The 59,671-nt window shown below is 50.4% G+C and overlaps 23 protein-coding genes across 23 annotated transcripts; 10 read left to right on the top strand and 13 right to left on the bottom strand.

The window, feature by feature from the left end:
- Window positions 1–8,385: 8,385 nt before the first annotated feature.
- VFPPC_05786 (zinc finger protein OZF) lies at window positions 8,386–9,865 on the top strand (the record flags this gene model as incomplete). The annotated part of the gene is made up of 2 exons (XM_018284924.1): window positions 8,386–9,240; window positions 9,302–9,865. 2 exons carry the CDS (start codon window positions 8,386–8,388, stop codon window positions 9,863–9,865), a joined length of 1,419 nt encoding a protein of 472 aa, XP_018141839.1.
- Window positions 9,866–13,478: 3,613 nt separating this feature from the next.
- VFPPC_05784 (ubiquitin related modifier (URM1) domain-containing protein) lies at window positions 13,479–13,960 on the bottom strand (the record flags this gene model as incomplete). The annotated part of the gene is made up of 2 exons (XM_018284923.1): window positions 13,479–13,692; window positions 13,902–13,960. 2 exons carry the CDS (start codon window positions 13,958–13,960, stop codon window positions 13,479–13,481), a joined length of 273 nt encoding a protein of 90 aa, XP_018141838.1.
- Window positions 13,961–14,298: 338 nt separating this feature from the next.
- VFPPC_13903 (RNA polymerase II Elongator subunit) lies at window positions 14,299–16,872 on the top strand (the record flags this gene model as incomplete). The annotated part of the gene is made up of 3 exons (XM_018291675.1): window positions 14,299–14,430; window positions 14,501–16,680; window positions 16,737–16,872. The coding sequence occupies 3 exons, from the start codon at window positions 14,299–14,301 to the stop codon at window positions 16,870–16,872; spliced, it is 2,448 nt and encodes an 815-aa protein (XP_018141837.1).
- A 182-nt stretch (window positions 16,873–17,054) lies between these two features.
- VFPPC_05783 (proteinase T precursor) lies at window positions 17,055–18,428 on the bottom strand (the record flags this gene model as incomplete). The annotated part of the gene is made up of 4 exons (XM_018284922.1): window positions 17,055–17,252; window positions 17,327–17,842; window positions 17,893–18,078; window positions 18,156–18,428. The coding sequence occupies 4 exons, from the start codon at window positions 18,426–18,428 to the stop codon at window positions 17,055–17,057; spliced, it is 1,173 nt and encodes a 390-aa protein (XP_018141836.1).
- Window positions 18,429–18,475: 47 nt separating this feature from the next.
- Window positions 18,476–18,916, bottom strand: VFPPC_16224 (hypothetical protein; the record flags this gene model as incomplete). Its single annotated transcript, XM_018293977.1, has 2 exons — window positions 18,476–18,785; window positions 18,873–18,916. 2 exons carry the CDS (start codon window positions 18,914–18,916, stop codon window positions 18,476–18,478), a joined length of 354 nt encoding a protein of 117 aa, XP_018141835.1.
- A 1,187-nt stretch (window positions 18,917–20,103) lies between these two features.
- VFPPC_05782 (amidase family protein) lies at window positions 20,104–22,226 on the bottom strand (the record flags this gene model as incomplete). Its single annotated transcript, XM_018284921.1, has 2 exons — window positions 20,104–22,107; window positions 22,161–22,226. 2 exons carry the CDS (start codon window positions 22,224–22,226, stop codon window positions 20,104–20,106), a joined length of 2,070 nt encoding a protein of 689 aa, XP_018141834.1.
- Window positions 22,227–22,930: 704 nt separating this feature from the next.
- VFPPC_05781 (F-box-like domain-containing protein) lies at window positions 22,931–23,797 on the bottom strand (the record flags this gene model as incomplete). The annotated part of the gene is made up of 1 exon (XM_018284920.1): window positions 22,931–23,797. The coding sequence occupies one exon, from the start codon at window positions 23,795–23,797 to the stop codon at window positions 22,931–22,933; it is 867 nt and encodes a 288-aa protein (XP_018141833.1).
- Window positions 23,798–25,034: 1,237 nt separating this feature from the next.
- Window positions 25,035–26,036, top strand: VFPPC_05780 (short-chain dehydrogenase; the record flags this gene model as incomplete). Its single annotated transcript, XM_018284919.1, has 1 exon — window positions 25,035–26,036. One exon carries the CDS (start codon window positions 25,035–25,037, stop codon window positions 26,034–26,036), a length of 1,002 nt encoding a protein of 333 aa, XP_018141832.1.
- Window positions 26,037–26,143: 107 nt separating this feature from the next.
- Window positions 26,144–27,171, bottom strand: VFPPC_05779 (5'/3'-nucleotidase SurE; the record flags this gene model as incomplete). The annotated part of the gene is made up of 2 exons (XM_018284918.1): window positions 26,144–26,213; window positions 26,273–27,171. The coding sequence occupies 2 exons, from the start codon at window positions 27,169–27,171 to the stop codon at window positions 26,144–26,146; spliced, it is 969 nt and encodes a 322-aa protein (XP_018141831.1).
- Window positions 27,172–28,983: 1,812 nt separating this feature from the next.
- Window positions 28,984–30,173, top strand: VFPPC_13902 (polyhydroxybutyrate depolymerase; the record flags this gene model as incomplete). The annotated part of the gene is made up of 4 exons (XM_018291674.1): window positions 28,984–29,196; window positions 29,284–29,869; window positions 29,924–30,064; window positions 30,115–30,173. The coding sequence occupies 4 exons, from the start codon at window positions 28,984–28,986 to the stop codon at window positions 30,171–30,173; spliced, it is 999 nt and encodes a 332-aa protein (XP_018141830.1).
- Window positions 30,174–30,802: 629 nt separating this feature from the next.
- Window positions 30,803–31,753, bottom strand: VFPPC_05778 (alcohol dehydrogenase; the record flags this gene model as incomplete). Its single annotated transcript, XM_018284917.1, has 1 exon — window positions 30,803–31,753. One exon carries the CDS (start codon window positions 31,751–31,753, stop codon window positions 30,803–30,805), a length of 951 nt encoding a protein of 316 aa, XP_018141829.1.
- Window positions 31,754–32,561: 808 nt separating this feature from the next.
- Window positions 32,562–32,969, bottom strand: VFPPC_05777 (hypothetical protein; the record flags this gene model as incomplete). The annotated part of the gene is made up of 2 exons (XM_018284916.1): window positions 32,562–32,800; window positions 32,864–32,969. The coding sequence occupies 2 exons, from the start codon at window positions 32,967–32,969 to the stop codon at window positions 32,562–32,564; spliced, it is 345 nt and encodes a 114-aa protein (XP_018141828.1).
- Window positions 32,970–33,343: 374 nt separating this feature from the next.
- On the top strand, window positions 33,344–33,971 carry VFPPC_16223 (peptidyl-tRNA hydrolase domain-containing protein; the record flags this gene model as incomplete). Its single annotated transcript, XM_018293976.1, has 2 exons — window positions 33,344–33,523; window positions 33,597–33,971. The coding sequence occupies 2 exons, from the start codon at window positions 33,344–33,346 to the stop codon at window positions 33,969–33,971; spliced, it is 555 nt and encodes a 184-aa protein (XP_018141827.1).
- A 447-nt stretch (window positions 33,972–34,418) lies between these two features.
- On the bottom strand, window positions 34,419–36,066 carry VFPPC_05776 (actin; the record flags this gene model as incomplete). Its single annotated transcript, XM_018284915.1, has 5 exons — window positions 34,419–34,649; window positions 34,724–35,495; window positions 35,640–35,670; window positions 35,816–35,871; window positions 35,942–36,066. 5 exons carry the CDS (start codon window positions 36,064–36,066, stop codon window positions 34,419–34,421), a joined length of 1,215 nt encoding a protein of 404 aa, XP_018141826.1.
- A 1,679-nt stretch (window positions 36,067–37,745) lies between these two features.
- Window positions 37,746–39,773, bottom strand: VFPPC_05775 (MFS monosaccharide transporter; the record flags this gene model as incomplete). The annotated part of the gene is made up of 7 exons (XM_018284914.1): window positions 37,746–37,898; window positions 37,954–38,104; window positions 38,163–38,575; window positions 38,632–39,040; window positions 39,094–39,234; window positions 39,286–39,523; window positions 39,572–39,773. 7 exons carry the CDS (start codon window positions 39,771–39,773, stop codon window positions 37,746–37,748), a joined length of 1,707 nt encoding a protein of 568 aa, XP_018141825.1.
- A 993-nt stretch (window positions 39,774–40,766) lies between these two features.
- On the top strand, window positions 40,767–40,982 carry VFPPC_17961 (hypothetical protein; the record flags this gene model as incomplete). Its single annotated transcript, XM_022429629.1, has 1 exon — window positions 40,767–40,982. One exon carries the CDS (start codon window positions 40,767–40,769, stop codon window positions 40,980–40,982), a length of 216 nt encoding a protein of 71 aa, XP_022285317.1.
- Window positions 40,983–41,481: 499 nt separating this feature from the next.
- Window positions 41,482–42,150, top strand: VFPPC_05773 (Hsp70 nucleotide exchange factor (Fes1); the record flags this gene model as incomplete). Its single annotated transcript, XM_018284913.1, has 1 exon — window positions 41,482–42,150. One exon carries the CDS (start codon window positions 41,482–41,484, stop codon window positions 42,148–42,150), a length of 669 nt encoding a protein of 222 aa, XP_018141824.1.
- Window positions 42,151–42,347: 197 nt separating this feature from the next.
- VFPPC_05772 (mitochondrial 54S ribosomal protein YmL7/YmL5) lies at window positions 42,348–43,539 on the bottom strand (the record flags this gene model as incomplete). Its single annotated transcript, XM_018284912.1, has 3 exons — window positions 42,348–42,473; window positions 42,530–43,223; window positions 43,289–43,539. 3 exons carry the CDS (start codon window positions 43,537–43,539, stop codon window positions 42,348–42,350), a joined length of 1,071 nt encoding a protein of 356 aa, XP_018141823.1.
- A 2,091-nt stretch (window positions 43,540–45,630) lies between these two features.
- On the top strand, window positions 45,631–48,512 carry VFPPC_05770 (ubiquitin C-terminal hydrolase family protein; the record flags this gene model as incomplete). The annotated part of the gene is made up of 5 exons (XM_018284910.1): window positions 45,631–45,798; window positions 45,903–46,007; window positions 46,083–46,460; window positions 46,531–47,263; window positions 47,323–48,512. 5 exons carry the CDS (start codon window positions 45,631–45,633, stop codon window positions 48,510–48,512), a joined length of 2,574 nt encoding a protein of 857 aa, XP_018141821.1.
- A 775-nt stretch (window positions 48,513–49,287) lies between these two features.
- On the bottom strand, window positions 49,288–50,492 carry VFPPC_05769 (mitochondrial import receptor subunit tom-40; the record flags this gene model as incomplete). The annotated part of the gene is made up of 3 exons (XM_018284909.1): window positions 49,288–49,395; window positions 49,459–50,106; window positions 50,184–50,492. 3 exons carry the CDS (start codon window positions 50,490–50,492, stop codon window positions 49,288–49,290), a joined length of 1,065 nt encoding a protein of 354 aa, XP_018141820.1.
- A 1,179-nt stretch (window positions 50,493–51,671) lies between these two features.
- Window positions 51,672–53,637, top strand: VFPPC_13901 (6-phosphofructo-2-kinase; the record flags this gene model as incomplete). The annotated part of the gene is made up of 6 exons (XM_018291673.1): window positions 51,672–51,685; window positions 51,784–51,972; window positions 52,031–52,334; window positions 52,393–52,473; window positions 52,523–53,128; window positions 53,188–53,637. The coding sequence occupies 6 exons, from the start codon at window positions 51,672–51,674 to the stop codon at window positions 53,635–53,637; spliced, it is 1,644 nt and encodes a 547-aa protein (XP_018141819.1).
- Window positions 53,638–55,250: 1,613 nt separating this feature from the next.
- On the bottom strand, window positions 55,251–55,487 carry VFPPC_16222 (hypothetical protein; the record flags this gene model as incomplete). The annotated part of the gene is made up of 1 exon (XM_018293975.1): window positions 55,251–55,487. The coding sequence occupies one exon, from the start codon at window positions 55,485–55,487 to the stop codon at window positions 55,251–55,253; it is 237 nt and encodes a 78-aa protein (XP_018141818.1).
- A 3,016-nt stretch (window positions 55,488–58,503) lies between these two features.
- VFPPC_05768 (hypothetical protein) lies at window positions 58,504–59,178 on the top strand (the record flags this gene model as incomplete). The annotated part of the gene is made up of 1 exon (XM_018284908.1): window positions 58,504–59,178. The coding sequence occupies one exon, from the start codon at window positions 58,504–58,506 to the stop codon at window positions 59,176–59,178; it is 675 nt and encodes a 224-aa protein (XP_018141817.1).
- Window positions 59,179–59,671: the final 493 nt, after the last annotated feature.

The raw sequence follows: 59,671 nt of genomic DNA, 5'->3' as shown, positions 1-59,671 counted from the left end.
TGGTGAAGATGACGAACCATCTCCAATAGCCGCATGTCGGAATAGTAAACAAAGAGAGTTACCAACTCACTGACATGGTGTCGAAAATCATGACGTGGAGTGGCCCGATGAGATGAGATGGCATCTTGATGATGATACCGTCCCGCAAGATGATGCAACAACTCGCGAGGGTCCTAACTTCTTCAGTTTCAATTCGCTTGGGCCTGCTCTTTTGCTCGCGCCGACCGTCCCTTTCGTCATGTTGGCGATATGCACGATACCTGTCATGAATTTGTGCCTTGGAAGGGAGAGGATGGGGGCGCCATGAAAGTGATGATGACCAGGTAGCCGGGAATACAGGGGATTGTTTTTGGAGACCAATCACGGCCACCGGAACAACTCCTTCAATCATCCAGAAAGCCGGGAGAGCTTCATCAATCAAAGGAGCCGGTGTGCCTTGATTGGACTCCCGTCAAATCTCGGCCTGCCGGGGTCCTGGTCAAACTGCAGCTGTGGCTGCTTGTTGACGCCACACAGCTACCAGCAACCCGTCATATCCCTGCAAATTGCAGCTCGTCTTTACTGGTAATGCGACCTGTTGTGCTCGCTTCTGTCTGGTAGGGTTGCATCTCATATCTGTCGGGATTTTGAAGCAACCCTTTGGTTCCCGACCTTGTGGGTTGGCGCTCTCTGAATACTGTGAAAATACTTCTTCCCCACAAGTCCAACAATGTCATCAACTCGGCACTGTCTGCTTGTTAAGGCCGCAACGGCTCCCGAATAGATCAAATAACCGTGTGCCATACTGGTAATGGTCAATGATAGCGTTCCAGAGCAACTCATACCCACATAGGGAAGCAACAGCGTCAGTGCCATCATGCCTGCCATCCTGTGATAAATGCTCTATGCAGGCTACTCGCATTTGTCATTTTTGAAACCGCCCGGGACGGTTTATGGTAAAAGTTCCTGGTCATAGGACCTGAAAGATCCATCCACCTGTGCGTGATCCTGGTTGGGCTATGACCCAGGCCTAGTCGGAGAAGGTCAGAGTTCGCTTGTTCTTCTATCATATCTCGCCTGCGTGAGAACCTCGCTAGAATCGTGCGAAAAAAAAAAGTAAAATCCAGTGCTGAGGCAAGGCTTACTCCGTTTGTGCGTGCAGATTGTGATGTTGTTGACGAACATTGCGGCTTGCCACTTCAGCGAAGTTCAGTAATCATTGTCCATCCGAAGGACCGGCTGCCGCATGCAATATCCTCTTCGTTTGCTTCGTGACGGCTGGTATCGTGATGTAAAATGCCAAGATGTGCTCCGCAATTAACGCCGAACGCATGACATGTCGCTTTTGGTATCAGCATAACACAATACAAGCGCGAATAATCCGTTCATGCCTAGGATGTAGCAAGAAGCTGATCATGAACTCAGGCGTGATGAGCTGGTTTCGGCCGGAAAGTTGGGTTATTCTTTCTGGCTTGTCCAGATCTTGTCCGTCCAAATCCCCCTCCCGTTCGATTCAATGATGAAGTCTGCAGGGCCTTGTGGCTGGTTGGCGGATATTGTGCATCTCTTCTACAAATCTGGTTATTGTTGGCCGGAACCTGGACTCATGTTCCCCGGAGTTGGCGCATGACTTTATTATTCCCACTCTGTGTTCCGTGCGACCCATAACTGCCACTAAACTGAAATGTGGTTCCGATTCTATATCGAGACTTGGTAAAACGTCATCCATGAGAAAAGAACAGCCAGTGATGCGAAGCAGCCTTGTCTGGTCTTCGGCAGGCTTTCTCTGCGAGAATGTCATTGGCAACCAAATGTCTGTATTAGTGATCAGGAAACTGTGCTTTGTGCATCGCACGGGAAAACAGATGCTGTTTACAAGTGCTTCGTTGACGAAGAATCGGTTCACTCCTCGTCCAACCTTAGCGAACCGCTTTCCAAATACCAGATTGCTGGGACATCAGCAGAAAGCCGCCCCAATCATGTATTGAACGAAGGTGTGCCCGATGAGCCACACGCAATCCGATGTTAGCCATCGTGGAGAAGACCAGGGCACGTATTTGAGATACCAACCCAAAAGAGTCAGTTGGTTACCTCTTCCAACGACCCGCAGGAAATCTTCCCAGCGAGTGTTGGTGCTGAGTGGACGGAGATTCTTTTCATGTCACAGCCATGGCTCCATTGGGGTTGTTCATATGTATGCGACATATCATATTTGACTGCCGGGGGGAGGTGGTGTGTGGGTTCAAATGTTGTTGGCCGCCCAGCGAAGACCGAACTGGGATCAAGCGTTACCCACCCTGCCAGAGCGGCTCACCCTGTCGTGGGTTTGTTACAATGGCAGCCCGTTGCTACCTCCTCATCCTCCTCAGTTGTGAAGAGTCTTGTGGACTGCGTTCCTCGAAGACCCGCTGTTCTCACCTTGAGCCACTGTTACCGTCCGCTAACACTGAAGCCTTCAAGGCCAAAGACGTCTATGCTCGAGTTTTTGAATACAGGCTATGGGGCCTGGTAATTTCTGTCAGGCCGCTTGTGCTACTCTCTTGCCAGTTTGCTGCCTTTTCACACATCCCGTGACAAAGACAGGACGCGGCGGCCAGTGTACCAGCAATTTGTTGGTTCTTAGCCGATGATCATCGGGTCTCAACCCAAGCTCTGGCAATCTTGTTCTCTCGGGTATTCGATAGCAACCATCTGGCCAGTAACTCCGGTCAACGAATAATCCTCGATTCACAAAGCCATTGAAATTCAAACGTTATGACTTTGCTTGCTCTCGAGTTGCCTCTCGCAACTTGGGCCGAGTTTTGGGAGAGAGCTAAATAGGATTGCATTACACTGGCTGGTCACCAAGATCAACTCTCATCCATTATTAGCTCCACCTACAGCCTTACCTCGGCTTTATTCAACCCGAGATCCAGTACTCAGCTGCAAGGGGACTGCTACAGGCTGAACTGGTGCTCAACAGCGTCCTTGGCGGCAATGTAGGCTGACTCACTATTGTCCTCGCTTTACCTCTCCTTTTGGTCGATTGAACCTCCTGGTGCCAGTTTGGAGTGAAATCGGCCAACGTGTGGGCGCAAAACTAATAACGAAGCTGAAGCCTCGAATGGAAATAGAGCTCACGTTTTCTGATCTTGCCACCTGGGGCTTAGGGATGGTTCCTCAACTGTCCAGAGTGTGCGACTAGACAGGCAAAGAATCTCATAGTAGATCAGAAAGAAGAGAAGCATCTGCTGGCAAAGATGAATTGATAACTCCTAGCAGCTCAAACAGTTGCAAACAAACGCGACTCGCAAAGGCCCGATGCATGACTTTGAGCAAAGGGTATGACAATCGAGATTCTGTGCCAAGACCATCACCTGGTAAAGGTAATTGATTAGTGGATCTGATGCTCACTCTCGACGGCCTTGGGGAAAAGCAGATGTCAGGCAAAGACACTGTGGTCCTCTGATCATTGCCTCACACTGAAAGAGCCAACGCGACAACACGCTCGGTTGCCGAGCTGTGAGAATTCGAAGGCCTCCATTCCTGGTCTGGCTGAGCACCATCAGATCTCACAAATCCAACAGCCAAGCAGATTTTTTTAGGGATGGACATGCAGTTGCGGGTGCCACCAAGTTGGTGCTTGACAAGCCCTCTGCAAGTGTGAGCTGGTGGTGCAGTGCAGTACTCCAGCTGATGACCCATGGCCTGCTTCTGCGTTCCCAGCATATTGGATCTCTGATTGATTGATCCGAGATCCATGATCCTGGTCCAAGCAATCTGATGTCTATCAGTGGCAGACGGACCCCTGACGCCACCATCTCAGGGCTTCATCACTGTCATCCATGCCAAACTTGTCAAAGACAGCATCTCTTGATGTGAAGACAAAGTCCTTCAATGGCCCGCTCCGATGGCTCAATGGAAGGGGCTGAACCCTTACAAACTGTAAATTGAGCGCGTAAATCCTTTGCGAATGAGGTATAAATCGACTCCCGGGTTTCGTTGATGCTCGTTGTAGGGGAGCCTTCGTCTGCGAATGGCTTCTTGGGACGGTCCACTGAGAACACGACCGAGTTTGTATCTTGTCCTGATCATCGTAGCTAGCTTGGCGCTTGTTTGGTGGTGGTGATTCATCTGATCCAAGATTTTGGGACAGACAACGGATGACCAGTGGCTGGATGTCTAGTGAGTGGCGTTCAAGTGGCTTGCAATTGTGTGCCTCCAGGCTTGGGAGCGTGGCGGATTTACAGTAAGAGCGCGCACTCATCTCACCTGAGCGTGAGTGAGAGAAGAACTCTAACCTGGAAGTGGTAACAGGTATCGGGGAATTTTTCCCCTTATGACGCTATGACCCTCAAGATTACCTAGCCGTCAAAGGCGACCTTGGTTGGAAGAACAGGTTTCGAGGCTGAGACCTGACCACACCGGACCAGAGCCAGCTTCGTGTTCACACCCCGTAATCGATTCCCATGGAAGACGCCAAACAACGTATCTTGCAAGCTGGCGACAGCTGCTAACGTTCAATTGAACCAGTGACATACCAATGGCCCTGAGGGTATCTGGTCGGTTTCTGAACCGGATACAGGTATAAGGACCGCTGGATGGTAGACTGGCAACAAGCCCGTCCGCTGCACCACTTCGGCACCCTTTGAAGTGGAGAATAGACGAAGAACAGCTTAGGTACTCCGTAGGCCGTGTCGAATTGAAATTGAGGGTGAGATGACAAAGCCCCGAAAGACGCGTCTTTGGGATGCTTCCAAATCCTGGACCTAACTGATGCTTGGGAAGTTCTGGCGTCGAATCATCAGGTTGGAGATTTGATGGCCTGTGTGCACATTTGTGGCGAGGCAAGGACTGCACAGTATGATATTGCGACAGTCTTGGATAGCAGATGCAATTGTTGGGAAGACCGAGCCTCTATCCTTCATGAACAATGCTGCTTATGCTGAGTAGTTCAAGTACACACATATAAGCTTAGAACCAGGTGGATGAAAAGGGATGTAGATGCCACAGCTCGTCTGTGGTTTTTGGCCTCTGCTGAGTCGACAAAGGCGGGGTATTGTTGCCTTTCGTCCTCTTTCTCGGTAAACTCTATACAGCTGCGACAATCATCACCTTTGAAGAACGGAGACCGGCGTTTAGGAGCTAGGCTTGGGTTAGAGTGCCCTAACCAATAAACCGACTGATTGATTTTTCAGGCCATTGAACGTAAGTTGGCCTTGTCCATTGGTGGTACCGGAGTACAGCTGAAGGTCTTCCACTCTGCTTGTTGATACTGCGAGAATGATTGTCAAGTTGTGTACGGGGAAACAGTATAGCTCCGACTGATCCACGGTGCATGCGGCATGTTGTAGCCTGTTTTGGAGGACTTCGTATGTCATCCACGTCGTCCCTGGGGCTGGCCAGTCAAAACTTTTTGGAGTGGTCGCTTGCCTCAAATCTGACGCTACCCGCCACAAGACCAGATCACTGGGATGGGGGCAGGAATGGAACTAGGAGCAAGCGTAATGCAAGGCAGGGACATTTTTAGATAGACTGAGGGGGTTGCCCGTCTGGTCTCAAGGTCGTGGGTAGTGGATGGATGGAGAGCTGGATTGATGGACGGAGCACGGAGTATGTCTGGAGAGAGCACAGAGGAGGAGAGGAGGCGGCTTGGAGATTTGCGGGTGGGGAAGGCCAGCTGCTGGCTGGGGGCGTTGATGGCTTTGATGGCTTTGATGGGGCGGGCGTCCCTGGTCTAGCGCGTTCGCGGGAGCGACCCTAGCCTAGCCGAGAAGCCACCAGACGATTTAGGGCGGGCGGCACCCCGGCAGACAACAACAGAGCTGCTCAAGTTGCAAGAGGCTGCTTGATCCAGACTGGACCCGCTTGGTTGCTGCCCTTGTCCATAGCTGTGGTCGAGTTGTGGTAGATACTGCGCTGGCCTGGGTGGGGAGTTACTTCGGGGTACTCCTGGCACTTCATCGCCCTCGCTCTTTCCATCAAATCGAGTGGGTGCTTAGTCCAGATGAGACCTGAGCTGGACCTGCGATGCGATGCAGGCGCGGTGCAGGTGCAGGTGCAAGTACAGGAGTCCCAGTGCCTGCACTTGCTCTTGCGGTCGACTCCCACGTCCAACTGAGTTGCACCTGCCTTGGGTCCGCCTTCCGTGTCAAGTTGCCGACTCTCCAGTCAAATGTGTTTGCTCACCACCACCTTCCACCTTGTTGTTTTACCAACCCAGCTCAGGGTCGAACTTTGCCCCATACGTATTGATACTTGATCATTTTCGCATTCAGTTCGGACAGCTCTTCGGCCAGCTATTCTGCGCATCGCTTCTCCTTGTTTGCAGCCAGTCCGACCTGCACCATCGGAAACGAACGAGGGTCAGCCAATTTTGTCGGGCCACGTCCGTGCCTTTAGTTCTGGTCCAGATTTTGTAACTGGAGCTGTCAACGATAATGTGACTAGGCGTCTTCTATTGTAGGTGACATGCCAAGCCTTGTGCGTAAATTACTCAGCCTTGGCCTCAGTAATCTACAATGAATTGACAGTGACATTCCGCCAATTCCAAGAATAGGTCTCCTCGATATTGTTCAGTCTCACAGTGGACTGCCCCCCAAGATATTCTGGCAGCCCCTGATGACAGGCAAGGTGGACGCTTTCTTTCGAGACTCATCCTACCAACGTTCGAGGGCAAAACGGTGGCATGGGAAACCAACCAAAGCGCATCACCGTTTCTGGCGAGATTGGACTATGGACGGTCGAGGCTCTGTAGCCTACTTTCGTCCGATGACAGTTTCCTCGCCCGCTTGCTTCAAGTTGTGCGTTTCGCGCTCAGCCTCGCACCCTTGCGGCAATTCATCACGCCGTCATGAGCTAGTGACACTGGGAAAGTTATGACGCCGCAAATCCAGACTCGCTCCTCAACTTGGACTGTACAGAGCTTGCCAGCAGAGGTGAAAAGTCGTGTCAATGGTCCAGTGGCCAGCTTGCCTGGCACTCCATGTCTCATTGCATGAGCAAGCTTGCACATGCACATAGGTACATGCGTACTGCGGCTCTACATCTGCCCCAGTTGTGTGTCCGCGGTCCTGGCGGCAGATTTGCTAACAAATTCGACTATCTACGAATGCCCCCTCCTTGCCGCAACATCATCGACGGCCGCCGCCATAATTGGAGACTGTCCCTACGTACTCCCTACTTGCCGAGAACACGTCTGACCTGGACTGGCCAAATATGTACGAGCTGGCGCATCCGAACGCTCTGCTGACTGCTATCATTAAGCCATGTTGTTCTAATGCATGGTTATGTGTATCGTCTACACGGCTAAGGTCGCGGAGCCCGGTAAACGTATCAACCTGAACATTCGAACCGTCTCTCAAGGTGACAGGTCGAACGTACTGGGTCCGGGCGATGGTTCTGGCCTCGCCGGGTCGGAGCCGCGTTTACTGTTTCTGGATCGTTCAAACGCTCCAGCGACCGTGACCTTGGAGAGCAGACAAGAGAATGGAGCTCGGGGAAAGTCGAATACCCTGTCCATATTACTCCCAAATTGTTTGACGGACAAGCACAACCGGCCCCGTTGCCTCCCGCACCCGCGCAGACCCTTGACCCCAGCCCTGTCTTCCAGCTGTGCTCACAAGTTGGACGTAGCGAGTACGTATTGTACAGTACTCTGCACTCCATTTTGGTTGTCTAATAACAAATTTGACCTACACGCCATTGCCATTCTCTCATCATCTCCCTCTGGACAATGCCACCACACGCCCCTGCCATCACCTTGCATCCGACCCAAGGCTCTATCCTGGCTCCCTCGGTCTCTTTTGGGACTCAAATTGACTCACACCCCTCCCCCTGGGCTGTTAGCTTTCTCTTACCCGCGATGTGGGAAGGAGGGGTTTGGTCAACACCAGTCTGGTGTGTATCCAAAGCCCAAAGACCTTGAGATTAAATTATACACCCCGACTGGCTGGGATAAGCTGGACCGCTTTGCTGGACAACCAGCTTTTGGGGTCGCATCTCTACAGGCATTTTAAAGCCAAGATCTTGCCATGTACCGACCAGTTGGACCCACCTAGGCCTGCTGGTGTCTGGAGCCCTCAACCCTCACGTCTTTCCGAACGTCTTTTGACATGATAGCTGAGTTTGACCTCAACTACATAGGCACCCCCTTTCCGCTCCAAAGTCTTTGGACCCCTCTCTTTGGATCTCATCAGTCTTCATCTTATAAATCTTGCTCCCCTCCCCTTGCTGCTTGGGTTTCACCATAGCAGAAGCACATCTTCACGAAGTTCACCAACATCAGACAAGCATCTAAGCAAAGCAAGCCGTGCACGTCTTGCAAGTGCTTCTCTTTCACAGTATCTTGGCCATCCACGACTTACTCTCATCTTTGCTTTACTGCTTGCTAGTATTGTCAATTTGCGAGTCCGTCCTACCAATACCATGGCTCTCACGGCTTCACCAGCTGCTCCCCATAACTGGGGAAGATGGCCACAGCAGCTACCTCACGACTTTGGCATGATGGAAGCGCCGCCTTTCCTGCCTTATGATTCACGTGGAAACCCAGCCGCTCAAATGCAGAGACCTCTTGCTCCCCAATATGTCGTTACTCCTAATTACAGCTCGGCCCCAATGACCTCAATGGCAGCTCCTCACTATCAGACCCAGAATGCCTTCACTACATATGCGCCATATCAGAGTCCACCACCCTCAACACCTGTTGGGTCACCATTCAAACCCGAATTTCAAGATCGCTCTCATCATCTGCCGATTAGCGCTGAGTCTGAGGCTGCTCGCATGTCTTCAGTCAGGCGAGGATCACGAAAGATGAGCAATATTCGCCTGCAGTCTCCTGCTCGCAGTGAATCAAATGTTTCCGTTGCTCGCTCAAGTGCCTCCAATCCAACTGCCAACTCGAAGACCATTACATACAACGAGACCATCGACCCGGCTGATCGAGTCAACTTTGAAACGGATGTGGACGAACTCATGAAGGCCATCCAAGCCAAAGAAGATGAGGGCGAGGATGCTCCTGGTCAAACTCTCACTCCAGCCCACACGCCCAAGGCTGAAATGGTGATGGATATCCAGAGCCCCGCGAGCTCTTGCCATGCCTCTACTCCCGCTCCAGAGGTTAAACCCAAGAAGAAGTGGGTTTGTGATGGGCCAAGCTGCAATAAGAGATTCGTTCAGAAGACTCACCTTGACATTCACCGCCGAACCCACACTGGTCTCAAGCCTTATATTTGCACGAAAGAGAACTGCGGTCTTACTTTCTCCCAGCGTGGGAATCTGAAGGTATGAGCAATTGGATGCTTTAGTATTGCACCCATGAGTTAACCTGATATATTTCTTTTAGACTCACATGCGCCGCCATACCGGTGAGAAGCCGTACTCTTGCAGTATCTGTGGGAAAACATTTGCCCAAAGAGGCAACGTCCGATCCCACGAGGAGACACACAAGGGTTTAAAGCCCTTTATTTGCAGACTCGATGATTGCAACAAGTCCTTTTCACAGCTGGGCAACATGAAGACCCACCAGAATAACTTCCACAAAGAAACGCTGAAGAACCTTACTGGCATGTTTGTCAAGTTTGCTCAAATGGGTGAAGTCCCTGAAGAGCACCGTGATCTCTTCGAGTACTTCAGAGAACATTACAAGAACAGCAATAAGGGCATCAAGGGCCGTGGGAAAGCTCGAACCGTGGCTGTCAGAAAGCCTAAAGCTAGCTCCCACCAGACAGCCGTTGCTGTACCTGTTATGGCCAGTCAGTTCTCTCATACTCCCATGACCAACTCAGCTCCTTCCTATGTGCCTCGCAATTTTGGGATGTTTGAGCCTGAGACTGGTCATGGTGCAAACGGTATGCTCTACGAGGACGAGCACGCCAGACAGATGGCCTTTGCCAATCGCCTGTACTAATAGAACGGATATCTATACGATGATACGAACAAAAGCACCCTCGCGCGGTTGCTGATCGTGCTGGCGGAACTCGTCACGGTGCTTCTCTACGATTGCTACGAAGCTGTCAACAAAATGGCGGCCAAAAAACTGAGCTCTACTCGCAGGCTCAACATTGGTTTTCTGTCCTGTGCTCTTTTTTCAGCTTTTATTTACGCTTTATGCAATGCACGGTCCCTTCGAAGGACACCTGGGCGGCCAATTATGAAGAAATTCTTTTCACCAATACTCTAAAAGTTAAGCGGGGTCGGCAGCACTTCACATCAGTTTCTTGTTTTGAGTTTATTTCTTTTCCGTTTTTCGCAATCTCACCACAACAGCATTGGGTATGGCAAAGTGTGTCTGCTATTTGGCAGGAAACAAAATTTGTGCGGATAATTTACTCGTTTCACCAATCCACTGTTGGAGGAGTATCTGGATATTGGGTTTGGAACATTAGTTGGATTTTACGACACGTTTTGGAGGAGTTCTAATGTGGTTCTGTCTTCCATACAGTGAGGCTGTCTGAACAATTTTGTTTACGTCTTTTTTTTTTTGGTTATTTTTGGTCATTCTGCTATCACTGCATACTTATACCACCATCTGTTTTACCTACTTTTCATGTTTTTGGAGGCATATTCTGATTTTAACGTGTACGAATATGAACTGGCTACGCAGTTCAAGTAAAATGGAATCGATTTGTGTGCTTATGGTATTGGGTATTTTTGTTATTGCGAAGAGCCATGTACTCTACGCCGGAGGACAATTGTTTTAGCTAACGACTCCCACAATGGGGGTCGCCTTCCAAGACAGAATAACATGATCTATTTTGCTTGCTCACAATCTTGATCCAACGCCAAGAAAGAAATCGGGGTGTGCCTGTTTTACAACTACCTCACTCAGAGAGCAGCTCAGTGTGGATGGGTGGACAAAAGTGACGTTTTTGAACCTGGTGGGCAACCAGTGAACTTGCATGTCTATACTCCACCACACTCAGACACCATGCAAGGAGATTCAGAACCGGACTTGGCCATATCGGAGCCGTGATACAAGGACTCATGCAAGTCCGGCTCTATGGAGTAGGGGACAAGCCAAAAGAGCGGCGGAAAACTCAGCAGTCACACCAAACTCTGTGTTTAGACGTGTCAAATGTTGAGAAGCCACAACGCTATGCGAGTCAAGGGCTAGAAAATTCGAAAGGGTCTCCTCGCAGCTACAATGTCACTGCTTACCAGGAACATGGATGTTCCATGCGTTGCTTTCCTCCCCCATCACACATCTCCAAAGAGCCAGTGATATTTGCCAGCGGGGGTCGTCTTCGCAAGTGGCGAATGCGTACCCAGGAGGGTATTACTTGCATTTTGCCGCAGGACACCATAAGTTCACTATTGGATGTCGAGTGGTCTGGGACCCAAAAGTGATACAAAAGACTCGAGCAAAGACTAATTTGGGAAAGGACGCGGGGGGACCAGAGGGACCAGAGGGATGGCCCGACGCGTCCGATGGATACCAACTTTCTCGCCGCGAAGGTAGTGCCCGATGTAGTGTAAGGGGTTTGTGATGGTGCATGTGGGTTAACTGGAAACGGAGGCTACACAAGACGACGCAGCCTCCCTTGAGATGGACAACTAGGTAGGGCAACACAAGAGATTGTGCTGAAGACAATGGGTGGGTGGTTCATCTGATCTGGGCGGATTGGCGGGAGGTGAGGAATTGGCTATTTACGGAACGCCACGCATGGGATCTTGAGAAGTTCGGCGATAAGGTGACCAAGCCACAGGCTCTGCCACGGGGATCTGCGAAGGTTGTCCAGCTTGACAGGAGGCTGAGTGTGGCGCATTTGTGCATCTCTTTTGCTTGAGTGAGGTCTGGTCTGGTGAGCTGTGTGATACATGAGCAGGGTTTTGCGGCTTCACCGTGTTCCTTGCACCGCTTTTTCCAGCAACCGAAGCCAAGACATGACTGCCAGTTGTGCGTTGTCAAGATTTTCGATAGCACCCAGATTGAGGCATGACATGGCAGTGGGTATAGGTAGCGCCAAGGTGAATTGATGAAAATGGTCGGCAGGGTAGGGGTGGATCAGCCAGACAAGCTCTGAGCAAGACTTGCAGATCAGACGGTTCATCATGGAGGCTTCCTCGTCTTACGTCTGAGAAACGGTAAGTTTACAGCTCACAGCTCCCGCTCCTAACCCAAACCGTTGACAACTTGCGTGAAGTGCTGACATACTCGAGCTAATTGTTGACATGGGTTTTCGGAAGCATCGGTCGTGCCTGGCTGCGTCAGATCTAGCTGTCTGTTCAGGACATACATTAGCATTGCGACAATATCGATTTCACCATCCAAGTGACTAGACAATGTGTCTTCACGCTCGATCTAAAGGCGGAGGGTATCTGTGATGAGGTATAGCTTGCTGTCTTACCGCTTGTGCAGCGGCTGCAGGTTTCACTGTCAGAAGACTTGACAGGTAGGCGCACTTTTGCTGTCTGCTGAGTTGGATCCCTCGAAGACACACCTGCCATCTACACCTGGTGATCATCAAGAGCAAGTGCTAGATCGAACATCTTTGTGTATGTATGTCGCACCCAGAAAAGGGCCGGGCTCACCACAAAGGCTGGTTTGCCAACCACCGAAACCAGAAACAAAACCTCGCCTAGCATGGGCGATTTGCAAGACTCCAACCCGTATGAGAAGTAGGACAGACCCGCGCAAGGAGACATTTGTAACTAGAGAAACAAAAAGTCTTCGCGGTCCCAACCGCCCTTTGCCCCAGCTTCTTCGGCGGCACTTTGTTCAGGTCTCAGACTTGAGAACTAGACCCTGTCGTCTGTGAGGCGGAACAGGGTTGGTAATGGCCAAGCTCCAGCTCCGAGGCTGTAACAGCCAGACCTTGAAAGACCGTTTCAGAGGCCATCGCAGGTAGAACAAGACCAGAAAGCAACAGGCTGGTCCATGTGAAAACCAGGCTTATTTTGGGGGGTTGGTGGCAAAATGGAGTTGGAGCATGGTGCTGGTCGGGCTGAACACGTCTGTCTGATCCCCAGAATCGAAACCCCTCTCCATCTAAGACAAAAGTCACGGGGGGAGTGGTTTTCGGGTAATGTCCTCAACCAGCCCCTCTTAGTTCCCACTCAACATCAACGATACTTGGAAGATGCGCATAAAGTAGTCGATTATGAGTTCTTCGAGACTCCGATTCATGGCCGCTAGGGGCAGCAAACGGGGAACGGCCCAGCTACATCCGCGTTCTGGAGCTAGCCTCCATGCAAGGTCGACACGAAGAGAATGTTATCGCCACTCTTGAGTTCATATGACTCCTCTCCCTCCAATTCCCAGTCGGCGTCATTGATGAGAACTAGGATACCTGGCCGACTATCGTGGTCCAGACGCCTGGTTAGCGAGTTGACGAGTACTGGGAAGTGAGGAAAATGGGCTTGGAGAACTAGTTGGATGACATATGTGTGCCAAGGATCCCCTGAAAAGTCACTTGAACCTGTTTACTGGCCCAAGAAAGTCGTTTGGCGCAGAGTTATCAAAAAGTGGTGGGCAGCTTGTTGCCGGAAGTACACTTCCGGCGACAATGGAATTGGGGCGTTTATTGAGAGTGCGCATTGAAATCAGAGACATATTTGAAAGCCACGTACAGATGGTCGTCCAGGATGAAAAGTTCCTTGCGAGTATCATTCATAACATTTTGGCAAAGGTGATCAATCAAGAAGGCGATATTGGCGGGTTGTCCATCCTTGTCCTTAGCAGGAAGTGTCAGCGAATGGCGACGCTGGTCAGCAAAGAGCATCTCCAAGCCTCCTCTGCATTTGACAGTGTTAGCCACGTTGTAACGCCATAGTGCAAATATGCCGGGATTGGGGGATGCGTAGATCAAAAACCGTGATGGCGCGAATCTAGATTGCGATTGGGCGTGTTGCAAACGAAGGATATGACCCTGACTCATGAAACAAATGGTGTCCAGCTGAAGGAGAGCAAAAAAATGACAGAAGTTGGAGGCCGAACTACTTACGAGAACTCGACATCTATTCTTAGCTGCTCACTGATGGGCTCGGACTCGGTGGGAGCCATGTTTTATTTTGTGTATCTCGAGGGACAGAGATGATGTGAGGTGATGAAGGCTGTTTCAAGATTCGAGGAGTGATGGATTTGCATACGAAAGGCCCCTGCCTCTGCCTCTGCCTCTGGGACAGAAAATGTGGGGTCTGCATTGATTCACCTTGACTGACCTGTTAGCATATTTTGGTGACACATTCTGCGACGCCTGTTAGCAACTTGACTCTTATCGATAAGACAATGGACCTCAAGCTTCCACAACGACCACTCACACCTACCTAGCCAATCAGATCTCAGAACGGACACAATTTTCAGACTCGCAATTGAATGTGACTCTTTGGCAGCCTGCAGACATGGGCGTCGATGGTGTGTCAGTAGAGTATTTGTCTGCTGGTGCTAACCGGCAGACTTCGGTTGCAGACTGGAGTAGGACTGGGCTACTGGCATATGGCGCTGATGTGAACATTGCATTATGGTGTCCAGCAGTGAGTAATTCCGCTCTTGCCCAGACCTGGCCGTTCCAAGACATCGGCAAGCAAGACTAACTTTTCGCAGGTGCATCCGCCTCGGGGTGTTGAAAGAATTCTAAGTGGACATAAGGAAACTGTCAAAGCCGTCGTATTTCTCCCCGAGGTCGCGGAAGATGATTGCAGCTACATTGTGTCAGGCTCTGACGACAAGACTCTCATCTTCTGGAAGTCGACTGCCAACCACCACAACTTTGAAGCCGTTCACACAATTTGTGAACATACGGCTCCTGTGAACTGCGTTACTGCCTTCAGAGTCCCTGGTGAGAAAGCCAAGTGGATTGTCGCCACGGGAGCTGCTGATGCCACGGTAAAGATCTGGTCCTTTCACAATGACCAACTCGAGCTACTTCAGTCGATAAAAACGTCACCCAAATTTTTTCCACTCACTCTTTCTTTAAGCATCATTGATAGCGATGTGCTTATTCTGGCAGCTGCTGGGACGAGAGAGACTGTCCAGATCCTGACGGCAGATCTCAATGCATCAAGCATCAACTTCCTCGTGCAAGCAACCTTAGCTGGCCACGAAGGCTGGGTACGATCATTGAACTTTACAAATGAAACTGAGGAGGCTGGTAGTGACCTCTTGCTGGCATCAGCGAGTCAAGACAAATACATCCGCATCTGGAGAATTCACCAGGGAAAAGAGTTACCAGCCTTGGCGGCATCGGGATCGGATCCTCTCAGCTGCGCCTTTCTTCCTGGAAAATCACCGTCTAACAAGGCTCATCGTCTACAAACCGCGGGTAAAGACTTTTCTGTGACCTTTGAAGCACTGCTACTAGGCCATGAAGATTGGATTTACAGCGCGAAATGGAAATCACACACCGACGGCAAGCTCCAACTTCTCTCGACATCTGCGGATAACTCTTTGTCGATTTGGGAAGCTGACCCTGCGTCCGGTATCTGGGTTAGCATGGCAAGACTGGGCGAAATCAGCAGAGAAAAGGGCGCAACAACTGCCACGGGCAGCACGGGTGGTTTCTGGACAGGGCTTTGGTCACCAACTGGTGACTCTGTCGCTTGCCTTGGAAGAACTGGAAGTTGGAGAAGGTGGGAATACGACTCATCGGCCGATGCGTGGAAGCCATGTGTTGCCATCACTGGCCACACCAAAGCCGTCACTGGTATTACTTGGGCTAAGAGCGGCGACTATCTGCTTTCCACCAGTTCCGACCAGACCTCACGATTGCACACAAGGTGGGCGGCGCCTGACGCTGGCACTTGGCATGAAATGTCCCGGCCGCAAATACACGGGTACGACCTAAACTGTATTGATTCGTTGGGAGACTCACAATTTGTTTCTGGTGCTGACGAGAAGCTCATGCGAGTGTTCAGCGAGCCCAAAGCAGTTGCGACACTACTCAAGAAACTTGCAGGTTTCGGAGGTGAGAATGTGGAGGACATGCCTGATGCAGCTAACATGCCTGTTCTTGGTCTTTCGAACAAGGCGATTGATACTGTAGAGGATGATCAAGAAGTCCTGCCCGTGGATGACCGGGACCGAGAAGCGATGGACCCAGCGTCAGTGGTAAAGAAGTCGTATTTGGAGATTGACCATCCACCATTTGAAGAAACACTATCAAGGCACACTTTGTGGCCAGAAGCGGAAAAGTTGTATGGTCACGGCTACGAAATCTCGTGTCTCGCAGCTAGCCACGATGGCAAGCTCATCGCCAGTGCCTGCAAAGCTAGCTCCACGAACCACGCTGTCATCCGTTTATTCGAGACGGAGAAATGGACAGAGATACGACCACCTCTCGTCGCGCACTCCCTCACCGCGACCAGACTAAGATTCTCAGGCGACGACAATTATCTGCTCAGTGTCGGTCGCGACCGACAGTGGGCCGTCTTTGCAAGAAATACCAATGAAGCCGCCAAGTATCAGCTTCTCCAATCAAATCCAAAGGGTCACAGCAGAATGATCCTCGATGCTGCGTGGGCGCCTACCGAGTCGCCATTGTTTGCCACCGCCGGCAGAGACAAGCAGGTCAGGATATGGGCTTCGCAAAAAACGGAAGCTGGGAAGCTGCAATTCACTCAAACTGCCGCTATGCCATGCGCTGGATCCGTGACCTCTGTGGATTTTCTACCCTCCGTGGTCAAGGGAAAGCTCGTCTTGGCAGTTGGAACCGAAGCTGGAAGAGTGAGCATTTGCTCGGTCAACGAAGATGGATCTGCCATCACTGAGCTGCCCTCGGAATCAGAGTAAGTCAATCGTGAAGGATATCCAACTACCAAACTCTGTTGCTAACTCCATGCAGGTTGAGTCTCCCCAAAGCTGTACTGCAACTAGCATGGCGGCCTGTCAGTCACAACGGAAAACCTGATTACACGCTAGCAGTAGCCGGCGAAGACAGCTCGCTGAGACTGTTCTCATTCAATGAATCGTATTTATGAACGCAGGAATAAACTGAATAGACTAAAGCTATGTATGTACAAACAACAGACTTCGATTGGCTGCTATTCTGTTCCTGCCATTCTCAGTCAACAAAATGTGCCTAATCAATCACACGCTGTCCCTGCCCAATTCTGTAGTTGTAGGGCTTAATCGGTAGACGTTTTCAAAGGGTCCGCACCTCTTATTTGTCGTTTGGGTTTCCGTTAAAGGCAATATTGTTGACGGTATTCGGCGGCATATTCCCCTTGATAGCGCCCTTGGTAGCCAACTCAACAATGCGGTCGCAAGCATCAGAAGCCTTGATATCCTCCACGGACGCAAGGTAAGCAGCAAGGCCAGCAATGTGGGGAGAAGCCATAGAAGTTCCAGTCATGCCGCCCTAATAATTCAACGTCAGCAACAACATCACGAAGAGCAACACCCGCAATAAACCATCCAAGAGAGACGACTTACAGTACCACCACCTGGCATGGTAGAAGTAACCTGAACAGCAGGGGCGCTGATGTCAATAAACTTGCCGTGATTAGAGCCGCTGTATCGCCCGTCATTAGACTGAGTGCCGCCGACGGTGCAAATACTTGGCTCTGAGGCAGGGGACTCCTGGCTAGCATCGCGGTCAAAGTTTCCAGCTGCAGCGGCGACAAAGTATCCCCTCTTGACAAGGGCGGCGACGGCATCATTCATAGACTGGAGTCGGCGGTCAGCCGTCAAGCTCAAGTTGACGACGACGCCCTTGGGGCAATTTTGCTTGGGGGCATCTTCAGCGACGAAGTTGATGGCATCGATGATGCCCGAGTCTGGGCCGCTGGCGTTGCTGCCGAGACCTTTGAGGCCAAAGACTTTGGTTTTCTTTGCGACGCCGTAAGTCTTGCTGGCGATGCTGCCGCTTACGTGGGTGCCGTGGCCGTGGTCGTCTCGGTTGGAGCCCTTGATCCAGGACTTGAGCTGTTTGGCGCGACCTTCGAATTCCTGTGTGCGATGTTAGACATGATGGCCTGTCATATTCAGGTTGGACATACTCTATGGTTTTCATCGACACCAGTGTCAATTACATAGGCGCAAGTGCCCTCACCAGCTCTCTCGTCGTAGGAGTAGACCTTCTTACCGGCCGTGCGGCTTGAGATACGAGCTAGACCCCAGACGGGATTTTGCTGGTCGATGAAACCGGCCGCGCGAGAGATGCCATCTTCTTCAACGTACTCGACCTACAAAATCATGGTTATCAATATCCATTGTTTCTATGGCAAGTGTTGAAGCTCCTGTTACTGAACCCTGGACTTACATCGGGGTGATTTCGGACAGCCTCAAGAGTAGACTCGTCCATGGCGGAAGCGAAACCACGGAAGAGGGCATTGTAAACGTAATCAGGCTCAACGTTGAGGATGCCCAAGGCACTGCTGAAAGCAGAGACTTCTGTGCCCTCTTTGAACTTGACGATATACTTTCCGGTAGTGCCATCGCCCAGATTCAGAGGAGCGGGCTCTGAACGCTGTTGGACAGCAGGCGCGGCGAGGGCCGCAGGGAGAGCAGCGAGGAGAACCGTTGTTCCGCGCATGGTGAGTTTGTATGGATAAACAGATAAAAGTATTGAAGTTGTGTGTGCTAATATGGGCAGAGGGCCATGACGAGATGAAGAAGCTGCGATATTGAATAATGGTATGGCTTATTTATATCCGAAATCTTGGTATTGAACATGACAATAAAATGAGCATGGGCGATTCCACACCTCTGCGAACAATGCGCTTTACCTAGTGAGGTAGGTATTTGAACTGAGTGCTCGAAGAGCTGGGTTGAGATACTTAGAGTGGTATCGGGGATGAATACAGCTTCTGCCAAGATATGGAATAATATTTTGTTGTCTGATTCTCCGAAATTGTTGAAGCCAGCGGGGCCGATTAGACTTTGCTCGAAGCTCGGTTGATAAGATGTCTATGACTTTAAACTACACAAGTCTCCCAGATGAGTTACTATCATGTCGATCACTGCGAGTTATATTTGCCAGAAAACCCGCCCGAATTCACGAAGACCATATACACTGTTCATCCCCCAGATTTCGAAAATATTTGTAAGATGAATCAGTTCCCCGGACAAAGCTGGCCGTAACTTCCCTTCGTGGCTTAGCACCTTGGTCGATTTTTAAATCTGCAAATAAGGTTTAAGGATCTAGATTTAGCTACAGGATGCCAAGAGCCATTCACAAAGCTGGATCGGCATGGTGAAATCGAATCCCGCGTAACAGGAAACAACAGCCATGTAGATCATTCGACTAGCCGCTTGGTGTCCGTTGCAGTTCCGGCGAGCCATGCCAAAGAGGGTAGTTGCACCATGATATCCGCGGGGAAACTCAACGACTGGAATAATCTTTATTGAAACTTTGACTAGTGCCAGATTCACGCATGGATTACATGGTGCCTGCCACTTATAATAACTTGAACAAGTACGATTAGTACAAGTGTCCAAGTGAGAGCCAGAATTCGCGCAAAGGAGTTCGGCTGCCTTGCCATTACACACTTCTACGACTCAAGAATGCAATTCATTTAGTAATCGAATCGGCAGTTGTCGTTCTGGACGAGATCCGCGGAAATAGCCATGTCCCGTAGTGCGTAAGAGGCAAGCGACTTGAAGCCCTGCAACCTTCAGTAGACTAAACGGCCCATGTTCTAATAATAAGGATAAACCGAGCTATTTAAGCGTTGGAAGTTGCCACATGGAGCTTGGCGGGTGTCTGCGACGACTTAACGTGCTCATTATACAGACTCTTGCATGGCGAGTAGTACCGTTGACCAAGTGAATATTGAAGTTGCCTAACCGTGACCGGATCTACCTTCCAAGAATCACAAGTGGAAACGTATAGCTAATGTTTGGTTTACGTTCCCAATGCGAGGGACATGGCCGGCTTAAGAACAGCGTATGATTGGAGCCTCAGCGGGCAAGACGGGAGTCACATCACCTTATTTGCATGTGCATATAAATTAGCAGCTGGATATATTGCGTATATCAATTTGTTCAGTTGAGCAGCCAGGAACAGTACGACCTGTCTTGCCGTGAACAAGGGAGAGAACAGCGACATATTGTAGGCGCAGCAAGCCAGCAAGTCTATAGTGTAACAATCGAGTATGTAGATGTGAAAAGAAGTGTAGTCTAAGCAATTCCCTCCATGTAATAGTTCCTATAAGTATACATGAAGTGGCGAAATCGAATCCCATTCATCCTCGAATCCCATTCATCCATTACGCAAACAACAACTTTCCAACCGATCGTCCCCATGCTGTACAAACAACCACAACCATGGCCAACTTATTATCCGGAACTGTTATACCTCCGTAGGGAGACGGCTCATTTGGAGGCACAACACTTGCTGTCACGCTCCATTTGTTCTTCACAATTTCCACGGGTCTTGCCAACACTCCATCAACGAAAACTTCAATCTCAGCGTCCTTGGCGGCAATCACTTTCCCAAATACACGCAGCGTATTGTCAGAGAGTCTCTCAACTTCTGCAGATAGCTCTGGTGCCTCACGGCCCGCAATAAACTGAGGCTTCCCAGGAATATAATCCGCATACAAACCGGGTGTTCGAGGAGGAGCAACCCGTGCTTGACGATGCGCCGCCTCAAACGCAAACGCGTAGCTGAAAAGACGGTCATCATCGTATGCCTTGGACGCAAATGTCAGACCAACCGGCATTTTCTTTTCCTCCATGAAACCCATATTAACCGTTACGGTTGGTACACCAAGTTGGCGAATGGCATAGTTGCCATTGGACCGGGCGACGCCATTTCGCCATGCAAACTGCGCTGCTTCCTCGTTTGTCTCGGCATCCTGGGGCCCAACGTCACCTACTGCTGGCCAAACCACGGCATCTAGCTTCTTCTTCTCCATCCATTGCTCCAGATCTCTCTTGCGACGAGCCTCTAGCTCTTTGACAAACGCTTCCAACCCTGGAAGATCGAGGATGGACATGGATTCGGTTCGGTTCTCAACAGCCATTATTGTGACATAGTTGGAAACTGTCCTGTTATTGAATCGATTACCAGGTCTGTCAAGGATTGTTCCCGGCGGCTGCGGAGCAATAAGACGAGGATCAACGTCAATGAGCTTCGTGCCGGTTACCGTGTCGTTGACCAAGCGCAGAAAGTCGTCCCAGCCGTACCCTATGAGTCCTTCCGGCCCAGCACTGCCATTGAAGTAAGCTGGCAAGGGATACTCGGTCTTGACCTGGATATTCGTTGGCGTAACTTCATGATTCGTAACCAGCGGAAAGTCAGTCTCTTCGACTATAGCTCCTAATCCCTCAAGCGTAACGCGTGCTTGGTCCCAAAGCCGTCGAACTTGAGGATTAACCCAAATTTTCTGCGCCGCCGGATCCTTCTCGCCGATAAACATGCGCGGAACACCAATACGTTTTCCCCTGAGCGAATCTGCTCTGGCCAGTGCAGTCGTAGGGCGAACCTTTTCAGCGTCAGGCAGAGGAACAAACTTTTGCATTCGCCAAAAGTCACCTTCTGTCCGCTCGTCTTTCACTGTCAGGAATTCGAGCAACGTCAACATGTCCTTGACGGACCGAGTATGCGGAACCACCACGTCTGCAACCGGAATGAGCGGCCAGTTACCCCTGATGGAAAGGACGCCGCGAGACGGAGTGTACGCCACCAGACCATTATTAGACGCTGGTGATCTCCCAGATGATACAGTTTCTTCGGCCATGCCAAATACTGCCATGCTTGCAGCTGTTGAGACGCCACAGCCGTTAGATGAGCCTGAACCCATGGCCGCAGCCAGATAGTCCTTGTTATATGGGCTTTCTGCTCGGCCGTATACTCCTCGTTGCAGCCCACCGTTGGCCATGGGCGGCATATTAGTCAAGCCGAGGAACACGGCGCCTGCGTTCCTCAGCTGAGATATAGTAAAAGCGTCCTCTGAAGCTGTCAGGTTTTTAAATGCAGGAGAGCCAGACGCAACGGTCAATCCCTTGACCATGTAGCTGTCTTTGGCTGTGTAAGGTAATCCATCAAGAATAGATCGCGGACACCCTTTTGCGTAGCGCTCATCAGCGGCGAGGGCTTGCTCAAAAATGTCAGGGCTGATGACGGGAATGGAATTGAGATGTGGTCCGCGGCGGTCATACTGCGCGATCCGGTGAAGATGCTTGGCGACCAGCTGGACCGAGTTAATTCGACCTGATTTTAGGGCATCGTGAAGTTGCTCTATAGTTGCTTCGACAATGCTGGTGTTCTGAGGATGGTAAGTTTGTGTCCTCGTGAGTGGAATGCTAAGGGGGAACGAACCTGGGCGGCGGAAGATGCCACAGCAACTGCTGCCCCTAGAAACAATGCGGTGAGGGTAATGTGCATCGTGAAAGGGACTTTGGAGCAAGTAGCAGATGTTTGATGAAACTGCTTTGGCTTGTAAACAGGTCGGTATTTAAGTTCTTCGCCCGGCATTACAGCACTGCCGGCAATTGACGAAATTCTCGAACGTATGTATACATGCCAGGCACACCAGCCCAAAATATCTAAGCCTTCGCCCTTTCTACCATCTTTCATCTTGTTAAAGACAAAAATTAGAGTCCGGCTGGAGCTAAGCCATGTTGTAAGGCTGAGACTTGGATCCACCATTGGCGTCTTGGCCAGAGATATTACCGCTTTGGGCCAATTCTGGATCGCATTATTCGGTTTCTCTAAAGTGACTTAAATTTCACAGACACATGACTCGTGGGAAATGTCATCGAACGGAACTAGAAGAAAGTGTTATGTGAATATTGATATTCGTGGCTGAAGGGCGTGGGGATCACCAAAAGTAGAAAACATCTGGTAGAAGGGGCTTGATGTGTTTTACGCAACGAATTCTGGTTGAGGCAGCCAGTTCTCTAGGAAAGAGTGAGACCAGGAGAAGGGAACAGAAGTTGAAGAGTTACACTCGCAGGTAACCCGAGTTCGGATGAATGTACTATTGAAGCATGCTAGGGTATCTGCAAATGTGTAAACATATTGACCAGCTTACAACGTAACTCAATCTCCATCACAATGAAGCTCATCGACTTCGTCCTTCTGTCCCACTACCACGGATTTACAATCAGCTTATCCTTATCAAACTCTTCACACAACAACATCCACTTTGTCGAAGCAACATGTCTCGTTCTCGCCCTCTTAGTCTTCTCATCCCACTTCGTATAACTCGGCGGAAACGCTTCAAATACCTTTCTCACAACCAACGGAGGCAACTGCCCATCTCCATCGCCTCCTGTTACGCCATCTTGCTTCCCGTCCGGCTCTAAACTCGGCCACTCTACAACCGCGTCATATATACCATTCTTATCCGCCCGCGTAATAATCGCCACGACCAAGTCGTACAACTGCCCCATGCGCAGACCCTCTGGAATACAGACGATCTCGTCCCGGGGCGGACTATGAGCAGTCCTATCTGCCACGAACTCTACTTCGAATATAGGCGGTGATGAAACGAGCATGTTTCTCCAAGAAGCACCTTGACGGATGAACGCCTTGTGCTGTATCTTTCCGCATGATGTGTTGGCGATTGACATCCCTAGGGCGGATCTATCAACGTATCCGCCGCGGTAGAAGACAGTTTCCATTGATATGCGTCGTGGCTCCGTGATATTCGATAACAAGGCGTGGAAGTGCTGTGCGAGGAGAGTATTGGGAGAAATGGAATGAGGCTCTTTGTCTGCGACACGTTCTGCCTCGTGCAAGGAGAAGTGTGGTTGGACAAGGTCGGTGGCTACCTCTTTCCACAATCTACAAACTCTTTGCATTGAGGACAGAAGATGTGAATCATCCAAGTTTTTCAGAATAGCAGTTACTATCACCAATGTAGATAAGGCTTCGTTCTGCGCTGGTGTCAGTGGTGGTGGTGGTGGTGTTGCCACCGTGGGTATTGGTTCGCGGGACTTCTTCTTGCCCATTTTGAAGTGATGGAGTTGTCTGAGTTGGCGAATCGTAAGATATCTCTGTTTTGCTGTTCTTTTGTCAAATGAAAAGTATTTCATGCGCAGGTTTGCATTTTGTTTATAAATACTAGTCCTGAAGCTGTGAGTCACAACCACAGTGGCTGAGCTTGGTGGACTAAGAACCAACACAGCACATTCAAGGCAGCTACAAAATGGCCGATGAAAGTACGAATGCATCATAATTAGGGCTTAAAGGTTTCAGCTCATCCGGACTAGGCTATTGCCGTGTGATGGATGCTACAATGGCACTTGAGCTCTCCAAACTTGGTGGGTATCACACTAAATAAGACTTGAGTAAGCTACAGGGAGAAAACGATTTCACTCTAATTGCAGCGTAATGCTGAATGGCAACTTTTTACAGTGTTTCCAATTCAAGGACCAACTTGAATCAGCCCAATTATTGTGTCAGGTTGCTCGTGCTGCCACAGTTTCTCCACCCCCATGATGTTGTTTCTTTGACGAGTTCATATCATCGCAATGCTAAGAAAAGCCTACCTCGAATGAAACAGCACTTGACTTAATTTACTACTTTACGCTCCATGCCGCTCAGGGCTAGGAGTTGCGACATAACAGTTTTGAAGTTCGTTCAAAGATGAACCCGCCCAACCTGCATCCTGGCTAGCTTACTACACGGCTAAATATGCTAGAATTTGATCCATGAGGGGGGAAAATACGATACAAAACCAAAGAAAAAAAAAAATTAGAATTTTCAATCGCTGAAATCTGTCCGCTCCGTATCATGTTCCTATTCGAACCATACGCCAGTGTTAGCATATTCATCACCGTTCAGCACTGCACAACATAACACGGAGATAACTTCACGCGAGCGCAATACATAATCTCCGATGCTTGGGAAGTCGGAGAATTTACTACTCGGCGAAAAAGTAACTACCACGAGCTATTAGTTTCAGCCGCGTCTCTAATCGCCGGAACGAGCTCAACCGCCGCCATTGAGATCATAAACCCTGTGTGGATCTGGCCTCGCCTCCGCTAACTCCGGGGTATGCGGCACAGAAACCGTTATGAAAATTGCTTAATTGGGAAGATTTGTGGGTGCAGTGGTGTAAAAATACACCAAGTGTGTGCGAACTTCACTTACACAAAGTGTATATAAATGATCCACGTCATGGCTTCATTCAATAACAAAATCTCCAAAATCTCCATTAATTAAATTTCCCTCACTACCGCAGCAATGTCATTCCCAAGCTTCGTATACAGGCAACGCATCCAACGCCTCCCCTACCCAACAGGCTCCTACACCGACCAAACCATCATCATCACCGGCAGCAACGTCGGCCTCGGCAAAGAAGCAGCACGTCACTTCGCCCGCCTCAATGCCAATCGAGTAATTCTAGCTGTACGCAGCCTCGAAAAAGGACAAAATGCCAAGGAAGAAATTGAAACAAGTCTAAGAGCTGCCAATTCCAACAGCAAAACCGACATCCAAGTTTGGCAACTCGACATGGCGAGCTATACCTCTGTGGAACAGTTCGCCGCCCGAGTCAACTCCGAATTAGACCGTGTAGACATCTTCCTTGCGAATGCTGGCATAGCGTCTGGTAAATACTACGTCGTCCAAGGCAACAACAGCATGATTACCGTTAATGTGGTTTCGACGTTCTTGCTCTCGGCGATGGTGCTGCCCAAGATGAAGGAGACGGCGAGGAAATTCGGAACAAGACCTACCTTGACGATTACTACGTCAGGGGTCCATCGCGAGGCAGCTGGTCTTGTGAAGAGGGCTGCTGAGGCGGGAGAACTGTGGCCGCTGGTCAATGATAAGGAGACGGTAGAGAAGCACTTTGACATTCAGTACCCGGCGTCGAAGCTCCTGGAGATTTTTGGAGTTAGAGAAATCAGCGAGCAGAGCCCGAGGGACAACTTCCCGGTTACTATCAACTGTGTTAATCCTGGGTTTTGCCACTCAGAATTGTCGAGGGACCATCCTACGTGGGGGTTTTGGTTCATGAAGCTTGTTTTGGCACGAAGTACTGAGGTTGGAAGCAGGAATTTGGTTGCTGCTGCATCTATGGGCGGAGATTCCCATGGCAAATATGTGTCTGAGTGCATAGTTGAGCAACCTTCTGAGTTTTTGGAGTCGCAGGATGGGAAGAAGATTCAGAAGATGTTTTGGAAAGAACTGTGTGGGAAGTTGGAGGAAATTCGGCCTGGTGTTACCAAGAACTTTCTGTAACGCAAACAAGAATGCGAAGTATAATGACCGCTTGTAGTGTTTTTAATTTCTAATCATAAACTTCAAGTCTCTAAGTCTAGATTCTCCATGCACCACTCTCGCCAACACTACAAGGCCAACTCCTTCCTACTGAGAGCGCCTTCACCAAGAGCAAAACTCGCTCTCAAAGGCGTGACACTACAAAGTAAACGTTAGTATTTGCAAAACTGAAACATCTCCCACCATGAGAAACATACCTCGTATTACCCTCCTTGACAGTCCAGCCATCATTCCCAGGCTCAGACTCTTCCACACTCCTTCGCACATCCGCCAACGGCAGCGCCCACTTGAAGTGCCTGTGCAAGTGTCCCGTTCTCGTAGCATCCCCGTTTCCGTTTCTGCAAGCCTCACCGTCTGGTCCCTCGCGAATATGTGACTCTTCCGTAACCGCATCGCCCGTCTCATCTTCTACTTCCTCAAAGCAGCACACGTCTCCCCATTTATTCTGCAGCATCTCCGTAAAGAGAGTCTTGCGCTTCTCAACCTCTTCAATCAGCGGTACATTAACGCTGTAAAGATCCACGCTGCCATCCGTGGGCCACTGCTTGTATAAGGCCTCAATGACTTTCACGCCGTGGCGGCACGCTGCCTCAATTACAAGCGGGTCATGGTTCCGCGAGAAGAGGGCAAAGCTCAGGGCGATTGACTTTTTCCTGCAAGCGGCTGCTTCCATTGCTGCTCCAATGGTTCCCGAGCTGAGGGCATAGACCGCTGTTGAGTTTCTGCCGTAGTTTGGTCCGCTGACTACCAGGTCAACCGGTCCTTTATCCTGAAAGAAGTGATATAGGCCGATTTGTGCGCAGGATGCGGGTGTACCGTCGATTAGAATCCATTCCTCTACATCGCTTGTTGGAGACGGCCGTTTATGCAGAGACCCTTCGGATAAGTCACCGTGACTTTCCTTGCCTGGTCGATAGTATAATGGCTTCAAAGTCTGACCGACCATGTACGCCTTTCCAATCCATGATCGCTGCGTGTGCGGCAGACAGACTGAGACGGTGTGGCCGGCCTTTTGGAGTTGTCTCACTAGACAGTGGACATAGGGAGATGATTCCGAACACGGCGGCCCGTCATCGTTTGTGACGAGAATATGCATCTTTGGCCTTGTCAAATAAGTGAAGGTAGCTTGAGTTTGGTGATAGAGCTGTGAGCGAAGATCAAAGACTGAAGAAGAGTTAACAACTCCAGGAACCATCCATCGGACAATTGTTTCTTATAAGGCTGAACAGCAGCATCTTGTTATGACGATTTCATCAAATCTGGCTTCTTACTAATTATCCGGCAACGGAGTCTGTTTGCAATGATAACTGGAGATGATGCATCGGGCGACAACTCAACGCCTTTCCCGATTGGGGCATTAAAGTGCTGTTGATGCATTTAAGCTGGAGTACGTCTCCACAGTCTGTGGAGGATTTGAATCGTGACTGACAAACTTTGATCAATTGAACAATGGGAATACCTTTTGCTTGGTAAGAAATCCACTTTTGAGTAAATTCCAATGGTTTATTAGGAATGTTATCGGAGACAGGTAGAATCCTGGATTGTGTTGATGCCCGATTCGTCATGTTTGTTGAGTTGAGGGAAAGACGGTTAATGTGGTGCTACGAAAGGTAACACGGAGCATATTGCTGCCACAGAGAGCACCACTAGGCTGAAGGGGAGAACTCCGATTTAAGGGTGGATTATTCTGGTCTATATTACGTGCAATAATTGCATATGGTATTAAAGCGGAGCTTTGGTTGACGCCAACTTACGAATGTGTAAGTGGGAGACGGAGCTGAATGTTGCTAGTTCTATATTGAATACGAATCTGGGTGTATGAGAATATTATTTTGTTCAGAAGCTACCAGATTCGAGTAAATTGTGGTTGTTTATGTCTAAATCAACGTCATGGCTTAATGCAGTGGCTACTTCATACTACCAAATCTACCTTGCCTACAAGAGCATGTGTCGTGGCAATTCCCCCTATAATTACGGACAATCGAAATGAAGCGATCGCGCCGACTAGTTCTCACAGTCAAGTTCCAAGAGCCTGCTTCGTCAGAGACTCAACGACCCTTCTTCCAATAAGCGACTGTCCACGAATCGCTTTGGCGATCCATGTAGGCCACATGACAACATCATAAACCTGCACAAAACTCAACAGTATCGCTATATCTCTTTGGTACCCATTTTCACGATGCCCAATTAGTGAGATCTCTCAGCACCTTTCCTAGCCTCCACCGCAGTCATAACCAAACACTATCCCTGGCAAGGAAGCTCTTCATGAGCATATATGTAGCCCCAAACTTCTTAGCCCATTTCGAACATTGCCAACCTACATCAGAGCTAAGCTCCCCATCAGTTCAATCACCTTGTCAATCGTAACGCCATCGGATCCGAGTGACGTGGTGTAGATCGGATCCGTAGTTAACTACACAACTCAATTTCAGAAGCTTCAAACACGAAGTCGTACCCAGAGAAACGAATACCACGCCCGTATTGACACTCTTTCTAATTTTGGTAAGCAGGAAGCATTATCGGATCCGATACATATCCTCAGGGACAGATCTCTCCCCGGATTACCCCAGACTTTTACCCCGCAACTCCAACGGCTAATACAGAATGAGATGCATGATTGAAGATCAATTCATCGGATCCGTTGACAGCTACAGATATTTATGGTAGCTGATGGAAGTGGCTTGCCTGGAAATGTGTTAATTGGACATTTGAAGTGTCATATGTAGAGAGTCTACTAACCATGAGCTGGCACCACGGCTTCAGCCGTCCAAGTCAAGCTATTAAAGCAGCATACTAGCAACTGTTACTATCGGGGTATAAATAAAGCATATTATCTCAGAATATCTAAACTATAGTTGAACCCATTGCACAACTACCATCTACACAACTCATATCCTACACTATCATCATGAAGTCACCAGTTGCCCTCGCCATTGTGGCAAGCTCAGTTCACGCAGCAGACCTGCAAGCCTACAATGTTGACCCCAAATCTGTCTCTGTGTCGGGACTATCCGCCGGTGGATTCATGGCCGGTCAACTTGGCGTAGCATACTCAGGAACCTTTCAGACTGGATTCGGAGTATTCGCAGCTGGTCCGTACGATTGTGCTAGGAGTCAATCCGTACGTATATCCAGAGTTGTCTTTTAAACAGCTTCACGCCATTCATACACTGACACAACCCTTCCATACATCTCTAACAAAACCCAGTACACCACATGCATGTACAACATGAACCCATCCATCACAACACCCACCGCCAACATGAAAGCCTGGAGCGGCAAACAAATCGACCCAACCACCAACCTCCAACAACGCAAAATCTTCCTCGAAGTCGGAACTGCCGACTACACCGTCGGTTCCAACCCCATGAACGCGCTGAAACAGCAACTCTCAGGCTTCGCTCCCACCGCCAACATCGCCTACGTCGCCCGGTCCGGCCAAGGGCACACATTCCCCACGGACTTCAACGGCGCGGGTGATAACGCATGCGGACTGTCCTCGTCGCCCTACATTTCCAACTGCGGATACGACGGTGCAGGTGCTGTGCTGCAATGGATGTATGGCACCCTGAATGCGCGGTCATCCGCGGCGCAAGGCTCGGTCGTAAGCTTCAGCCAGACTGGGTCGTATGGATCAGCGGGTTTAGACAAGACGGGGTATTTGTATGTTCCGAAGGCTTGTGCTGATGGGAGTGTGGTGTGCAAACTACATGTTGCTTTGCATGGTTGTCTGCAGAGTTATTCTTCTATTGGGAACAAGTACATCACTAATACTGGGTATAACTTGTGGGCTGGTGAGTACGAGATTGACTGGGTGTTATTCACAGATTGCTAATATGTGGTTTTAGACACCAACAACATTATTGTATTGTACCCACAGGCAGTTCCTGATAATACGATCCATCCTATTTGGCAGGGCGTTTTGTCGAACCCTAACGGGTGCTTTGACTGGGTTGGATGGTACGGGCAGAATGCAGACCAGAAAGGAGGTAAGTAGTCTTGTAAAAATGTATTTGTGACGTTAATAACAACTGTTTAGGAGTCCAAATGGCCGCTATTGTCAACATGGTCAACCGAGTCACTTCTGGGTTCAAGTAGTAGGCTCTATTAGGTGATGTTTTATCACAAATTGACTTTCTGGTTGGGAATCGTTTGCAGCTCTTCTTCTCCGTCGGGTCAAGCATGTCCATTTAAGCACCAGGTGATGGCAACTGCTAGCGACTGGAGTTGTGTACATACATGCGCCTGAGTTAATATGGTAACAACCTTCTGCCCTTGGTTTGCTCTTTTTCGTAGTATACTGCACAAGTGTCGTACACTTATTTGGTCATTGAGCCAGAGAAATGCGTTACATCTACTTATCCACTCGTTTGGAGGTCTTCATCACTGAAAGTTACTGCAAAGAACTCGGTCGATAACCTTGGTATTAACAAGATGGGTGGAAGCTAAGAAGCAGCACTCCGTTGTGCCCGGAGTAAATGCCAGCTTATCTACATTCCACGTATCAAGACATCACATGAATCCAACACTTACTTAAACTCACCAAATATCGAAACGAAACAGAACCACAGGCCTGACACAGAACAAAAGATCTTGGTTTCTCATCACACAGATCAGACGTACTCTTCCATCATCAGCAATCAGCTCAAACACTCATACCAGACCTTAGAGCAAACAGCAATGATACAAATCACACATCTAAACCACGCCAAAGTCCCAGTCCCATCTCAAGCAGATCCCTTCCCCTTAGCCAACCCCTCAGCAACCTCCCGATACGACCCCCTCTTAATCTCATCCAATATCCCCATCTCCCCAACTTCCCACCCCAAAAGCCTCCTCGCCTTCTCCCCCGAAGCCCTATTCTCTGCCCCCAAAAACCAAGTCACCATCTCTCCCATTACCTCTTTAGCCTCATCAAACGACATATCCCGCACCGGAACGCCCACCGCCTCCCCAATCGTCTTATACAACTCTGCCGCCGTAACATCCGTATCAGCACTCGCATTAAACACCTCTCCTCCCTTACTTCCCTCCAACGCAAGCAAATACAACCTCGCGGCATCATCAACATGAACTGTCGTAGTGCGGTTCCGTCCTCCATCCACCGTCACCAGTCCCCCCATCTTGACGCCCATCCCCATCATGCGAGCCACGCCGCTTCCTCCACAACCATACACATATGGCGCCAGTCGGATACTACTTACCCTTACGCCCTTGTCGACAAGTGAAAGAGCATGTGTCTCAACCAGATGTCTCTTGAATGTAGTTTTTACATTCACAGGAGCAGACTCGTCTGTTTCCCTGCCCTCAGCATCCGGCACGACCTGCAATGTACCAGCCGTGACGATCAAGGGTTTCGAAGAGCCCGCTAGTCCAGCGACAATGGCATCCACGGCGGCAGTGTCGATGGGAAGAGCGACATCATAGGTTGGTTCGCCGAATGTATATGAAGTAGCGAGGTGGATCACGCCATCCGAAGCGGCTGCTTCCCGGCGCAGAACATCTAGGGAGGTGAGGTCGCCGCGGACGGGGACTGCGCCGAGGATTTCAAGTTTTCGGTCAGAGTCTTCGGTGCGGGAGAGGCCGAAGACGGAGTAGTGTTCTTTAATGGCGAGGGTGGTGATGACGGTACCTAGGTAGCCGCTTGCGCCGGTGATGAAGAGTCGTTTTCGGGGCATGAGGTCACAGGTTGTTGTTATTAAAGCTACATAAGGAGATTTGTTCCTATTCATGAGGAGACTGGGCAATAATACCGCTTAAATATTTTGATTTTGTATACGAAAGGATTGGAGTACTGCATCTTATACGGAGTTAACTGGCCATAAGATTTGCATGTTGCCAAATCCTCACCTGGTACGGACTTCGGACACACTCCCCTTGCCGAGAGCAGAGATAAATCTTATACCCTTTGCTTTTATTAAAAGTTTCCGGGTCTAACCTTGGTGGAAGTTGCAATACATGTTAGTTTACCAGAGGGCTGAGGGCCGTTGGAGCTCAAGTCCGATATCTCCGCTGCAGGTGCATCAAGGCTGCTTACCCTTGTGTATTGATAAAGTGCACCAATAGAGAAGAGTAATGATTTGATCTATTTTCGTATAGAAGACGCAATAGTGATGATTAATGTTGTAGAAGACTCTGGTTGGATACCCGTCTGCAGCCGTTAGCAAAGAACACTATACCAAAACCACATGGCGCGTAAAACGCAGCTCTACCACCAACTATACATACCAACCATGTATCCCACACCAAGAACAAGTCTGTATTCACATAATCCCCCATTCTTACCACCCATCTTCACCACATGCCACCCATCAGCCCAATCAGTCACAGTCTAGAATCCAGAATTCAGACCAACCACAGCCATAAGTATACACAATTAGTATTAAGCCTAGTTATACCATAAAGTTATCATTCCAAAAGCAACAAACGCCAATATTCCACAATGCATGCCATGATCCCATCCCCCATTGCCCTACCACCCCCAACCTACAACTCCTTCTCAACAACCCCAACAAGCGCATCCCTAACCGCCTCAAGCGTAGGCGCCGCCTCGCTCACTACACTCTTCGACACCTCCTGAACAACCTCCCTCGCCGAAGCGGCGACATTGATATGTTCCCCCTTGATGTAATACCACGCCCGGCCGGCCAGAATCGTAATATGGTGTGGGAGGTACAGCACCGCAGCGATGAAGGTCATGCTACAAAGCAGAAAGAGAACCGAGTCTAGCCCAAGTTAGCATTCAGCTTTACTCGACATTACACAAGCACGTCGCCTAAGAAACGTACAAATAACAGACTTCTCCCACGATCGAAACATGTTCAGCGCAAACGTCACTTCAAAGGTGTACTGCTTGCGGCGCAGCCAGCGCTGACACTCGGCAGCCATGGACATTGTGGCGGGGAATTCGTTCGGTCGAGCGTGTAGCTGTGCTTTTTTCGACAATCGTTGCAGAAAAGGAACCGTGTCGAGGGATATGTTGAGAGTCGTGTGTTGCGCAGAAGCTTGACGAGTCCCTGAAAATGAACGGCCAGGGGACAAAAGCCCGCCAGGTCCGAGGCTCCAAATTTTCCAACTTGACTCTTGTCGGCCGCGCCGTCAGGGGGCCCGCGGCACATGTACCTCTACCCCCACTACACCTGTTTCACAACTACACCAAAAGTCATTCTACAATGTCATCACCTTGTTCTTGGTGTCATCTCCTCCATCCCTCGGAGCTGTGACATTCATGCCACAAACAAAGCTTCCAGCTCGACCACAAATCAACCATGAACATGCTCCGCCGCATACACCGCATACCCTCAATTACGTCCCCCGCCGGTTTATCACGACCGTTTACATGCACCGCCCTGCAGGCCAAGAACCTGCCGCCGCGACCAAAGCCGCCTCCAGACTCTGAAATTGAAGAGTCCTTCCTCAAGGGCTCTGGGCCAGGTGGACAAAAGATTGTACGTACCTCCACCAAATTGCGCCACTCGGATGCATCTTCAACGATCCAATTCTAACATCAAATCGGCGTAGAATAAAACAAATTCGGCGGTTCAATTGAAACATGTCCCCACAGGCATAGTCATCAAATCACAAGCCACTCGGTCGAGAAGTCAAAACCGCAAACTCGCGCGCGAGCTGCTCGCTCAAAAGTTAGACGACTTACTTCATGGCGAGCAGAGTCGCTCAACTATAGTTGGAGAAGTAAAAAGGAAAAAGGCTGCTAGTGCGGCAAAGAAGAGCCGGCGCAAATATAGGAAATTGGAGGAGGATAGGGCAGCTGATCAGACCCAGAACGAGGACTCAACGACATCACACGAGCCATCCGCTATCTCTAATGACCCTTGGACAACAGATGTTCATATACAAGAAAGCAGACATCCTCAGGATGAGAATAAAAAACCTTGACAAACACCCAATTATACTTGGCCCATCTAGCATTCACACGTCAAAACTTCGCATGACATCGTTACATTTTCCCACTTGAACGAGTCTAGAACGGAAACTAAAATAAAGGACTGGTTTGATCAACCTTAGCTCTACCCCCTAGGCCCGTATTACCCATCCGGTTATAACACATGGCCCATCATTCCTCCTCGGAGAAAAGACACGGCCCGCCTCCTTAACCCTATCAAAAACTTTTCGTAAATATGACACCCGACTGAGATGCTTGCGAGGCCGAGGAGGCTCTGCATCGGCCGCCACCTCCTTGATCTTGGCGTGAGTTGGTGAAGGGAAGGAGGTTTCGGTTCTGTTGTGACTTTGCTACAGAGACATGTTAGCCCTATCAATTCGGCCCCCAAGCTTCGGGGAAAAGCAAAACTGCGACAACTTGCGCACACACACACACACACCTTAGAAGCACTTGCGGTGCACAATCGAGGGACCGCTCTCGTCGTACTCCTGCTTGGAGATCCACATTTGCTGGAAAGTAGAAAGAGAAGCCAGAATAGAACCACCGATCCAGACAGAGTACTTTCGCTCGGGAGGAGCAATGATCTTGACCTTCATGGAAGAAGGAGCAAGAGCAGTGATCTCCTTCTGCATACGGTCGGAGAGACCAGGGTACATGGTGGTACCACCAGACTGGAAGGAAAGTTAGCCATTTATTTCTTTGTGTCTACTCCCATGACGAAATTCATCAGCAACATGATACATACCATAACAATGTTGCCGTACAGATCCTTTCGGACATCGACGTCGCACTTCATGACGGAGTTGAAGGTGGTGACGTGGATACCGCCAGATTCGAGACCAAGGACGGAAGGCTGGAACAGAGCCTCGGGGGCACGGAATCGCTCGTTACCAATGGTGATGACCTGACCGTCGGGAAGCTCGTAAGACTTCTCGAGGCTGGAGCTCTGGGAAGCAGTCTGAATCTCCTGCTCGAAGTCGAGGGCGACGTAGCAAAGCTTCTCCTTGATGTCACGGACGATTTCACGCTCGGCAGTGGTAGAGAAGGCGTAGCCACGCTCAGCCAAGATCTTCATCAGGTAATCAGTGAGGTCACGGCCAGCCATGTCGACACGAGCAATGGCGTGAGGAAGAGCGAAACCCTCGTAGATGGGGACAACGTGAGTGACACCATCACCGGAGTCGAGGACGATACCGGTGGTACGACCGGAGGCATACAGCGACAGGACAGCCTGGATAGAGACGTAGAAAGCGGGGGCGTTGAAGGTCTCGAAGACAATCTGGGTCATCTTCTCACGGTTGGACTTGGGGTTGATGGGGGCCTCAGTGAGCAGGACGGGGTGCTCCTCAGGGGCAACACGCAGCTCGTTGTAGAAGGTGTGGTGCCAGATCTTCTCCATGTCGTCCCAGTTGGTGACAACACCGTGCTCGATGGGGTATCTCAGGGTGAGGATACCACGCTTGGACTGAGCCTCATCACCGACGTAAGAGTCCTTCTGACCCATACCAATCATGATACTGCGAGAACGGTATTAGACGCTGGCTTGCAACCGCTTAGGGTGCATCGCGAGGGGATGCTTGTGCGCCGACAATTGCGCAGCGGAAAATCGGCCCTCCTCGAGAAAAACACCCAAGCATTTACGTGGAATTGAGCAGACTTACCCATGGTGACGGGGACGACCGACAATGGAAGCTATCGCAAGATATTAGCATACTCGTTGGCTCCAATAATAATGTTGCGACGGCTGTGCGCTGTCCAACAAACTCATCCCACAAAGCGCTGCGTAGGCCATTTGGGAGAGGTAAGCTGAGCGAAGGAAGTGGGGTGGGGTACTCACGGAAAACAGCTCGGGGAGCGTCATCACCGGCGAAACCGGCTTTGCACATACCCGAACTACCACAGTGTTAGCATTATCATGTCTCTAAAAACAATGATTGCATCCATTTGAAATTGATGGACCAACTGTCCCGGTTCCTCAGGTGTTGCCCGACACGTTGCGTTGGGAGACGCCGCGGGTTCGAGAGGTCGGTGAGAGAGCGGGGGTGGCAGAGGAGATAGAGCAGAACGAGCAGAGCAGAGCTTACCCATTGTCGATGACGAGAGCGGCAACTTCTTCTGTATCACGAAGAATGGTTAGCGATGAGATGCAATGCAGAGGAAGCAAAACAGGCCAAGACGAGTCGCGAGAATGCTGCACGTCGAGACCACGTTTGCGTGGATGCGAGCGACATACCCTCCATTGTGGCTACTTAAGGTAGAGCTGTTTTGCGAAGAAAAAAGAGTACAGTTTAGTACAAGAGCGGCAAAGCGAAAATATTGGGTGTTTATGGATGAAGCTCACGGAATTAAGGAGATTCGAAAGTCACGGAGCAAGTGTTGAGGAAGAGGCAGGAAAGAGACCCGGTGGTTGAAAGGATTTGGTCGGTGGTTATGGGGGGTGTGAAGTTGAAGAAGGAGGAAGAGTAAGAGTAAGAGTGGGTGGACTTTGTGGAGGGGAGAAAGGAGGGAGCCTTGGAAGTATCTCGGGGCCCAGCCAGTCAAGCCAGTCCAGAGCAGGGTCAGACAGCCCAGACGGAGTGTCAAACCAAACCAAACCAAACCAGACTGGACCAGACTGGACCAGATGAGCTGGTGGTGGTCCTGCCACGCCAACGCCCACGCCGCCAACAATCTGTCTGTCCAGTGTTCAGTCCCACTTCCACCCACCAACATCACCTTGACAATCCATCATCTCCATACAGTACAGCAAAGCTCTCTCCGTTGCTGTGTGCTTGCACCGCTTGCACGATCAGGGCCACTCGAGCGGGACCAGGGCGAGACCTCCAGTCCAGCGCCAAAGAACCAGTTCACGTCGCCACCCCTGAACGGCCGGGTTGCCGCTTTAACACAAAATCATTGGCTGGTGGTGGTGGCTGGGCCCCGGTGCGCGCCAGACGACGGACAAGGAGCCACTACTTTTCAGAAGTTGCTGTCGCCATCGCCGTCGTCAGCAGGACGAGGCAGACGAATTGGACAAGGCACAGCCAATTCCTTCAAGCATCGGGTCAGGCCCCAACATTATTGCCTTTGCATTCCTAAAGATACCTGGGGTTTTGGCGCAGGTTTCCGGTCTATTCTTGGCCAAAGAGGCCCAACCCTGAGCATGCTGCATTATTCTAGGTCAAATGCCCTCAGTTTCACGGGAGCCTAACGCAACATGAAATCCATTTGACGACTGCCTGAAACGTTAAAATCATTGACATCTTCTTGCTTACGGAGTACAGGTGTTGCATCCGCAGAGAGAGATCATCAAAGATTCCTAAGTTCAGCATGACTTCATTGCTAAGCCACACAGCCTTGCGTCTACATGCTTCACCTCTCGCTCCACCAAGGCAACACCGTTTCAGCTCACCGTTTATGCTCAACGGCAAAAACCGTCTTACACGACTTGATTCCACAACTCATCCAACCAAGATCACATCCTCAAGTTGGAAACAAACGTTTCTTGAATCACACACTAGCCTCTCGTCGGTGCGCTCTTTGCCCTAGTATACCCCGTCCCGAATACTCCAAACCCCTTCAAGGCGGTGAGATAAGATATCCGAGATTGCCTCAAGTCGTTTTCACTACCCCTGACAGAAACTGCATCATAACCCTGTTCAATATTGCCTAATGGCTGCAAATCACGGCTGCAAAACTAACAAGCTCCGGCGCCTCTCGTTCCTGTTCAACAAATGGTGACATTCCCTGTCTCCTCCCGATGGATCAAGCATCAACAAATTCCGTACTTAGTCATCGCCTTTTTCCGCCACCATATCCTTTGCATCCAACGTCCCCGAAGCCGAATCATTTATCACAGCAACAAGGCCAATTTCACGATTGATCTCTTCCATTCTCTCAAAGTCGGCCTGAGCTGTGCCCTCGGAACCAAACACAACATCCTGTCACATTCGTCAGCAAAACAAGGGTTTCGCCACCTTTGAGCATTTGTCTTACCATTTCTTCCAGCGTAAGGCGCTTTGTCTCCGGGACAAAGAACCAGATGAACCCAGCGCCCATAAAGGTGAGGATGCCAAAGAGAATATAGGTGCCGTACGTAATTTTTGAAAGCATATCAGGTGTAACCTGACCAACAATGAAGTTGTTCCTGCCGACTCATTAGACTTCAGGGGTCCATCAGAAGTGCATGATGCAACATGACTTACATCCAATTGCTGGAAGCCCCCAACGAAACACCATATGGTCGAGAGGACAATGGCCAAATTTCTGCCACGATAATCCACGCACAAGGACCCCAGGAGTAACCAAAATGAATGACGAAAAGCCAGACCATGGCGACAGCAGCCCAGCCAGCAGCAGGGTTGTCTGGGAAATCATTGCTATACTTGCCAAAGATACCAGCAATGATGATGTGGCAGGCCCCCATTCCCAACGCCCCAATTGTAAGCATCGGTTTTCGGCCAATTCGATCGATCCATAGCACGGAAGGGATTGTCGCGATGAGCATGACGATGCCGACCACGCCCGTGGCCAGCAGAGAGGTTGTATTACTACTAAGACCCAGCTGTTTGAAGATGGTGGGCGCATAGTACAGCACGGCATTAATACCGGTCCATTGCTACCACATTCATCAATATCAAATATTTGGAATACCCGCAAGGAAGATGTACTCACCTGGAAGAACATGGTCACTGTGGCCACCACAACTCGCTTAAACATGCCCCTGCTCTGGAACAGCGACTTGATGGCCACAAACTGCAACTTGAAGGTATTCCAAGCCGTTTGTTCCTGCAAGTGCGGAAAGTGTTCTGCCACGGTTCTCTTCTCGAACAATGATTGCGCCTTGATCTCGAGAAACTCGAGCTCAACCAGCTCGTGATTTTGCGGGAGACCACGTAAATTCGCAAGCACTCTCCGCGCCTCATCCTCGCGGTTATGGTGAACGAGCCAGCGAGGCGAGAAAGGCATGAAGAGCATGCCTGCGAAAAGGATGAGCGCCGGTCCGATTTGCAGACAGACAGGGACAAGCCAAGATGCGTTGCTTTGTGTCTCGAGTGTCGTTCCGCCGATGTAGTTTGTGCCACTGCGAGCATGTCTTAGTCTTTCTGATGTTAGTAGTTTTAAGGGGAAACATACTAGTCTATCCAGAAACTGATCATGATGCCAAAGCAAATGGCAAGTTGTTGAAGCGCAACGAGAGCACCACGGACCTCGGGAGGTGCGCATTCCGAGTTGTAAATCGGCACAATCATGGACAAGCTCCCGACGCCCATTCCACTACACAATATCATGTTAGTAGGTCAACATACAGGATGACGGCCAACGTACGTGATGAAGCGGCCAGCAAGAATGGCCTGGTATCCCGCACTCATAGCAGTAGCTTGGATAACAACACCCAGCACAAACACCACCACAGCAACAAGGATACCGTATTTTCGAGAAATAGCTTCAGCCAGGAACCCAGACAGCAATGTCCCCAACCAAGCGCCAAGTTCCAGAATCGAAGTCAACCACCCCTTCTTGGTCTGGTCGGCATTAGGATCAATAGGGTCATATTCACCCATGTCTAACACATTAACACCACGTCACCATTTGACACTAGGCGCAAACTCACGAGACTGAAACGACGGCATGGCCAAAACACCAGAAAACATGCCCTGGTTATAGCCGTACAATACACCGCCTATGGTTGCAAACGCCGCAATCAGAAATACCCTTCGGTTCTCGACAAGGGCCAGCGGACCGCTCGCTCCCATGAGAGCCTGGCGACGACGAAGAGCGGCATCGTATATATTGGCACCGGAATCGGCTCCCATTGTGACAGTATCAACTTAGGTATATGCAATGCTCACAATTCTGCAATTGGATTTCACGGGAGGAGTTTACATTTTGTATTACTAGAAGATCAGCAGTCTTATATACAATTTTTCTCTTGGGCCATCTTCCCCTATCAAACGCAGGCGTCTTGGGGCAATTATCCAGCAGATCGTGACAATTGTTTGGGGTAATCTGTTTACCCGGAGATTAAAATATATGAAAAGATGAGGTATGGATGGTTTTAAGCACGAGTTTGGCTGGCGGGAGCGGCTTGCATTTAGCCTGAATGGACTGCAGGCTGTGGACTGTGGGGTAAGAGACTCAGATTCTCCTCGAACAAGTTGGATGAAAGACGAGCAAGACATGGACGCTTCTGCCGACTTAACCGTTGGCCAAGAAAATCGAATTGTAAAGTTGGATTACATTAAGCCGAAGGATATATAATTGTCTGGGGAGAGCAAAGGGCCGACTTGTTAAATGTTCTGTCGTAAAAAATGAAATCAGCCGCCCAATCAACCGGGTAACAACCAACAGTAGAATACATGCTGCACCTTCTAGAATAACCGTCAATTCAATCTCAATCATACCCGACCGTTTCCGCTCCGTTTCACACGTTTACATCACCTGACCAAACGGCCAGCCAGCGAGGCTGACCATTCCCTGTGTCCAAGGCAAGAGCAGCAAGAGCACTATTCCCCATCGGGGGGACTAAATGCTCAGCAGAAAAGTTCTTTCGTCTTCCCATTTTGCTAAACGAATGGCAGGGCGGGTGCGCCGAGACAGAACGTCAAGCTTTGCTGGGGCGCTGAAAAAAGGGGCGCGGGTGTCGTCAGCATTACTGAGGGAGGCGGGATACACGTAATGACGCAACGGGTCCAAAACTATCTGCTACCTAGGTAGGTATGTATCTTTGTTGCTGCCTGTCGTTGGGGTTGTGCGTGCCTACGGAGTACACGGCCTAGATTGGGCCATATTGCACAGTACTTGGCCGTATGTGTCACAAGTGTTCATTTTGTATAGCAGTTCGACAACAATTTGGAGAACAGACTCAAAATAGATGCTCCGCGTATTCCGCAGCTGTTCAAAATCCAGGCGGCTGGTTCTCCAGCCATTCGTCCACAGTCACGCTCCACATCTGTCACCCAGCTGTTCATCTGACAATTCCGAATGCTCCTATTCTGAGTCTAGGCTTCAATTGTCAAGCCTAATGATTGACTCCTCAAAGTTTGCAGACAATAAAGTTGTGTGACAAACAATGCATGGCATCTGCGTATGACGACGAGGGGCATGGCGGGGTAACTAGACTTGACTTTGTACCTCACCACACGTTGCTGAGGATGTGCAGTATCGGGCATTTCTGTTCTTTTCCCAGCCCAATGGCATGGGAATAACAATGATACGACTATCCAATCGCGCAAGGTCTCCAATGAGGATATCTACAGTATTATCAGTCCCCATACCTCATACGAGCAGAGAACAACTCACCTCAGCGATATTCAACAAAGACACGCTAACCGCATTAGGCCTAGTTTCCTCATGAATCTTCCAGAATGGGCATCATGCTTCCATGAAAAATGCAAGCAAGCATCAAAACACCCATCAACCGCATAACCACAAACCTCCAATCCTCACAACCACAAACCCCAATCACACCTCAGCAACACCCAACCAACCCTATTTCCGTCCTCCTACCGAACAATCACAAAAATGGCAGCCCAAGACCCCCGTCTAGCAGAACTCCTCCGCTGGTCCGTCGAAAACTCCGACGTCACCCGCAACGACCCCGAAGCCGCTGCCACAGCCGACGCCCAACCCAACCGCTCGCAGCTCACGCCCGACCTGCTCGCCGCTCTCATGGGCGGCCCCTCAGAAGCAGACCTCATGAAGGCGTCCATGGAAATCATCACCGACCCAGAAGTCACGCTGGAGAACAAGCTCATCGCCTGGGACAATTTCGAGCAGCTCATCGAGTCGCTCGACAACGCAAACAACATCTCCACCTTGGGGCTGTGGACGCCCCTTCTAGAGCAGCTGAAGCACGAGGAGGGCGATATGAAGAAGATGGCGGCGTGGTGCGTCGGCACGGCGGTGCAGAACAACGCAAAGACGCAGGAGAGGCTGTTGGCCTTTGGGGAGGCGGGCGTGCCGACGCTGGTGGGGTTGGCGCTCGGCGCGGCGGGCGAGAAGGAGGATGTGAGGAGGAAGGCGATCTATGCGCTGAGCTCGGCGTGTAGGAATTATCAGCCTGCGCTGGATTTGTTTGTGGAGAAGTTGGCGGAGAGGGGTGTTGGTGATGGGGCTAAAGTTGACGCGCAGGATATGGCGGCGATTGATGAGATTGTCGGTTCTTTGAGGGAGAAGGCTAAGGGCGCTTAGGGGATGGTGTGATGAACATTGTTTACGGCGTTGGTGGGAAATGATTACACGGATGGGGATAGATCAGGGTGGGAAAGAATTAGCTGCCAAATATGCAGCCGGATTTATTTATGATACACAATGTTATACATGTTATGCCACATGAATGCTACTCCCTTTGCGAATCTTTGTCTCCTACACTCGTTTGGGTAACGGTTTTAGTGAGTTGCCTTGCCGTAGAATGGGAATCCCAACGCCTCCATCAACAGACGACCCTGTCGGTCAGATGTGCCCGTCGTGTGGATGAAAATGTCGCATCCTGGCACCAGCTTAGGGGGGTACATCTGCGATATATGTCAGTGTGCTGTAATACATGAGAGCAGGTAAGATGTCAACCTACGTCGTAGTTGAACTCAATCTCTGGAAAATACGCCATCCACTCAGGTTTCATGCCAAACGCCAAGTTACCAGAATCATCGCCCGTAGAAGCCTTGATACCCGGCCAGTCCTTGATCTTTGGCAGAACCAGCGTCACCAACTTGTCGACAAACTCGTACGCAGCACCACCACGAAGCGTCACCTTGGCGCCCGCCTTGTCGCCCTTTCGGACACCCCACTGGATAACGTGGTGCTTGACGGTGGTGACTTCAGGGTACGCACCGCTAATAGCTTGGACCACGGCACGCGCAACATGTAGGTACTCCTTATTTTGCGCCGCCTCGGGAGCATACGAGTTGATCGTGACTGCTTCAATGTCCGGGATGTTGTTCCAGTCAATCTTGCGCTCAAGCAACCCGAGTCTTGATGAACCACCACCACGGGGCCCACGGTTAGGTCTGTTCTTGTGATAAGGCGATGAGTCGTCCCATTGTCGCAGGCTGCCCTTTTGTGAGACCGCCGGCACGGTGTCAGGGGGCGTGTGCTGGTAGGTCATGGCTAACAGGTCGGGAGCGATTGTGCTGTCGTAGGTGTGCTTGAGTCGGGGAAAGCTAAAGGGGCCGGGGACAAAGTCTCTGGCGGTGGGATCTGACGCCGGCGGTGTCTGAACGGGATGTAGAGGACCGCGATAATACTTGGGAGGGTGGTATTGGTATCTGTTCACACTGTCAGTTTCCTGGCTGGATGGATCGGGTTGTCGCAAGTCAATGATATTGCATACCGGTTCCCAGGGAGCCTCCTCTCTTTGGAGTTGGCTGCATTTTCCTGATTGAACGCATCAATTGACGTTTGGTCCGGCGCGGGCGACGTAAAAGTCGTCGTCGACTCCAGATCGCTCAAATGGTCGTTTTGGCGGGCTTTAGCCTCGCTGGCTGATGCGAATCTCCTCACGCAAGAGGGCGGTGATCTGAAAGGCAGCTTCCTTTGCCCCAGGGTTCTCGCCAGGCGAGCACCATCGCGCACACCAGACATTGTGGGATAAAGAGAAGCCGGGAGCTGTGATTTGAAGCTCTTGTGATGTTGCAGCAAATGGCTTCTGGTGTGGAAATTTCCACCTACTTGGAGGTGGCTTGACTGTCAGCCACAGCTCCTGGACGACTGTGGCTGTCCGCGTTTTTGCTTCACCACACGTCCTGTAGGGTAACCCAGAAACATGGAAGATGCAGCCAGAAATGGTTTGTCATGCAATCGTCTGTAATATTGGTTTCAGGGAATTGTGTTTGAAACGAGTAATATATAACATGGCATGGTCCCTTACCATATTACTTCTCTATTATTTTTGTCTAGGTAGCCCCTGGCACATTGGCACAAGGTTTGCTAACAGCCAGCCTTCATATGGCAAACACTGCTGCGACTCTTCACAAACGATGGACGGCATCGAAAATGATGCGAATATTATCAGTGATTATTGAATCAATATAAGATAATGTCGTCCTAGATGTACTGTATGCAACACGATCAAAAACAATAATGCCCGCCGGTTCGGGAAACAGCTACAAATCTGCGACTTGGTGGCGTCGCAGGCTATGACGCAGCAATATAAAGCAGACAGGCAGCGTGTCACCAGGATGCCAAGTGGGTAAACACCAGGGACTGACAACAAGCGGAAACAAGCTACTTTATTAGGTGCCTGTTCTATTTCGATGCTGGCATGTCATCGTTTGGCCTTGGGTCAAACGAGCATGACCAGTTACTGCGCGCGTCTGGGGAATTACACCAAGTAGGATTCATCACTTTCTTCGTGCAACGCCATGTGCTGGTGGTACGTGACTTGAAGCCCACCGCTAGGCACCGGAGATCGGGGGACACAGCAGCGGTTGCGGAGAGAAAACGGCCGTAAAAGAGGTCATTCGTGCCATGTTCCTTTGTTCTAGGTCCCGCCGGGAGCTTGGAAGGCTCCCGAGACCAACGTCGTAGTGTGGCGAGCCTGGTGGCGGCCTTGTTTGTTGGGTCTGGTCTTCTTGCAGCCTGGCAGAGCACAAGATGGTGTGCCTGCCAACCGAATTTGCCTGGGAACTTTGGAGTGCCTGACGCAATGGCTGTGACTGTGTTTGCGTGGCAGCATGGGTGGATGAATTCGCCTTGCCATGTCCCAGTTTGGTCTGGAAAAGTTATGTACCTGCTGGACAAGGTTAGCACATTTGCTGTTTCGATGTGGTAATTGGACCTGGTGCTGTTGGACCCTGGATGTTGAAGCTTGGGATAGGTTCAGCTGGACGCGCCCTTTAGCACGCACATGTCTGGCCAGTCTGGTACCAGACATGATGAGAAATCCAATTAGTTGAACGTCGAGACCGGATGACGTTGATAACAAGATCAGGGAAGACTATGCAGGACGTCGAGCTTTGGTCCTTGGAGTTAAATGTGGCACATTCAAGCCTGAACTCCGAAGCCAATTCGAGTCTGGTTCAATGTTCAAATGTTGACCCCGCCAGATCTACAGTACGAAGTACCAGACTTCCACTTGACCAGACTTGCTCTACCCAAAACCTGCCGCCTCCATGTCAGCATTTCCGTCTCAAATCGACACACCAGTTGACCAGAGCTTGACATCTTCTCCACCTAATAAAGCTACTTGACATCTACATGTAACCCGTCAGCCTTTAAAGTTGACTGCCTCCAGTATCCACGTCTCCAACAACTATCCAGGCAGAACGTTATCCCTCCCTCCTAGCTTCCACTTAACTCATCCCATACCCTTCTGCTCAAGTATTCCGTTTATCTACTTTTGCTATTTTCCCTATCGCATCCCCCGTCATTATCCAGCGACAGACAGTCTCCGATTATTGATACCGAGCATCGTCACCCCACCTGACTACTAAGTACAATTGTTGCACCTCGACGTCGACGGCGCAGGCGCCCCAACAATTTCGAAATACCTCCTCAGCAGGCTGAAATGGGAATTGGAATCCGATTACTGTCTCGCTAAACCACTGCGAGGCCATCGCTTCTCCCCAGCGAAACCGTCCAGTCTCCCGCACGCCTACGGACCGACGCCGCCGCTCTCTTCGCTGTCGTGGTCGTGGGATTGGCCGCAAGTCCCCTCCGCGACAGCCTCCAACCATGAAAGAGTTCCCTCGAAAGTTCCTCAGCCTGCGCGACAAGAATGGCACTCATCGCCGGAGCAAATCTGTCCCGCCGGGACACAAGGACAAGGTACGCAGCACCGCAGCACACGAGAGTCAGACAGCCTTCAATGTTCTTCTCTCCGCGCCTCGAGACTCGAGAGGAGTGAGTGGGCTTGTTGAGGGCTCAAGCCATCGACCATCATGCAGTAGCACAAAGATACCCTTCCAGAGTCGAATTGTTCCCTGCTAACCGGTGCCCGGACCCAGACTCGGCCCCTGTCTGCAGAGGCTTTCCGTGCCATGTTCAAGATGGACGGCTCGAAACAGGCTTTGAAACCGGACAACGGCGAGGAGGAGATAGATTCCACCAAGGTTGGACTGCGCCGCCAGAACGAGAGAGGCATCAATGCCCCTCATATAAACCGCTACTAACGGCAATCCTTGCAGATTGAAGATGTCCAGCATCGCCTACAGAAATTACACATACCAAATGTTACTACCGAGTATATTAAAGATATCTTGTCGACAAATATTGCCGATGGCGACCCTCAGCAGACGGCCGAGTTCATCGCATTGGAACAAAAATCCGCCTCAGGCGTTATCGTCCCGTACGATCCCAGTGTACACATGCTGGGTGCTGAGAATCGAGAATACGTCACATGTTATTTAGATTCATTGCTTTTTGCCATGTTTGCCAAGCTCGATGCGTTCGAGTGTATGCTCAAGTCGACCTTTCCCATAGACGACCCGAAGCTAAAACTTGTTACACTGCTGCGGATTTGGGTCAATTTGCTGCGATCAGGCAAACTGATTCGCACCGATTTGGTACGTTTCCCTGCAGTCTCATTAGCCGAGAGACAAAGTCAACCCGACAGCTAACCTAAAATTAATCAAGACCAAGTTAATCCAAGATACACTGAGCGATTGTGGATGGACTGACGCCAAGCTCTTGGAACAGCAAGACACCTCCGAAGCGTTCGCTTTTCTCACAGAAACTTTACAGCTTCCCCTTCTGTCCTTACAAGTAGATCTATTCCACCAAGGTAAAGGCGACAAAGACGACCACAAAGTAGTGTACGAGCGATTACTGAATCTAGCTGTGCCGCCTGACCCCGAAGGCAAGGGCATCAAGCTTGAAGATTGTCTGGAGGAGTACTTTAATGCCAGAGTCGATGTTTTACGAGATCATGAAGAAGCAAAGAAGGGAAGCATAGATGATAGAGGCGATGGGTCGCCGCTCCCGAGCCAGACCACTGTCAGGTTAATTCGATCAGAAGAAGGAGGCGTATCGTCTCTGGCCGCCTCACCAGTTGACCTTACGCCATCGCAACAATCATTTGGCAACCCAATGGAACGAAGCATTTCTCAGGCGTCAGCGTCACAAAGCATTCATCAAGTCCATTCTCAAGATGGGCCCTCACAGGAGACCCAAAGCACAGAGGGAACAACGCCTACTCGCCCAAGCGTGCGTACGCGGTCTACTAGTGTTATTCAGCGTGTAATCGTGGACGAAGATGGCCGACCAACTGGTACTGGGGACGGTGTCATGAAGAAACGAGCGAGGCGCAAAGGCTCGACTGTGGTCAAGGCCGTCACAATTCCCGCATGGCAATTCTTCCGGCTCATTCGTAAACCTCCCCTCACAATTTCCATTTTTGAGGAAATCACACACTGATGTTTTTCGCAGCCTGGCATGCTCTGACGCCTAACGAGCCTAGAAGCGACTCTGAAGTAGCCTTGAATTTCGATCAGAAACCTGTGGTTGGTATCTGTCTCAAACGCTACGCCATGACGGAGTCCGGACAGCCAAAACGGCACAACACTTTCATCGACATTCCCTCCAGTCTCCGACTACCGCATTTCATGCTCGCAGGTGGCCCTAAGCTCGAGGAAGACCTTTACGGGCTCAGCACCGAGTATAAACTCGTTTTGCAATCCGTCGTATGCCACCGAGGCGACTCCCTCCAGAGCGGCCACTACATATCCTTTGCACGAGTCGCCCCAAAACTACTGACCGGGAATCGACGGCACGACTTTGACCCTCCCCCAGATTACGAGGAAGCACAATGGGTCAAGTTTGACGATCTAGAGACGGAAAGTCGCATCACCTACGTAGATGACATCAAGCACGCCTTAAAGGCCGAGATGCCATACCTCCTATTCTACCAAATCGTCCCCATGGTCGACAACATGCCGCGTACCTCAACCGACGGCACAGAAACCAACCCCCCTTCGTACAACGAGTCGAAAAAGAGCCTGGAACTCACCTCCGACTTGTCATCCTCTGCATTCGGCCGTCTAACAGGCAATCACCGCGAAGACCTCCAAGCAGTGGACTTGGGTCCGAGAAGCAAACCACCCAGCATTCGTCTATCCGCGGAAATCGACCGCCCAAGAGGCACCTTTGATCCGTCCTGGGTTTCATCTCACACTGGTTCCACGCCAAATGCTTCCCGTCGGGAAAGCATGGCCAACACAGACTCACCCGGTGGCATGTCCCCCGTCATAACACCCAGCGACGAATCAACCGCCTCGAGATTATCCCGCGCGGCTTCTCGCTTTGCACTAGGTCGGCAGAGTCGTCCGCAGAGCCAATCCGGCGAAGGCAGAATCAGCTTCTCCATGACTCGTCTAGGCGGCCTCATGAAGTCGAGTAAGGAGCCGCTCAATGAACCACCTGCAAATGGTCTTCAAATCTCTGCCTCCAATTCCACAGGTCCATCAGACACGTCTGGCAAAGCCCCTGATTCACCTGTAGAAGAGAAACACAGCCTAGTGCCACAGCCGCAGCCGCAGAAACAAAAACGTGGCAAGTCAAAGGATAAGACGGAGAAACACAAGGGAGATCAGCCGGAGCGGGAATGTACAGTAATGTGATGACGCTTGCATAGGTACATGCACATACAACAGGTTGGATGACATACATCGGGCTTAGATACCACGGCGTTTTTTATGGCAACATGATGACTACCTAATACACATGGCATACGAGACAAGAACCCATTCGGAACATTTGTCTATTCTTTCTTCCTACACTACCATGGACATACCTGTATGACAAGCTACTTCACGCAGCCCGATAGATGCACCCATAACATAACAGATCAAAAAAAAAAATATAAAAATCGCCACCATGCTCCACGTAGTGAGAGGGCGTGATCCCAACTACCCACATGCATCAACTACGAGGCATGCAGTGTGAAGCCTCCCTATAATGTACACATGATTACAGATAGCTATAACCATACGCCAGCCGCTTTCATGGCGTTAAACACATCTCTTTTCCGTTTTCCTTTTGGTTTGTCGTCCCCGTGATGAAGGTACCCCCTTGTCTATAGAAGGAGACGTAGGCTGTTACATGCAGACCACTTAGTGCCGGAGGAATTTGTAACAATACATCCCGAGGTGTATTCCATGTCGATTGATGAGTGTTTCAAAACAAGGGTGTATAATAAGACAGGGTTCCGGTGAAATAGATGAAATAAATTGTGGATGGCGGCATTGTTTCTTGTTCCACCAGCAGGTAGTGGGTTCGAATAGCACTTGTAAAAGACACTCGTTGCTCTTTCAGCTCATTAAGTGGGAGTAGAGTAGGAGTTGTGACGGGATAGCTTCAGCATCGGAGACGGCGCGGTTCATTGAGAGAACCGGATTAGAAGGGGATATTGGGAGGAGTCTGGGCACCAAGAGCCTCCTGCTGGTCTTGCAACTCTTCAGGGGCGGCCTCTATGGAGACACCCAAGCCAAGCTTGGCTTGTTGCTGTAGAAGTTGTTTGTTAGCGTCATGTTGTGATTGATAAAGGGCAAATTGAGGTGCACAAACCGTGAAGTGGTCAATGTCAGCGGCAAAGGTCATCATGACCGGAGGAGCGACACGCTTCTCCAACAAGCAGCTCAGCTTGCCCTTGGAGTCAACCTGCGCGCGGAAAGTGGACATGCGGAAGTCGTACTTGGCACCGATGGTGGTGACACCCTCCTTCTGAATACCACCGCCCATCAAGCCACCGGGCGAGGGAACGAGGCCGAGGCTCAGGTCAACGCCGGCTTGAACCTTGTCAGAGAGTCTTCGCCAGTACGAGGTGTTCAAGGTTCCCATAGCGGTCTGCAATTGAGCGGTAGCGATCCAATCCTCAGCCTTGTATCGGGCACAGTAAGAGACGGCGCATTCGGGTCCCTGGGTCAGAGCAGGTCGCTGCCACAGAGTCTCCATACCAAGAGCGAGTCTAGGGGTAACCGATTGCAAATAGCTTCCGATGTAGATACCGGTCATGCCACCCTCAAGGAAAGAAGGGTTGAGCATCTTGAGAGATGCGTTGAAGTCGTCACCGTTGTATTCGTGTTCGAACTGCGCCATATCTTGACCACCAGGGGAGATGGAAAGCTGAGACTTGGACACGAGCTTGTCGGTCCATCTAAAGTTGAATCGTCCAGAGAGGGAACCTTCGTTGTCTACGTTTCCTTGGCAGAACACCTGGCAAATACATGTTAGATTGTTCGTGGTTGCTTGTCGAAATCGATAAAATATCTGATGGTACTGGGTGCACAAACCTTGCCAGTTCCGTACATGGCGGCAAATGTGTATGGGTTGATACGCTCGCCCATGGCGAATTGGTGAGAGACCTGAAAGAGAGGGGCCATGCTGAAGATCTTGGTCAGGTCGGCGCGGACACCAGTGAACATGTAGTTGTTGAGCAGGACATCGCGCTGGACCTCCTTGGACAAGTTCTCCATGTTGCCGGGGTTGGAGAGGCCGAGCTTTGCTCTGCGCTCAGAGAAGGAATTGAGCGCATCGCCAATCGCAGCGGCGACCGGGTTAGACAGGAGCAGAGAGCGTATCGATTCTATTTGAGCAGCCATGGTGACAGGATAGTGGCTCGAGTCGACGTCGGCCTCGGGATTAAGGAACGGGTCAAGAAGACGGGGTGGCAGGAAAAGGAGTGGCCTGGATACAAAAATAAAAATTGCAGAACAGGAATTCCGGGTTTCCTGATGAAAAGAACAATTTGCGAGGCTACGGTCGGGCCTTTCGGATGGCAAATCGTCTCTTGGGTGGTGTCGCCAGGTAACGCGATGACGAGCTTCGTTGGCTTTGGGGGAGATGGAGTTGGAGAATAATTTTCATCAGCCCCGATGACTTGGCTTGAGCAGGAGCTGGTGAGTACCGCCCGAGCCCAGGTTCCACCAGTTGACCAGAAGGCTGGTTTCCACTGCTGGCTCCAGTCTCTCTCCCATGTATGGACCAGCATTGAAGGCCAATGTCCCAATCACAGCTCCACATCACAGGTCCAAGAGCGGAGCTCTGAATATTCCGCGCCGATGGCACTGATCTTTCCAGAGCGGTTCAGTGTGCAGCTGTGAAAAGTATCGGAGACTGGAATCACTGGGCTGCAGCCGACACAACAAGAGTACCAGGTACCTAGGTACTTTCAAGTTTGCAATATCACCATCCCTCACAAGTCCCGTCACCAATTGCTACCCTGAAGATGTTGGTGCCAAACAATGCCAATACGCTGCACGACCATTGTCGCATAGGATTGTAACAGTTCCAGAATTTGAGATGCCTTTAGTTAAGCCGCATCTTAGCCATGCTATACCTGCTCATGATACAGACCTAATCCTCTCCTCAAACCGCACACTGCTCTCCGATACTACCCGGACCAAAAAAAAAAAGGCAGTCACGAGCCCAGGCTAGAGGAAGGAACGACAAGTGCACCAAAGATGCTGCCCCTCCATGGCGCATCGTCAATTCAACAATGGAGTGACGCACATTGACCACATTCCTTCAACCCTTTCTTCTCCCTATCACTATATCTCTGTATTAACAACTCCAATTCATCCCCCAACGCTTTCCATCCGCCTTGCAGAACCCCATTCTGTCGGGCTGGCCCACGATACACATTCAAGGCTTGACCGCTGAGTTCAGTCCAACGGCGGGGCAGCCACAAGATAAGGCATGCTGGGTAGACAGCCAACCTTTGACATTCCGATATTGCCTCTTTTACTGTGAAACCTCGTTGTTTGACAAGAAAACTTACTATGGATACACTACTGTGAGTGTCCTACCTTCACAGAGCCCTTCTTGCCGCGCCAACCCGTCATCGAACCAGCCCAATGGCCATGGCAACGTGTCAAAGCTAACAATTATCAGAACTGCCGAGATCGCGGCCAACGCACCACGATACCGCCGCAAGAGTTCTACCTTCATTGACGGCATTCATGATGTGACGGAAAATGATAATCTGGCACCCGCACAGTTGTACAGCACCATGTCCGGCAGGCTATTTCACTCAGGACGAATTGCCATCGTCATGGTCGGACCCCCAGCCCGTGGCAAGACGTAGGTCACCCACTGGCGTCCTTAACTCATATGAATGCAAAGATGCTAACATATTCAGTCATATATGTGTCTCCCTGGCAAGATATCTGCAATGGCTGGGAGTCAAGACGCGCATATTCCATCTTGGTGACTACCGCCGGGCCACAATTGGGCCTGAAGGCGCAGTCCCTGAAGACTACTTCTTCCCAGACGCATCTCCATCATCTGTGATTCTGCGCCAGAAGATTCTGAAAAAGTGCCGAGAAGACATTTATGCTTGGCTCAACCATGAAAATGGCCAGGTGGCAATATATGATGCCGTGAACCCCACTGCCAGTGGTCGCAGGTCTCTGGCAAAGGAGTTGGGTAAACATGATGTTCAGGTAATTACACCCCAAAATGAAGCTAAACAGCCAAGAAGAAGCAAGCTGACTCATATAGACTTTGTTTATTGAATCTTTTGTTGACGACGAGCGTATTCTTCGTGAAAATGCCAGAAATGTCAAAATCTCTTCCCCAGATGTAAGTGCGCCGCGGGCTCACCCTTCCACCACAATACTAACCGGCCCAGTTTGCTGGGATGGATCCCGACGAGGCTGCCAAACTGTACTTGAAGAGAATTGAGATGCGCATACCCGTATTTGAGACCATGAATGAAGCAGAACTCAACTACATCAAGATGATTAATGCAGGCGCCAAGTTCTTTTACAACAACGTCAGCTTCAACTACCTCTCCCACAGAATCGTCTTCTACCTCACCAACTTGCACATCAAGTCACGGACAACCTTCTTCGTCCGCGCCGGCACCACCGAGGAAGAAGACTCCTACAAGGCTGATGCACCCTTGTCCGAACTGGGCAAGACGTACGCAGAAAGGATGTCCGAGACGCTCCTCAAGCACCGCCAGCAGGAACACGACGAGCAACTGGAGAAGGGTGAAGGACAGCAAATGCCCCTGAGACCGTTGACCGTGTGGACATCGACGCGCATGAGAACGGTCCAGACGGCAGACTATTTGAAGGATAAGGGCTACAAGGTCCGGCTGCGATCACAGATGAGCCAGATCAATCCTGGTGTTTGTGAAAGCATGCCCGAACGTTTGATTCGGAAATTGTATCCCGAGGAAGTTGAGAAGCGCGATTTAGATCCTTACCATCATAGATATCCCCGAGCTGAGGTACATTTTCCTCCCCTCTTGCCGCCTCACAAAAACATCTCAGCTAACTGGGCCTGTAGTCCTACCATGATCTAGCGGTGCGTCTCGAGCCAATCATTCTTGAACTTGAGCGTGAACAGAATGACCTCCTCATCATTGCACACGAGTCTGTTCTCCGTGTCCTCTACGCCTACCTGATGCATTGCTCCACCATGGAAATACCCAACCTCAAATTTCCTCGCGACGAAATCATTGAGATTATCCCCGCAGCATACCAGAATGAGGCGAAGCGCATCCATATCCCGGGCCTGGATCCCAAGCTGCTGCCTGGGTCGCCGGATATCATGCAGACTCCGATCCAAGGAATAAATGCCCCCGCTGCTGGACCAGGCAGCATCCCCGGGAGCGGTCAGATGAGTCCTATTGCCGGCGGTATGAGTAGTCCTTCTGTGCCGCTGGAGCGTCCTCCAGAGAAGGTGATTAACACAGCCAAGGACATGGTGGCAGACAAGGTGGACGATGAAGATTAGATTTCAAATGTCGGCATGTGTGCGGCTTTCAGGGAAGCCTCTACTGTTATGGCTGTGGGAGTCATGAACATGGGACACATAGGGAAACAAGAACAATTTTACACGCACGCCCTTCCTTGTCGTTGTCGTGACTTTCGATGAACGCACCAGGCCGAGGCAAGGAGATGAACGTGTGTGTAACACGAATCCGCCAGTGATCCTAGGCACCACATCTGGCAACTTTGACTCATGCCTGTTTCGATCTCACAGCATGGTTCACGCAAGTGAAGAAAAAGGCACCGAACCAACAAATGCAAAAATGACCCTTCATCTCGTGCCTTTCTCCGTCACTTTCGGTTCCCGGAATGACCGTAAGCCACGCTGCTGCAGGTGGCCGAATGCAGGAATCCTTCGCCGAGCGAACAATGCTTTCACGGACTGAGTCGTTCTATTCCTCCAGTTCGGCGTCGACCAGCGTGAGCATGATGTAGAGTGATGAAGAGTTTATCCTCCCAGGCGACCGGAACATGTCTCGCACGCAGGTATATGCATGTTTCGCTACCACACTGAATGCCGTTTCTTACATGGCTCCAGAGCTTTTGACGTGCCGTCATCTCCTGTAAGCTCCAAAGGTGCAACAGTGTCCATTACACCAGAGCCGATCTGCAGTATTGAAGCCAAGGTGAAAACCAGCCATGCCGAAAAATAGCTCAGCCAACCATGGCAAGGGTGAGACGGAGAGATATAAACAGATAAGGGGGTTCAGAGCATGGTGTCACTGTACATGATGAGGTGTTGTACAACGCCTTGTTTCTCTTTTAGCCCCCAAATCTGTCAAGATAGGGCCATGGAAGGCAGAAGTTCATTTTTTGACCTGCTATGGGGAAGAAACGTACTTGATGGTGGCGCTTGTATGATGCTGCCTGGGATATTGGACAATGCGGTATTTGCCGAACGGTACACCGTGATTTTGGAAAACCTGCCGTGTCACTCGAGGCAAAGTTGTGATTCTGTACGTCCAAATGGAGATTATTTGCGCGAAAAGTTTTATGGTTGGCCGTGTCGTTGAAGCCATCAGACTACCGCATCCCCAAATCAGTGTAGTTTCATGTTGAGGTTGTCTAAAAGAAAACCCTTTGGTGAGCTCGAGTTTCCGATAGATGAGGCTGAATCCAGTTGGGATGTGCGTGCTGAGGAGCCCAAAGTTATTCGGTGCCGGCATATTGCTATTGCAAATTCCTGCATGATGGTGATCTACATTCAAAGAACAATAGGTCGATTCATAACCTCCTACGGCCGCGGTGTACGACGTGACATGTTAAATGAATGAAACGGAAACCATTGGACTCTGTCACGCCTATTGTGCTGATATCTGACCCAACGGGAATCTGTAATGGCCAAGAAATTCATCTCGAATGACCCTACAGAGTGACTTGTTGAGGCACGATCCAGAGTTGATGGATAGTTTGTTGAATTTTCTTCTCGTGAACCCAAGTGCGGATGTCTTCAGACGAGATACGGCCCGATCATTGTCATATTCTTGTGTCTGTCATCAAATTGGGGATTTGTATCAACTTATTTGCAGGGGCTGTGAGCCCAAGTCAGATACCTGTGAAGTGCACTTCCAGCTGACATCATGGTCCATCGTGGCCAAGCGACACGGATAGTGAGCACTCAGCACCTTTACCTTTGTTTTCTCTTGCGGCAAGGATCAACAACAGGAGCTGTTGCATGTCGTTCGGTGCAGGACTGCCTTGTGACATGCCAGACATGCTACAGCTTGTCATGCCTGCTGGGCAATACGGGTGACCATGATCGGTGGCTAGATTGGCTTTCTTGCTGAGAAAGTTGCATTGAGATCGCCAGTACATATGTCTTATGCAGTTTCCTCTTTTGAGTGAAGCATCGACAACAGTTATGTTGGTGCAATCGCGTCGTCAGTGGCCTCTTACACCCCGCATGTGAACGCCAAGAGAAGGCTTTTGGCAGACAGACTCCCTGCCTGACAGTTGCTGGTTGGTGCAAAGGGCATCGCACAAAATATGGCCAAGGGAAACGCAGAGGACACTCTACCTGCAAGATGCTGGACTCCATGCACAAGCTGATCCTTGCTTCGCGCCTTGGGCAATGCCACTGGATGTCATGACGAGTGGCCTGATCGAAACCTTTGCCCAACCCGCAGCTGCAAGAGCCCGACTGACCTGGCTCCAACGATGGAGAAGATAAACGAGTTTGGTTCGTCATTGCCCAATAAGGAACGGCACACCAGTGGTTTCTGGAATGATGTAGACCCAAACCAGGAAACAGTGCAGTACTATCCGAAAGGTGAGAGTGGCGAGGGACGAAGCGCTCATGGTGCAAGTAGCTGCACTCTGTGACTATATGTTATGCCCACTTGGGTAGAGACGATGCATGTGCCTCTCTGTTCCAGTCGTCCAGTATGAACCCTCCCCCTGTTCAAAAAGGGTTGCATTTTTGTAACACATTTCTGGCGAAGCTCGCCATGGCCGAGAATCTATAGCCATATAAGTCACCTGTAGGCGAACAAGAGCTCACGAACGGAGATGCTCTCATTATTTCCGAAAGTCGTTTGAGTGTTGGATACTAGGCCAAACCAATCTGCAGACCAGATATGCAGCTACTGAAGCCACAATCGTGGCCAGACCAGCACTTACGAATAGAATCACTTGCTGCGTAAGTGATGTGGAACCAATCCTTGTGGTTGCAAGGATCCCAGTGGACGGTACTACATCCTCTCGGCTGCGGGAGTCTGGCGCCGATGGTCTGCCAGATTGACCCTGCTCACAAACAGACCTGGAATTTTGGATTGAAACAAATACATCGTTGGTTGCTAAGCTCAGCGCCATGTCGCAAATCGAGGCCATTGATGAAGAATATGAATGACTCGATTGGCGAATGAGAGAGGCAGCTGTGAGGCAGAGCATTGAACCCATGTGCAATGATCCCTTTTTCCGACGCTACAATGAGCCAGTCGTTAGAGGCGATTTCCAGTACCATGAATGTTTTTGTTGCTGACGAACCTAAATCGGCCCTTAGCGCCGCCAGCAGGGTCATGAGACCTCCAGACATTCCACTCAGATTTCAGATGTGGTTCTGGTCCGCAAATAGCTTTGCAAGAGCCGCTCACCAACCCAACAAAGCCCAAGCCGGCAGTCCTCTTGGCGAGACATACTCCATAGAAAGCTGTGTAAAAGCACAGTCGATTGCAGGTTGCTGCTCCAAGGTGAAAACAAACACCACGCGGTGGAACGGCTGTTTCTGGTAGTATCTGGTGATGTGTTGACCCTAGTAATTGTCTGTCCATGTCTTTCTCCAGGATATTTTCCAGCATGCCCTCCATTCTCCAGAAACCACTCAGTCAATGGCTCAGTCATGACGTCTGAGTTTCGTCTGGACCAGGGAAACAGGGGCTGCAAAGCCAGATAGCGGGCGTTGCACCCACCAGATGAGGGTACTTCATGCTTGGCAGCCCTTTGCCATTGAGCTATTTCAAATGTACCACCCCCGATGCAGGGCAACATCTCTGTGGCTGAACAATTGATTTCTGACGAAGGTAGGACGTGGTTTCAAACAGCTGCCATTTTATACGCGATGCTTCCAGGTAATCTTGTCGAGGATATAATAGCCATGGTCAACTTTATGTTCCGTTGAGCTTGAGGTGAGATGCAAACGACTTACCTCGATTACCCAGGGAGGTAGGTTTCTGTGATATTCTCAAAGTCAATTGGGCGCGGGGTCAATCCTCCACCTTGGATGCTTTTACCTCCAAGTGGCTTGTCTCTGGGTGTGGGTGATTTGTTGATGGGTGGTCTTGTTTTGGTCAATCTCCAGCAACAACCTGCAATGCCCCAAAGCTGTCCGAGTGGATGCAGAATCTGTACGCTAGGGTACGAGGGGTTCGATTGTGCTCCGTCCATGATTTTTGCTTGATCTGTGTCTCGCCTGCTCGCCTGGAACAGGAACGGCCGTGATGACACTCTCATCAACATTGCCGCATAGCTCCGTCTGAACTCAGGTCCACTTGCAAGCCATGCGCCCCGCATCGATGCCTGGTAGCTGGGATGCATCCCGTCGAAATTGTTCATGTTCGGGGGACGTTTCTCGCAAATAGAAGATCGCTGTTGGATGGCAGCATCGAAAAATGAATTGATCTTTGTTCTGATTAATGGCGTTGGTGATTGACCCCCCTGTAACCTGAAGTGACCCAAAGATAGATGGGTGCAAGTGGCCAATGCCAATCCATCATCCGCAGCAGCTGGACGTAGAAAGCAAACATTGACAAAAGGATCATGCCCAAGAGCATGTGGCTTATTCGCCAGCGGATAGCCTTCTACCCAAACAGCAGTCCCTGCGTGCGTGATTAACGATTGGCACCAAGTTGCTTGATGACTGGGGGTCCAGCATGGGAGGATCTCCTCCGCTGGAACACTCCTTGAAGCTGTACGAACACCTAAGCAATCAATTCAGAAGTATATTGCCTCAGGATGATTTGTAGTTGTGAAGTGAGAGCCGCTAGGAGGGCATCGAAGACGTAAGAGATGCAAAACCGAAGCTGGTAGGGTGTGAGAGAGGATGAGATGTGGTGTGGAGGTCAGCCAGTAGCAGTCAAGTAGCAAGAGAAGTTGACTGGTGCGATGGACCAGACAGCATCAGGTCTTGATATTCAACAGATCCAAACCAGACATATACGGGAAGGAGCGTCCCTTGCACAACTTCCCACGACTGCCAACAACAAACATTGAAGGCATTCAATGTTGGATTGGTGCCACTCCATGTCCTGTTCCCTCTGTTGAATCGACCATCATCTGCAGCATTTGGATCATTCCACACTGAGCGTTGGAGAGACTGAATCTGATAGCATGCCCCATGCTGAACAAGCCTTCCCCTTCCACGTTTGCAAGACCCAATTCTAATTCTTCACCAAGCCCTACATCCAGCTGCCTAGCGAACGTTCCTAAAGGCGTGTCTCATTGCCTGCATGTCCCTCCTTTGGCAAGGGCTTCTTCAGAACCAACGGCCACAGCCCTTGGGCCAGGCACTCACATAACGCATCCCATCACGGGATATGAGGAGCATGACTGGCAATCTACAAATGGCATGCGGGCAAGACAGACCAACAGGGGGTCAAACACCCAACCCGGCGGCATGTTGATCATGTTCTGCACGGAGCGCCAAAGGTCGGTACCACCGTGCAACAGAACACACCTTGTCGTTCTCTCGGATGTGGCTACAGAAGACTATTATTTACGGACGAGTGATTTACTCTTATCGGCCTCCATGTACTCGGTACAGTACATACCCAGTATCCACTCTGAAGCTGAATTGCCACGCTCTCTTGGTTTTAGCCAGGAGCAGAGCATGCCATTGGCGTCGAGACATTGTGTTAGCCGGCGGGCCAGGTTCCCTAGTTGTCCCTGGAACCAGCAAAGAGCCCCAAGGAAGTCATTTGCAGCATCGTGTTCAGGCCCTCTCTTCGATACAGATCCGAGATTAGATCAGCTGGGAAATCTCAACGTCAGAATGGGCTGGTCTGGGCCGTGATGGAGCCCTGCCCGAGGGTCAGGTGATAAGGCAACGAAACTTGAGCAACGGGGCATTTTTGGAAACCTGGGCGGGACTGCTGACCAAAGCACTGGCCGGGACAGGGGCAGAGGATCAAACCAGGGGATGGGAGAGGTCAATAGTTGATTGACGACCCAAGATACACACATCTGCGCCTTCGCGAGACCGGCGGCCAACAGGACGGAGACGATAACCAGTGACCAGGAACGCACAAAAAAAAAGGACCAAAAACAAACAAATCCTCCCTGGATGCGACAATATGCATGCTTTCCAATACATATTTTTGACGAGACTGCAGGTTATTTGCCACTATGACGCATGATGGGGCTGGTAAGAGAGAACATCCAAATATGAGGTGTTTTTCTTTTCTGGCAAGCATGTTACCTTGGGCAATTGATCCTCACGAGGCAGATAACATTCTAGTCCTTTCAAACAAAAGGTCTTGCACGAGGGAGCAAAGTACACGACTTCT

Source organism: Pochonia chlamydosporia, chromosome 5 (assembly GCF_001653235.2).
Source record: "Pochonia chlamydosporia 170 chromosome 5, whole genome shotgun sequence".
Lineage (NCBI taxonomy): Eukaryota > Fungi > Ascomycota > Sordariomycetes > Hypocreales > Clavicipitaceae > Pochonia > Pochonia chlamydosporia.
The sequence above is the reverse complement of the archived record's forward strand: the minus strand, read 5'-3'. Positions and strand labels throughout refer to the sequence as shown.